Below are 72,089 nucleotides of genomic sequence, written 5' to 3'. Positions count from 1 at the left end.
TAAATGGATTTTGGAGCTGGAATTAATTCAAAATCTATATTTATTTTCTTAGTGTGGTTAACAAAACAGAGCTGCCAGGCATATTTCTATCAATAATTATTCAAGTTTATTGATTTGTTAATCAATTGCTAGTGTCAATGTTTCTTCAAAACCCTGTTTGACTGAAGAAATTTACCAAAATTTGGCATTTCAACACGGCAATCTGCCAGACAAATGGATTTTGGAGCTGGAATTAATTCATAATCTATATTTATTTTCTTACTGTGGTTAAAAAAACAGAGCTGCCAGGCTTATTTCTATTAATAATTCTTCAAGTTTATTGATTTGTTAATCAATTGCTAGTGTCAATGTTTCTTCAAAATCCTGTTTGACTGAAGAAATTTACCAAAATTTGGCATTTCAACACGGCAATCTGCCAGATAAATGGATTTTGGAGCTGGAATTAATTCAAAATCTATATTTATTTTCTTAGTGTGGTTAACAAAACAGAGCTGCCAGGCATATTTCTATCAATAATTATTCAAGTTTATTGATTTGTTAATCAATTGCTAGTGTCAATGTTTCTTCAAAACCCTGTTTGACTGAAGAAATTTACCAAAATTCGGCATTTCAACACGGCAATCTGCCAGATCAATGGATTTTGGAGCTGGAATTAATTCAAAATCTATATTTATTTTCTTAGTGTGGTTAACAAAACAGAGCTGCCAGGCATATTTCTATCAATAATTATTCAAGTTTATTGATTTGTTAATCAATTGCTAGTGTCAATGTTTCTTCAAAACCCTGTTTGACTGAAGAAATTTACCAAAATTCGGCATTTCAACACGGCAATCTGCCAGATAAATGGATTTTGGAGCTGGAATTAATTCAAAATCTATATTTATTTTCTTAGTGTGGTTAACAAAACAGAGCTGCCAGGCGTATTTCTATTAATAATTATTCAAGTTTATTGATTTGTTAATCAATTGCTAGTGTCAATGTTTCTTCAAAACCCTGTTTGACTGAAGAAATTTACCAAAATTTGGCATTTCAACACGGCAATCTGCCAGACAAATGGATTTTGGAGCTGGAATTAATTCATAATCTATATTTATTTTCTTACTGTGGTTAAAAAAACAGAGCTGCCAGGCTTATTTCTATTAATAATTATTCAAGTTTATTGATTTGTTAATCAATTGCTAGTGTCAATGTATCTTCAAAATCCTGTTTGACTGAAGAAATTTACCAAAATTTGGCATTTCAACACGGCAATCTGCCAGATAAATGGATTTTGGAGCTGGAATTAATTCAAAATCTATATTTATTTTCTTAGTGTGGTTAACAAAACAGAGCTGCCAGGCATATTTCTATCAATAATTATTCAAGTTTATTGATTTGTTAATCAATTGCTAGTGTCAATGTTTCTTCAAAACCCTGTTTGACTGAAGAAATTTACCAAAATTCGGCATTTCAACACGGCAATCTGTCAGATAAATGGATTTTGGAGCTGGAATTTATTCAAAATCTATATTTATTTTCTTAGTGTGGTTAACAAAACAGAGCTGCCAGGCATATTTCTATCAATAATTATTCAAGTTTATTGATTTGTTAATCAATTGCTAGTGTCAATGTTTCTTCAAAACCCTGTTTGACTGAAGAAATTTACCAAAATTCGGCATTTCAACACGGCAATCTGTCAGATAAATGGATTTTGGAGCTGGAATTTATTCAAAATCTATATTTATTTTCTTAGTGTGGTTAACAAAACAGAGCTGCCAGGCATATTTCTATCAATAATTATTCAAGTTTATTGATTTGTTAATCAATTGCTAGTGTCAATGTTTCTTCAAAACCCTGTTTGACTGAAGAAATTTACCAAAATTCGGCATTTCAACACGGCAATCTGCCAGATAAATGGATTTTGGAGCTGGAATTAATTCAAAATCTATATTTATTTTCTTAGTGTGGTTAACAAAACAGAGCTGCCAGGCATATTTCTATCAATAATTATTCAAGTTTATTGATTTGTTAATCAATTGCTAGTGTCAATGTTTCTTCAAAACCCTGTTTGACTGAAGAAATTTACCAAAATTCGGCATTTCAACACGGCAATCTGTCAGATAAATGGATTTTGGAGCTGGAATTAATTCAAAATCTATATTTATTTTCTTAGTGTGGTTAACAAAACAGAGCTGCCAGGCATATTTCTATCAATAATTATTCAAGTTTATTGATTTGTTAATCAATTGCTAGTGTCAATGTTTCTTCAAAACCCTGTTTGACTGAAGAAATTTACCAAAATTCGGCATTTCAACACGGCAATCTGCCAGATAAATGGATTTTGGAGCTGGAATTAATTCAAAATCTATATTTATTTTCTTAGTGTGGTTAACAAAACAGAGCTGCCAGGCATATTTCTATCAATAATTATTCAAGTTTATTGATTTGTTAATCAATTGCTAGTGTCAATGTTTCTTCAAAACCCTGTTTGACTGAAGAAATTTACCAAAATTCGGCTTTTCAACACGGCAATCTGCCAGATAAATGGATTTTGGAGCTGGAATTAATTCAAAATCTATATTTATTTTCTTAGTGTGGTTAACAAAACAGAGCTGCCAGGCATATTTCTATCAATAATTATTCAAGTTTATTGATTTGTTAATCAATTGCTAGTGTCAATGTTTCTTCAAAACCCTGTTTGACTGAAGAAATTTACCAAAATTCGGCATTTCAACACGGCAATCTGCCAGATAAATGGATTTTGGAGCTGGAATTAATTCAAAATTTATATTTATTTTCTTAGTGTGGTTAACAAAAAAGAGCTGCCAGGCTAATTTCTATCAATAATTATTCAAGTTTATTGATTTGTTAATCAATTGCTAGTGTCAATGTTTCTTCAAAACCCTGTTTGACTGAAGAAATTTACCAAAATTCGGCATTTCAACACGGCAATCTGTCAGATAAATGGATTTTGGAGCTGGAATTAATTCAAAATCTATATTTATTTTCTTAGTGTGGTTAACAAAACAGAGCTGCCAGGCATATTTCTATCAATAATTATTCAAGTTTATTGATTTGTTAATCAATTGCTAGTGTCAATGTTTCTTCAAAACCCTGTTTGACTGAAGAAATTTACCAAAATTCGGCATTTCAACACGGCAATCTGCCAGATAAATGGATTTTGGAGCTGGAATTAATTCAAAATCTATATTTATTTTCTTAGTGTGGTTAACAAAACAGAGCTGCCAGGCATATTTCTATCAATAATTATTCAAGTTTATTGATTTGTTAATCAATTGCTAGTGTCAATGTTTCTTCAAAACCCTGTTTGACTGAAGAAATTTACCAAAATTTGGCATTTCAACACGGCAATCTGCCAGACAAATGGATTTTGGAGCTGGAATTAATTCATAATCTATATTTATTTTCTTACTGTGGTTAAAAAAACAGAGCTGCCAGGCTTATTTCTATTAATAATTATTCAAGTTTATTGATTTGTTAATCAATTGCTAGTGTCAATGTATCTTCAAAATCCTGTTTGACTGAAGAAATTTACCAAAATTTGGCATTTCAACACGGCAATCTGCCAGATAAATGGATTTTGGAGCTGGAATTAATTCAAAATCTATATTTATTTTCTTAGTGTGGTTAACAAAACAGAGCTGCCAGGCATATTTCTATCAATAATTATTCAAGTTTATTGATTTGTTAATCAATTGCTAGTGTCAATGTTTCTTCAAAACCCTGTTTGACTGAAGAAATTTACCAAAATTCGGCATTTCAACACGGCAATCTGTCAGATAAATGGATTTTGGAGCTGGAATTTATTCAAAATCTATATTTATTTTCTTAGTGTGGTTAACAAAACAGAGCTGCCAGGCATATTTCTATCAATAATTATTCAAGTTTATTGATTTGTTAATCAATTGCTAGTGTCAATGTTTCTTCAAAACCCTGTTTGACTGAAGAAATTTACCAAAATTCGGCATTTCAACACGGCAATCTGTCAGATAAATGGATTTTGGAGCTGGAATTTATTCAAAATCTATATTTATTTTCTTAGTGTGGTTAACAAAACAGAGCTGCCAGGCATATTTCTATCAATAATTATTCAAGTTTATTGATTTGTTAATCAATTGCTAGTGTCAATGTTTCTTCAAAACCCTGTTTGACTGAAGAAATTTACCAAAATTCGGCATTTCAACACGGCAATCTGCCAGATAAATGGATTTTGGAGCTGGAATTAATTCAAAATCTATATTTATTTTCTTAGTGTGGTTAACAAAACAGAGCTGCCAGGCATATTTCTATCAATAATTATTCAAGTTTATTGATTTGTTAATCAATTGCTAGTGTCAATGTTTCTTCAAAACCCTGTTTGACTGAAGAAATTTACCAAAATTCGGCATTTCAACACGGCAATCTGTCAGATAAATGGATTTTGGAGCTGGAATTAATTCAAAATCTATATTTATTTTCTTAGTGTGGTTAACAAAACAGAGCTGCCAGGCATATTTCTATCAATAATTATTCAAGTTTATTGATTTGTTAATCAATTGCTAGTGTCAATGTTTCTTCAAAACCCTGTTTGACTGAAGAAATTTACCAAAATTTGGCATTTCAACACGGCAATCTGCCAGACAAATGGATTTTGGAGCTGGAATTAATTCATAATCTATATTTATTTTCTTACTGTGGTTAAAAAAACAGAGCTGCCAGGCTTATTTCTATTAATAATTCTTCAAGTTTATTGATTTGTTAATCAATTGCTAGTGTCAATGTTTCTTCAAAATCCTGTTTGACTGAAGAAATTTACCAAAATTTGGCATTTCAACACGGCAATCTGCCAGATAAATGGATTTTGGAGCTGGAATTAATTCAAAATCTATATTTATTTTCTTAGTGTGGTTAACAAAACAGAGCTGCCAGGCATATTTCTATCAATAATTATTCAAGTTTATTGATTTGTTAATCAATTGCTAGTGTCAATGTTTCTTCAAAACCCTGTTTGACTGAAGAAATTTACCAAAATTCGGCATTTCAACACGGCAATCTGCCAGATCAATGGATTTTGGAGCTGGAATTAATTCAAAATCTATATTTATTTTCTTAGTGTGGTTAACAAAACAGAGCTGCCAGGCATATTTCTATCAATAATTATTCAAGTTTATTGATTTGTTAATCAATTGCTAGTGTCAATGTTTCTTCAAAACCCTGTTTGACTGAAGAAATTTACCAAAATTCGGCATTTCAACACGGCAATCTGCCAGATAAATGGATTTTGGAGCTGGAATTAATTCAAAATCTATATTTATTTTCTTAGTGTGGTTAACAAAACAGAGCTGCCAGGCGTATTTCTATTAATAATTATTCAAGTTTATTGATTTGTTAATCAATTGCTAGTGTCAATGTTTCTTCAAAACCCTGTTTGACTGAAGAAATTTACCAAAATTTGGCATTTCAACACGGCAATCTGCCAGACAAATGGATTTTGGAGCTGGAATTAATTCATAATCTATATTTATTTTCTTACTGTGGTTAAAAAAACAGAGCTGCCAGGCTTATTTCTATTAATAATTATTCAAGTTTATTGATTTGTTAATCAATTGCTAGTGTCAATGTATCTTCAAAATCCTGTTTGACTGAAGAAATTTACCAAAATTTGGCATTTCAACACGGCAATCTGCCAGATAAATGGATTTTGGAGCTGGAATTAATTCAAAATCTATATTTATTTTCTTAGTGTGGTTAACAAAACAGAGCTGCCAGGCATATTTCTATCAATAATTATTCAAGTTTATTGATTTGTTAATCAATTGCTAGTGTCAATGTTTCTTCAAAACCCTGTTTGACTGAAGAAATTTACCAAAATTCGGCATTTCAACACGGCAATCTGTCAGATAAATGGATTTTGGAGCTGGAATTTATTCAAAATCTATATTTATTTTCTTAGTGTGGTTAACAAAACAGAGCTGCCAGGCATATTTCTATCAATAATTATTCAAGTTTATTGATTTGTTAATCAATTGCTAGTGTCAATGTTTCTTCAAAACCCTGTTTGACTGAAGAAATTTACCAAAATTCGGCATTTCAACACGGCAATCTGTCAGATAAATGGATTTTGGAGCTGGAATTTATTCAAAATCTATATTTATTTTCTTAGTGTGGTTAACAAAACAGAGCTGCCAGGCATATTTCTATCAATAATTATTCAAGTTTATTGATTTGTTAATCAATTGCTAGTGTCAATGTTTCTTCAAAACCCTGTTTGACTGAAGAAATTTACCAAAATTCGGCATTTCAACACGGCAATCTGCCAGATAAATGGATTTTGGAGCTGGAATTAATTCAAAATCTATATTTATTTTCTTAGTGTGGTTAACAAAACAGAGCTGCCAGGCATATTTCTATCAATAATTATTCAAGTTTATTGATTTGTTAATCAATTGCTAGTGTCAATGTTTCTTCAAAACCCTGTTTGACTGAAGAAATTTACCAAAATTCGGCATTTCAACACGGCAATCTGTCAGATAAATGGATTTTGGAGCTGGAATTAATTCAAAATCTATATTTATTTTCTTAGTGTGGTTAACAAAACAGAGCTGCCAGGCATATTTCTATCAATAATTATTCAAGTTTATTGATTTGTTAATCAATTGCTAGTGTCAATGTTTCTTCAAAACCCTGTTTGACTGAAGAAATTTACCAAAATTCGGCATTTCAACACGGCAATCTGCCAGATAAATGGATTTTGGAGCTGGAATTAATTCAAAATCTATATTTATTTTCTTAGTGTGGTTAACAAAACAGAGCTGCCAGGCATATTTCTATCAATAATTATTCAAGTTTATTGATTTGTTAATCAATTGCTAGTGTCAATGTTTCTTCAAAACCCTGTTTGACTGAAGAAATTTACCAAAATTCGGCTTTTCAACACGGCAATCTGCCAGATAAATGGATTTTGGAGCTGGAATTAATTCAAAATCTATATTTATTTTCTTAGTGTGGTTAACAAAACAGAGCTGCCAGGCATATTTCTATCAATAATTATTCAAGTTTATTGATTTGTTAATCAATTGCTAGTGTCAATGTTTCTTCAAAACCCTGTTTGACTGAAGAAATTTACCAAAATTCGGCATTTCAACACGGCAATCTGCCAGATAAATGGATTTTGGAGCTGGAATTAATTCAAAATTTATATTTATTTTCTTAGTGTGGTTAACAAAAAAGAGCTGCCAGGCTAATTTCTATCAATAATTATTCAAGTTTATTGATTTGTTAATCAATTGCTAGTGTCAATGTTTCTTCAAAACCCTGTTTGACTGAAGAAATTTACCAAAATTCGGCATTTCAACACGGCAATCTGTCAGATAAATGGATTTTGGAGCTGGAATTAATTCAAAATCTATATTTATTTTCTTAGTGTGGTTAACAAAACAGAGCTGCCAGGCATATTTCTATCAATAATTATTCAAGTTTATTGATTTGTTAATCAATTGCTAGTGTCAATGTTTCTTCAAAATCCTGTTTGACTGAAGAAATTTACCAAAATTCGGCATTTCAACACGGCAATCTGTCAGATAAATGGATTTTGGAGCTGGAATTAATTCAAAATCTATATTTATTTTCTTAGTGTGGTTAACAAAACAGAGCTGCCAGGCATATTTCTATCAATAATTATTCAAGTTTATTGATTTGTTAATCAATTGCTAGTGTCAATGTTTCTTCAAAATCCTGTTTGACTGAAGAAATTTACCAAAATTCGGCATTTCAACACGGCAATCTGTCAGATAAATGGATTTTGGCGCTGGAATTAATTCAAAATCTATATTTATTTTCTTAGTGTGGTTAACAAAACAGAGCTGCCAGGCATATTTCTATCAATAATTATTCAAGTTTATTGATTTGTTAATCAATTGCTAGTGTCAATGTTTCTTCAAAACCCTGTTTGACTGAAGAAATTTACCAAAATTCGGCATTTCAACACGGCAATCTGCCAGATAAATGGATTTTGGAGCTGGAATTAATTCAAAATCTATATTTATTTTCTTAGTGTGGTTAACAAAACAGAGCTGCCAGGCATATTTCTATCAATAATTATTCAAGTTTATTGATTTGTTAATCAATTGCTAGTGTCAATGTTTCTTCAAAACCCTGTTTGACTGAAGAAATTTACCAAAATTCGGCATTTCAACACGGCAATCTGCCCGATAAATGGATTTTGGAGCTGGAATTAATTCAAAATCTATATTTATTTTCTTAGTGTGGTTAACAAAACAGAGCTGCCAGGCATATTTCTATCAATAATTATTCAAGTTTATTGATTTGTTAATCAATTGCTAGTGTCAATGTTTCTTCAAAATCCTGTTTGACTGAAGAAATTTACCAAAATTCGGCATTTCAACACGGCAATCTGTCAGATAAATGGATTTTGGAGCTGGAATTAATTCAAAATCTATATTTATTTTCTTAGTGTGGTTAACAAAACAGAGCTGCCAGGCATATTTCTATCAATAATTATTCAAGTTTATTGATTTGTTAATCAATTGCTAGTGTCAATGTTTCTTCAAAATCCTGTTTGACTGAAGAAATTTACCAAAATTCGGCATTTCAACACGGCAATCTGTCAGATAAATGGATTTTGGCGCTGGAATTAATTCAAAATCTATATTTATTTTCTTAGTGTGGTTAACAAAACAGAGCTGCCAGGCATATTTCTATCAATAATTATTCAAGTTTATTGATTTGTTAATCAATTGCTAGTGTCAATGTTTCTTCAAAATCCTGTTTGACTGAAGAAATTTACCAAAATTCGGCATTTCAACACGGCAATCTGTCAGATAAATGGATTTTGGCGCTGGAATTAATTCAAAATCTATATTTATTTTCTTAGTGTGGTTAACAAAACAGAGCTGCCAGGCATATTTCTATCAATAATTATTCAAGTTTATTGATTTGTTAATCAATTGCTAGTGTCAATGTTTCTTCAAAACCCTGTTTGACTGAAGAAATTTACCAAAATTCGGCATTTCAACACGGCAATCTGCCAGATAAATGGATTTTGGAGCTGGAATTAATTCAAAATCTATATTTATTTTCTTAGTGTGGTTAACAAAACAGAGCTGCCAGGCATATTTCTATCAATAATTATTCAAGTTTATTGATTTGTTAATCAATTGCTAGTGTCAATGTTTCTTCAAAATCCTGTTTGACTGAAGAAATTTACCAAAATTCGGCATTTCAACACGGCAATCTGTCAGATAAATGGATTTTGGCGCTGGAATTAATTCAAAATCTATATTTATTTTCTTAGTGTGGTTAACAAAACAGAGCTGCCAGGCATATTTCTATCAATAATTATTCAAGTTTATTGATTTGTTAATCAATTGCTAGTGTCAATGTTTCTTCAAAATCCTGTTTGACTGAAGAAATTTACCAAAATTCGGCATTTCAACACGGCAATCTGTCAGATAAATGGATTTTGGCGCTGGAATTAATTCAAAATCTATATTTATTTTCTTAGTGTGGTTAACAAAACAGAGCTGCCAGGCATATTTCTATCAATAATTATTCAAGTTTATTGATTTGTTAATCAATTGCTAGTGTCAATGTTTCTTCAAAACCCTGTTTGACTGAAGAAATTTACCAAAATTCGGCATTTCAACACGGCAATCTGCCAGATAAATGGATTTTGGAGCTGGAATTAATTCAAAATCTATATTTATTTTCTTAGTGTGGTTAACAAAACAGAGCTGCCAGGCATATTTCTATCAATAATTATTCAAGTTTATTGATTTGTTAATCAATTGCTAGTGTCAATGTTTCTTCAAAATCCTGTTTGACTGAAGAAATTTACCAAAATTCGGCATTTCAACACGGCAATCTGTCAGATAAATGGATTTTGGAGCTGGAATTAATTCAAAATCTATATTTATTTTCTTAGTGTGGTTAACAAAACAGAGCTGCCAGGCATATTTCTATCAATAATTATTCAAGTTTATTGATTTGTTAATCAATTGCTAGTGTCAATGTTTCTTCAAAATCCTGTTTGACTGAAGAAATTTACCAAAATTCGGCATTTCAACACGGCAATCTGTCAGATAAATGGATTTTGGAGCTGGAATTAATTCAAAATCTATATTTATTTTCTTAGTGTGGTTAACAAAACAGAGCTGCCAGGCATATTTCTATCAATAATTATTCAAGTTTATTGATTTGTTAATCAATTGCTAGTGTCAATGTTTCTTCAAAATCCTGTTTGACTGAAGAAATTTACCAAAATTCGGCATTTCAACACGGCAATCTGTCAGATAAATGGATTTTGGCGCTGGAATTAATTCAAAATCTATATTTATTTTCTTAGTGTGGTTAACAAAACAGAGCTGCCAGGCATATTTCTATCAATAATTATTCAAGTTTATTGATTTGTTAATCAATTGCTAGTGTCAATGTTTCTTCAAAACCCTGTTTGACTGAAGAAATTTACCAAAATTCGGCATTTCAACACGGCAATCTGCCAGATAAATGGATTTTGGAGCTGGAATTAATTCAAAATCTATATTTATTTTCTTAGTGTGGTTAACAAAACAGAGCTGCCAGGCATATTTCTATCAATAATTATTCAAGTTTATTGATTTGTTAATCAATTGCTAGTGTCAATGTTTCTTCAAAACCCTGTTTGACTGAAGAAATTTACCAAAATTCGGCATTTCAACACGGCAATCTGCCAGATAAATGGATTTTGGAGCTGGAATTAATTCAAAATCTATATGTATTTTCTTAGTGTGGTTAACAAAACAGAGCTGCCAGGCATATTTCTATCAATAATTATTCAAGTTTATTGATTTGTTAATCAATTGCTAGTGTCAATGTTTCTTCAAAATCCTGTTTGACTGAAGAAATTTACCAAAATTCGGCATTTCAACACGGCAATCTGTCAGATAAATGGATTTTGGCGCTGGAATTAATTCAAAATCTATATTTATTTTCTTAGTGTGGTTAACAAAACAGAGCTGCCAGGCATATTTCTATCAATAATTATTCAAGTTTATTGATTTGTTAATCAATTGCTAGTGTCAATGTTTCTTCAAAACCCTGTTTGACTGAAGAAATTTACCAAAATTCGGCATTTCAACACGGCAATCTGCCAGATAAATGGATTTTGGAGCTGGAATTAATTCAAAATCTATATTTATTTTCTTAGTGTGGTTAACAAAACAGAGCTGCCAGGCATATTTCTATCAATAATTATTCAAGTTTATTGATTTGTTAATCAATTGCTAGTGTCAATGTTTCTTCAAAACCCTGTTTGACTGAAGAAATTTACCAAAATTCGGCATTTCAACACGGCAATCTGCCAGATAAATGGATTTTGGAGCTGGAATTAATTCAAAATCTATATGTATTTTCTTAGTGTGGTTAACAAAACAGAGCTGCCAGGCATATTTCTATCAATAATTATTCAAGTTTATTGATTTGTTAATCAATTGCTAGTGTCAATGTTTCTTCAAAACCCTGTTTGACTGAAGAAATTTACCAAAATTTGGCATTTCAACACGGCAATCTGCCAGACAAATGGATTTTGGAGCTGGAATTAATTCAAAATCTATATTTATTTTCTTACTGTGGTTAAAAAAACAGAGCTGCCAGGCTTATTTCTATCAATAATTATTCAAGTTTATTGATTTGTAAATCAATTGCTAGTGTCAATGTATCTTCAAAATCCTTTTTGACTGAAGAAATTTACCAAAATTTGGCTATTCAATACGGCAATCTGCCAGATAAATGGATTTTGGAGCTGGAATTAATTCAAAATTTATATTTATTTTCTTAGTGTGGTTAACAAAACAGAGCTGCCAGGCTTATTTATATTAATAATTATTCAAGTTTATTGATTTGTTAATCAATTGCTAGTGTCAATGTATCTTCAAAACCCTGTTTGACTGAAGAAATTTACCAAAATTTGGCATTTCAACACGGCAATCTGCCAGATAAATGGATTTTGGAGCTGGAATAAATTCAAAATCTATATTTATTTTCTTACTGTGGTTAACAAAACAGAGCTGCCAGGCATATTTCTATCAATAATTATTCAAGTTTATTGATTTGTTAATCAATTGCTAGTGTCAATGTTTCTTCAAAATCCTGTTTGACTGAAGAAATTTACCAAAATTCGGCATTTCAACACGGCAATCTGTCAGATAAATGGATTTTGGCGCTGGAATTAATTCAAAATCTATATTTATTTTCTTAGTGTGGTTAACAAAACAGAGCTGCCAGGCATATTTCTATCAATAATTATTCAAGTTTATTGATTTGTTAATCAATTGCTAGTGTCAATGTTTCTTCAAAACCCTGTTTGACTGAAGAAATTTACCAAAATTCGGCATTTCAACACGGCAATCTGCCAGATAAATGGATTTTGGAGCTGGAATTAATTCAAAATCTATATTTATTTTCTTAGTGTGGTTAACAAAACAGAGCTGCCAGGCATATTTCTATCAATAATTATTCAAGTTTATTGATTTGTTAATCAATTGCTAGTGTCAATGTTTCTTCAAAACCCTGTTTGACTGAAGAAATTTACCAAAATTCGGCATTTCAACACGGCAATCTGCCAGATAAATGGATTTTGGAGCTGGAATTAATTCAAAATCTATATGTATTTTCTTAGTGTGGTTAACAAAACAGAGCTGCCAGGCATATTTCTATCAATAATTATTCAAGTTTATTGATTTGTTAATCAATTGCTAGTGTCAATGTTTCTTCAAAACCCTGTTTGACTGAAGAAATTTACCAAAATTTGGCATTTCAACACGGCAATCTGCCAGACAAATGGATTTTGGAGCTGGAATTAATTCAAAATCTATATTTATTTTCTTACTGTGGTTAAAAAAACAGAGCTGCCAGGCTTATTTCTATCAATAATTATTCAAGTTTATTGATTTGTAAATCAATTGCTAGTGTCAATGTATCTTCAAAATCCTTTTTGACTGAAGAAATTTACCAAAATTTGGCATTTCAATACGGCAATCTGCCAGATAAATGGATTTTGGAGCTGGAATTAATTCAAAATTTATATTTATTTTCTTAGTGTGGTTAACAAAACAGAGCTGCCAGGCTTATTTATATTAATAATTATTCAAGTTTATTGATTTGTTAATCAATTGCTAGTGTCAATGTATCTTCAAAACCCTGTTTGACTGAAGAAATTTACCAAAATTTGGCATTTCAACACGGCAATCTTCCAGATAAATGGATTTTGGAGCTGGAATTAATTCAAAATCTATATTTATTTTCTTAGTGTGGTTAACAAAACAGAGCTGCCAGGCATATTTCTATCAATAATTATTCAAGTTTATTGTTTTGTTAATCAATTGCTAGTGTCAATGTTTCTTCAAAACCCTGTTTGACTGAAGAAATTTACCAAAATTCGGCATTTCAACACGGCAATCTGTCAGATAAATGGATTTTGGAGCTGGAATTAATTCAAAATCTATATTTATTTTCTTAGTGTGGTTAACAAAACAGAGCTGCCAGGCATATTTCTATCAATAATTATTCAAGTTTATTGATTTGTTAATCAATTGCTAGTGTCAATGTTTCTTCAAAACCCTGTTTGACTGAAGAAATTTACCAAAATTCGGCATTTCAACACGGCAATCTGCCAGATAAATGGATTTTGGAGCTGGAATTAATTCAAAATCTATATTTATTTTCTTAGTGTGGTTAACAAAACAGAGCTGCCAGGCATATTTCTATCAATAATTATTCAAGTTTATTGATTTGTTAATCAATTGCTAGTGTCAATGTTTCTTCAAAACCCTGTTTGACTGAAGAAATTTACCAAAATTCGGCATTTCAACACGGCAATCTGCCAGATAAATGGATTTTGGAGCTGGAATTAATTCAAAATCTATATGTATTTTCTTAGTGTGGTTAACAAAACAGAGCTGCCAGGCATATTTCTATCAATAATTATTCAAGTTTATTGATTTGTTAATCAATTGCTAGTGTCAATGTTTCTTCAAAACCCTGTTTGACTGAAGAAATTTACCAAAATTTGGCATTTCAACACGGCAATCTGCCAGACAAATGGATTTTGGAGCTGGAATTAATTCAAAATCTATATTTATTTTCTTACTGTGGTTAAAAAAACAGAGCTGCCAGGCTTATTTCTATCAATAATTATTCAAGTTTATTGATTTGTAAATCAATTGCTAGTGTCAATGTATCTTCAAAATCCTTTTTGACTGAAGAAATTTACCAAAATTTGGCATTTCAATACGGCAATCTGCCAGATAAATGGATTTTGGAGCTGGAATTAATTCAAAATTTATATTTATTTTCTTAGTGTGGTTAACAAAACAGAGCTGCCAGGCTTATTTATATTAATAATTATTCAAGTTTATTGATTTGTTAATCAATTGCTAGTGTCAATGTATCTTCAAAACCCTGTTTGACTGAAGAAATTTACCAAAATTTGGCATTTCAACACGGCAATCTGCCAGATAAATGGATTTTGGAGCTGGAATAAATTCAAAATCTATATTTATTTTCTTACTGTGGTTAACAAAACAGAGCTGCCAGGCATATTTCTATCAATAATTATTCAAGTTTATTGATTTGTTAATCAATTGCTAGTGTCAATGTTTCTTCAAAATCCTGTTTGACTGAAGAAATTTACCAAAATTCGGCATTTCAACACGGCAATCTGTCAGATAAATGGATTTTGGCGCTGGAATTAATTCAAAATCTATATTTATTTTCTTAGTGTGGTTAACAAAACAGAGCTGCCAGGCATATTTCTATCAATAATTATTCAAGTTTATTGATTTGTTAATCAATTGCTAGTGTCAATGTTTCTTCAAAACCCTGTTTGACTGAAGAAATTTACCAAAATTCGGCATTTCAACACGGCAATCTGCCAGATAAATGGATTTTGGAGCTGGAATTAATTCAAAATCTATATTTATTTTCTTAGTGTGGTTAACAAAACAGAGCTGCCAGGCATATTTCTATCAATAATTATTCAAGTTTATTGATTTGTTAATCAATTGCTAGTGTCAATGTTTCTTCAAAACCCTGTTTGACTGAAGAAATTTACCAAAATTCGGCATTTCAACACGGCAATCTGCCAGATAAATGGATTTTGGAGCTGGAATTAATTCAAAATCTATATGTATTTTCTTAGTGTGGTTAACAAAACAGAGCTGCCAGGCATATTTCTATCAATAATTATTCAAGTTTATTGATTTGTTAATCAATTGCTAGTGTCAATGTTTCTTCAAAACCCTGTTTGACTGAAGAAATTTACCAAAATTTGGCATTTCAACACGGCAATCTGCCAGACAAATGGATTTTGGAGCTGGAATTAATTCAAAATCTATATTTATTTTCTTACTGTGGTTAAAAAAACAGAGCTGCCAGGCTTATTTCTATCAATAATTATTCAAGTTTATTGATTTGTAAATCAATTGCTAGTGTCAATGTATCTTCAAAATCCTTTTTGACTGAAGAAATTTACCAAAATTTGGCATTTCAATACGGCAATCTGCCAGATAAATGGATTTTGGAGCTGGAATTAATTCAAAATTTATATTTATTTTCTTAGTGTGGTTAACAAAACAGAGCTGCCAGGCTTATTTATATTAATAATTATTCAAGTTTATTGATTTGTTAATCAATTGCTAGTGTCAATGTATCTTCAAAACCCTGTTTGACTGAAGAAATTTACCAAAATTTGGCATTTCAACACGGCAATCTTCCAGATAAATGGATTTTGGAGCTGGAATTAATTCAAAATCTATATTTATTTTCTTAGTGTGGTTAACAAAACAGAGCTGCCAGGCATATTTCTATCAATAATTATTCAAGTTTATTGTTTTGTTAATCAATTGCTAGTGTCAATGTTTCTTCAAAACCCTGTTTGACTGAAGAAATTTACCAAAATTTGGCATTTCAACACGGCAATCTGCCAGACAAATGGATTTTGGAGCTGGAATTAATTCATAATCTATATTTATTTTCTTACTGTGGTTAAAAAAACAGAGCTGCCAGGCTTATTTCTATTAATAATTATTCAAGTTTATTGATTTGTTAATCAATTGCTAGTGTCAATGTATCTTCAAAACCCTGTTTGACTGAAGAAATTTACCAAAATTCGGCATTTCAACACGGCAATCTGCCAGATAAATGGATTTTGGAGCTGGAATTAATTCAAAATCTATATTTATTTTCTTAGTGTGGTTAACAAAACAGAGCTGCCAGGCATATTTCTATCAATAATTATTCAAGTTTATTGATTTGTTAATCAATTGCTAGTGTCAATGTTTCTTCAAAACCCTGTTTGACTGAAGAAATTTACCAAAATTTGGCATTTCAACACGGCAATCTGCCAGACAAATGGATTTTGGAGCTGGAATTAATTCATAATCTATATTTATTTTCTTACTGTGGTTAAAAAAACAGAGCTGCCAGGCTTATTTCTATTAATAATTATTCAAGTTTATTGATTTGTTAATCAATTGATAGTGTCAATGTATCTTCAAAATCCTGTTTGACTGAAGAAATTTACCAAAATTTGGCATTTCAACACGGCAATCTGCCAGATAAATGGATTTTGGAGCTGGAATTAATTCAAAATCTATATTTATTTTCTTAGTGTGGTTAACAAAACAGAGCTGCCAGGCATATTTCTATCAATAATTATTCAAGTTTATTGATTTGTTAATCAATTGCTAGTGTCAATGTTTCTTCAAAACCCTGTTTGACTGAAGAAATTTACCAAAATTCGGCATTTCAACACGGCAATCTGTCAGATAAATGGATTTTGGAGCTGGAATTTATTCAAAATCTATATTTATTTTCTTAGTGTGGTTAACAAAACAGAGCTGCCAGGCATATTTCTATCAATAATTATTCAAGTTTATTGATTTGTTAATCAATTGCTAGTGTCAATGTTTCTTCAAAACCCTGTTTGACTGAAGAAATTTACCAAAATTCGGCATTTCAACACGGCAATCTGCCAGATAAATGGATTTTGGAGCTGGAATTAATTCAAAATCTATATTTATTTTCTTAGTGTGGTTAACAAAACAGAGCTGCCAGGCATATTTCTATCAATAATTATTCAAGTTTATTGATTTGTTAATCAATTGCTAGTGTCAATGTTTCTTCAAAACCCTGTTTGACTGAAGAAATTTACCAAAATTCGGCATTTCAACACGGCAATCTGCCAGATAAATGGATTTTGGAGCTGGAATTAATTCAAAATCTATATTTATTTTCTTAGTGTGGTTAACAAAACAGAGCTGCCAGGCATATTTCTATCAATAATTATTCAAGTTTATTGATTTGTTAATCAATTGCTAGTGTCAATGTTTCTTCAAAACCCTGTTTGACTGAAGAAATTTACCAAAATTCGGCATTTCAACACGGCAATCTGTCAGATAAATGGATTTTGGAGCTGGAATTAATTCAAAATCTATATTTATTTTCTTACTGTGGTTAAAAAAACAGAGCTGCCAGGCATATTTCTATCAATAATTATTCAAGTTTATTGATTTGTTAATCAATTGCTAGTGTCAATGTTTCTTCAAAACCCTGTTTGACTGAAGAAATTTACCAAAATTCGGCATTTCAACACGGCAATCTGCCAGATAAATGGATTTTGGAGCTGGAATTAATTCAAAATCTATATTTATTTTCTTAGTGTGGTTAACAAAACAGAGCTGCCAGGCATATTTCTATCAATAATTATTCAAGTTTATTGATTTGTTAATCAATTGCTAGTGTCAATGTTTCTTCAAAACCCTGTTTGACTGAAGAAATTTACCAAAATTCGGCATTTCAACACGACAATCTGCCAGATAAATGGATTTTGGAGCTGGAATTAATTCAAAATCTATATGTATTTTCTTAGTGTGGTTAACAAAACAGAGCTGCCAGGCATATTTCTATCAATAATTATTCAAGTTTATTGATTTGTTAATCAATTGCTAGTGTCAATGTTTCTTCAAAACCCTGTTTGACTGAAGAAATTTACCAAAATTTGGCATTTCAACACGGCAATCTGCCAGACAAATGGATTTTGGAGCTGGAATTAATTCAAAATCTATATTTATTTTCTTACTGTGGTTAAAAAAACAGAGCTGCCAGGCTTATTTCTATCAATAATTATTCAAGTTTATTGATTTGTTTATCAATTGCTAGTGTCAATGTATCTTCAAAATCCTTTTTGACTGAAGAAATTTACCAAAATTTGGCATTTCAACACGGCAATCTGCCAGATAAATGGATTTTGGAGCTGGAATTAATTCAAAATTTATATTTATTTTCTTAGTGTGGTTAACAAAACAGAGCTGCCAAGCTTATTTATATTAATAATTATTCAAGTTTATTGATTTGTTAATCAATTGCTAGTGTCAATGTATCTTCAAAACCCTGTTTGACTGAAGAAATTTACCAAAATTTGGCATTTCAACACGGCAATCTTCCAGATAAATGGATTTTGGAGCTGGAATTAATTCAAAATCTATATTTATTTTCTTAGTGTGGTTAACAAAACAGAGCTGCCAGGCTTATTTATATTAATAATTATTCAAGTTTATTGATTTGTTAATCAATTGCTAGTGTCAATGTTTCTTCAAAACCCTGTTTGACTGAAGAAATTTACCAAAATTCGGCATTTCAACACGGCAATCTGCCAGATAAATGGATTTTGGAGCTGGAATTAATTCAAAATTTATATTTATTTTCTTAGTGTGGTTAACAAAACAGAGCTGCCAGGCATATTTCTATCAATAATTATTCAAGTTTATTGATTTGTTAATCAATTGCTAGTGTCAATGTTTCTTCAAAACCCTGTTTGACTGAAGAAATTTACCAAAATTCGGCATTTCAACACGGCAATCTGTCAGATAAATGGATTTTGGAGCTGGAATTAATTCAAAATCTATATTTATTTTCTTACTGTGGTTAAAAAAACAGAGCTGCCAGGCATATTTCTATCAATAATTATTCAAGTTTATTGATTTGTTAATCAATTGCTAGTGTCAATGTTTCTTCAAAACCCTGTTTGACTGAAGAAATTTACCAAAATTCGGCATTTCAACACGGCAATCTGCCAGATAAATGGATTTTGGAGCTGGAATTAATTCAAAATCTATATTTATTTTCTTAGTGTGGTTAACAAAACAGAGCTGCCAGGCATATTTCTATCAATAATTATTCAAGTTTATTGATTTGTTAATCAATTGCTAGTGTCAATGTTTCTTCAAAACCCTGTTTGACTGAAGAAATTTACCAAAATTCGGCATTTCAACACGGCAATCTGCCAGATAAATGGATTTTGGAGCTGGAATTAATTCAAAATCTATATTTATTTTCTTAGTGTGGTTAACAAAACAGAGCTGCCAGGCATATTTCTATCAATAATTATTCAAGTTTATTGATTTGTTAATCAATTGCTAGTGTCAATGTTTCTTCAAAACCCTGTTTGACTGAAGAAATTTACCAAAATTCGGCATTTCAACACGACAATCTGCCAGATAAATGGATTTTGGAGCTGGAATTAATTCAAAATCTATATGTATTTTCTTAGTGTGGTTAACAAAACAGAGCTGCCAGGCATATTTCTATCAATAATTATTCAAGTTTATTGATTTGTTAATCAATTGCTAGTGTCAATGTTTCTTCAAAACCCTGTTTGACTGAAGAAATTTACCAAAATTTGGCATTTCAACACGGCAATCTGCCAGACAAATGGATTTTGGAGCTGGAATTAATTCAAAATCTATATTTATTTTCTTAGTGTGGTTAACAAAACAGAGCTGCCAGGCTTATTTATATTAATAATTATTCAAGTTTATTGATTTGTTAATCAATTGCTAGTGTCAATGTATCTTCAAAACCCTGTTTGACTGAAGAAATTTACCAAAATTTGGCATTTCAACACGGCAATCTTCCAGATAAATGGATTTTGGAGCTGGAATTAATTCAAAATCTATATTTATTTTCTTAGTGTGGTTAACAAAACAGAGCTGCCAGGCTTATTTATATTAATAATTATTCAAGTTTATTGATTTGTTAATCAATTGCTAGTGTCAATGTATCTTCAAAACCCTGTTTGACTGAAGAAATTTACCAAAATTTGGCATTTCAACACGGCAATCTTCCAGATAAATGGATTTTGGAGCTGGAATTAATTCAAAATCTATATTTATTTTCTTAGTGTGGTTAACAAAACAGAGCTGCCAGGCATATTTCTATCAATAATTATTCAAGTTTATTGATTTGTTAATCAATTGCTAGTGTCAATGTTTCTTCAAAACCCTGTTTGACTGAAGAAATTTACCAAAATTTGGCATTTCAACACGGCAATCTGCCAGACAAATGGATTTTGGAGCTGGAATTAATTCATAATCTATATTTATTTTCTTACTGTGGTTAAAAAAACAGAGCTGCCAGGCTTATTTCTATTAATAATTATTCAAGTTTATTGATTTGTTAATCAATTGCTAGTGTCAATGTTTCTTCAAAACCCTGTTTGACTGAAGAAATCCTGTTTGACTGAAGAAATTTACCAAAATTTGGCATTTCAACACGGCAATCTGCCAGATAAATGGATTTTGGAGCTGGAATTAATTCAAAATCTATATTTATTTTCTTACTGTGGTTAAAAAAACAGAGCTGCCAGGCTTATTTCTATTAATAATTATTCAAGTTTATTGATTTGTTAATCAATTGCTAGTGTCAATGTATCTTCAAAATCCTGTTTGACTGAAGAAATTTACCAAAATTTGGCATTTCAACACGGCAATCTGCCAGATAAATGGATTTTGGAGCTGGAATTTATTCAAAATCTATATTTATTTTCTTAGTGTGGTTAACAAAACAGAGCTGCCAGGCATATTTCTATCAATAATTATTCAAGTTTATTGATTTGTTAATCAATTGCTAGTGTCAATGTTTCTTCAAAACCCTGTTTGACTGAAGAAATTTACCAAAATTCGGCATTTCAACACGGCAATCTGCCAGATAAATGGATTTTGGAGCTGGAATTAATTCAAAATCTATATTTATTTTCTTAGTGTGGTTAACAAAACAGAGCTGCCAGGCATATTTCTATCAATAATTATTCAAGTTTATTGATTTGTTAATCAATTGCTAGTGTCAATGTTTCTTCAAAACCCTGTTTGACTGAAGAAATTTACCAAAATTCGGCATTTCAACACGGCAATCTGTCAGATAAATGGATTTTGGAGCTGGAATTAATTCAAAATCTATATTTATTTTCTTACTGTGGTTAAAAAAACAGAGCTGCCAGGCATATTTCTATCAATAATTATTCAAGTTTATTGATTTGTTAATCAATTGCTAGTGTCAATGTTTCTTCAAAACCCTGTTTGACTGAAGAAATTTACCAAAATTCGGCATTTCAACACGGCAATCTGCCAGATAAATGGATTTTGGAGCTGGAATTAATTCAAAATCTATATTTATTTTCTTAGTGTGGTTAACAAAACAGAGCTGCCAGGCATATTTCTATCAATAATTATTCAAGTTTATTGATTTGTTAATCAATTGCTAGTGTCAATGTTTCTTCAAAACCCTGTTTGACTGAAGAAATTTACCAAAATTCGGCATTTCAACACGGCAATCTGCCAGATAAATGGATTTTGGAGCTGGAATTAATTCAAAATCTATATTTATTTTCTTAGTGTGGTTAACAAAACAGAGCTGCCAGGCATATTTCTATCAATAATTATTCAAGTTTATTGATTTGTTAATCAATTGCTAGTGTCAATGTTTCTTCAAAACCCTGTTTGACTGAAGAAATTTACCAAAATTCGGCATTTCAACACGGCAATCTGCCAGATAAATGGATTTTGGAGCTGGAATTAATTCAAAATCTATATGTATTTTCTTAGTGTGGTTAACAAAACAGAGCTGCCAGGCTTATTTATATTAATAATTATTCAAGTTTATTGATTTGTTAATCAATTGCTAGTGTCAATGTATCTTCAAAACCCTGTTTGACTGAAGAAATTTACCAAAATTTGGCATTTCAACACGGCAATCTTCCAGATAAATGGATTTTGGAGCTGGAATTAATTCAAAATCTATATTTATTTTCTTAGTGTGGTTAACAAAACAGAGCTGCCAGGCTTATTTATATTAATAATTATTCAAGTTTATTGATTTGTTAATCAATTGCTAGTGTCAATGTATCTTCAAAACCCTGTTTGACTGAAGAAATTTACCAAAATTTGGCATTTCAACACGGCAATCTTCCAGATAAATGGATTTTGGAGCTGGAATTAATTCAAAATCTATATTTATTTTCTTAGTGTGGTTAACAAAACAGAGCTGCCAGGCATATTTCTATCAATAATTATTCAAGTTTATTGATTTGTTAATCAATTGCTAGTGTCAATGTTTCTTCAAAACCCTGTTTGACTGAAGAAATTTACCAAAATTTGGCATTTCAACACAGCAATCTGCCAGACAAATGGATTTTGGAGCTGGAATTAATTCAAAATCTATATTTATTTTCTTACTGTGGTTAAAAAAACAGAGCTGCCAGGCTTATTTCTATTAATAATTATTCAAGTTTATTGATTTGTTAATCAATTGCTAGTGTCAATGTATCTTCAAAATCCTGTTTGACTGAAGAAATTTACCAAAATTTGGCATTTCAACACGGCAATCTGCCAGATAAATGGATTTTGGAGCTGGAATTAATTCAAAATCTATATTTATTTTCTTAGTGTGGTTAACAAAACAGAGCTGCCAGGCATATTTCTATCAATAATTATTCAAGTTTATTGATTTGTTAATCAATTGCTAGTGTCAATGTTTCTTCAAAACCCTGTTTGACTGAAGATATTTACCAAAATTCGGCATTTCAACACGGCAATCTGTCAGATAAATGTATTTTGGAGCTGGAATTTATTCAAAATCTATATTTATTTTCTTAGTGTGGTTAACAAAACAGAGCTGCCAGGCATATTTCTATCAATAATTATTCAAGTTTATTGATTTGTTAATCAATTGCTAGTGTCAATGTTTCTTCAAAACCCTGTTTGACTGAAGAAATTTACCAAAATTCGGCATTTCAACACGGCAATCTGCCAGATAAATGGATTTTGGAGCTGGAATTAATTCAAAATCTATATTTATTTTCTTAGTGTGGTTAACAAAACAGAGCTGCCAGGCATATTTCTATCAATAATTATTCAAGTTTATTGATTTGTTAATCAATTGCTAGTGTCAATGTTTCTTCAAAACCCTGTTTGACTGAAGAAATTTACCAAAATTCGGCATTTCAACACGGCAATCTGTCAGATAAATGGATTTTGGAGCTGGAATTAATTCAAAATCTATATTTATTTTCTTACTGTGGTTAAAAAAACAGAGCTGCCAGGCATATTTCTATCAATAATTATTCAAGTTTATTGATTTGTTAATCAATTGCTAGTGTCAATGTTTCTTCAAAACCCTGTTTGACTGAAGAAATTTACCAAAATTCGGCATTTCAACACGGCAATCTGCCAGATAAATGGATTTTGGAGCTGGAATTAATTCAAAATCTATATTTATTTTCTTAGTGTGGTTAACAAAACAGAGCTGCCAGGCATATTTCTATCAATAATTATTCAAGTTTATTGATTTGTTAATCAATTGCTAGTGTCAATGTTTCTTCAAAACCCTGTTTGACTGAAGAAATTTACCAAAATTCGGCATTTCAACACGGCAATCTGCCAGATAAATGGATTTTGGAGCTGGAATTAATTCAAAATCTATATTTATTTTCTTAGTGTGGTTAACAAAACAGAGCTGCCAGGCATATTTCTATCAATAATTATTCAAGTTTATTGATTTGTTAATCAATTGCTAGTGTCAATGTTTCTTCAAAACCCTGTTTGACTGAAGAAATTTACCAAAATTCGGCATTTCAACACGGCAATCTGCCAGATAAATGGATTTTGGAGCTGGAATTAATTCAAAATCTATATGTATTTTCTTAGTGTGGTTAACAAAACAGAGCTGCCAGGCTTATTTATATTAATAATTATTCAAGTTTATTGATTTGTTAATCAATTGCTAGTGTCAATGTATCTTCAAAACCCTGTTTGACTGAAGAAATTTACCAAAATTTGGCATTTCAACACGGCAATCTTCCAGATAAATGGATTTTGGAGCTGGAATTAATTCAAAATCTATATTTATTTTCTTAGTGTGGTTAACAAAACAGAGCTGCCAGGATTATTTATATTAATAATTATTCAAGTTTATTGATTTGTTAATCAATTGCTAGTGTCAATGTATCTTCAAAACCCTGTTTGACTGAAGAAATTTACCAAAATTTGGCATTTCAACACGGCAATCTTCCAGATAAATGGATTTTGGAGCTGGAATTAATTCAAAATCTATATTTATTTTCTTACTGTGGTTAAAAAAACAGAGCTGCCAGGCTTATTTCTATTAATAATTATTCAAGTTTATTGATTTGTTAATCAATTGCTAGTGTCAATGTATCTTCAAAATCCTGTTTGACTGAAGAAATTTACCAAAATTTGGCATTTCAACACGGCAATCTTCCAGATAAATGGATTTTGGAGCTGGAATTAATTCAAAATCTATATTTATTTTCTTAGTGTGGTTAACAAAACAGAGCTGCCAGGCTTATTTATATTAATAATTATTCAAGTTTATTGATTTGTTAATCAATTGCTAGTGTCAATGTATCTTCAAAACCCTGTTTGACTGAAGAAATTTACCAAAATTTGGCATTTCAACACGGCAATCTTCCAGATAAATGGATTTTGGAGCTGGAATTAATTCAAAATCTATATTTATTTTCTTAGTGTGGTTAACAAAACAGAGCTGCCAGGCATATTTCTATCAATAATTATTCAAGTTTATTGATTTGTTAATCAATTGCTAGTGTCAATGTATCTTCAAAACCCTGTTTGACTGAAGAAATTTACCAAAATTTGGCATTTCAACACGGCAATCTTCCAGATAAATGGATTTTGGAGCTGGAATTAATTCAAAATCTATATTTATTTTCTTAGTGTGGTTAACAAAACAGAGCTGCCAGGCATATTTCTATCAATAATTATTCAAGTTTATTGATTTGTTAATCAATTGCTAGTGTCAATGTTTCTTCAAAACCCTGTTTGACTGAAGAAATTTACCAAAATTAGGCATTTCAACACGGCAATCTGCCAGATAAATGGATTTTGGAGCTGGAATTAATTCAAAATCTATATTTATTTTCTTAGTGTGGTTAACAAAACAGAGCTGCCAGGCTTATTTATATTAATAATTATTCAAGTTTATTGATTTGTTAATCAATTGCTAGTGTCAATGTATCTTCAAAACCCTGTTTGACTGAAGAAAATTACCAAAATTTGGCATTTCAACACGGCAATCTGCCAGATAAATGGATTTTGGAGCTGGAATTAATTCAAAATTTATATTTATTTTCTTAGTGTGGTTAACAAAACAGAGCTGCCAGGCTTATTTATATTAATAATTATTCAAGTTTATTGATTTGTTAATCAATTGCTAGTGTCAATGTATCTTCAAAACCCTGTTTGACTGAAGAAATTTACCAAAATTTGGCATTTCAACACGGCAATCTTCCAGATAAATGGATTTTGGAGCTGGAATTAATTCAAAATCTATATTTATTTTCTTAGTGTGGTTAACAAAACAGAGCTGCCAGGCTTATTTATATTAATAATTATTCAAGTTTATTGATTTGTTAATCAATTGCTAGTGTCAATGTATCTTCAAAACCCTGTTTGACTGAAGAAATTTACCAAAATTTGGCATTTCAACACGGCAATCTTCCAGATAAATGGATTTTGGAGCTGGAATTAATTCCAAATCTATATTTATTTTCTTAGTGTGGTTAACAAAACAGAGCTGCCAGGCATATTTCTATCAATAATTATTCAAGTTTATTGATTTGTTAATCAATTGCTAGTGTCAATGTATCTTCAAAACCCTGTTTGACTGAAGAAATTTACCAAAATTTGGCATTTCAACACGGCAATCTTCCAGATAAATGGATTTTGGAGCTGGAATTAATTCCAAATCTATATTTATTTTCTTACTGTGGTTAAAAAAACAGAGCTGCCAGGCTTATTTCTATCAATAATTATTCAAGTTTATTGATTTGTAAATCAATTGCTAGTGTCAATGTATCTTCAAAATCCTTTTTGACTGAAGAAATTTACCAAAATTTGGCATTTCAATACGGCAATCTGCCAGATAAATGGATTTTGGAGCTGGAATTAATTCAAAATTTATATTTATTTTCTTAGTGTGGTTAACAAAACAGAGCTGCCAGGCTTATTTATATTAATAATTATTCAAGTTTATTGATTTGTTAATCAATTGCTAGTGTCAATGTATCTTCAAAACCCTGTTTGACTGAAGAAATTTACCAAAATTTGGCATTTCAACACGGCAATCTGCCAGATAAATGGATTTTGGAGCTGGAATTAATTCAAAATTTATATTTATTTTCTTAGTGTGGTTAACAAAACAGAGCTGCCAGGCTTATTTATATTAATAATTATTCAAGTTTATTGATTTGTTAATCAATTGCTAGTGTCAATGTATCTTCAAAACCCTGTTTGACTGAAGAAATTTACCAAAATTTGGCATTTCAACACGGCAATCTGCCAGATAAATGGATTTTGGAGCTGGAATTAATTCAAAATTTATATTTATTTTCTTAGTGTGGTTAAAAAAACAGAGCTGCCAGGCTTATTTCTATCAATAATTATTCAAGTTTATTGATTTGTAAATCAATTGCTAGTATCAATGTATCTTCAAAATCCTTTTTGACTGAAGAAATTTACCAAAATTTGGCATTTCAATACGGCAATCTGCCAGATAAATGGATTTTGGAGCTGGAATTAATTCAAAATTTATATTTATTTTCTTAGTGTGGTTAACAAAACAGAGCTGCCAGGCTTATTTATATTAATAATTATTCAAGTTTATTGATTTGTTAATCAATTGCTAGTGTCAATGTATCTTCAAAACCCTGTTTGACTGAAGAAATTTACCAAAATTTGGCATTTCAACACGGCAATCTTCCAGATAAATGGATTTTGGAGCTGGAATTAATTCAAAATCTATATTTATTTTCTTAGTGTGGTTAACAAAACAGAGCTGCCAGGCATATTTCTATCAATAATTATTCAAGTTTATTGTTTTGTTAATCAATTGCTAGTGTCAATGTTTCTTCAAAACCCTGTTTGACTGAAGAAATTTACCAAAATTTGGCATTTCAACACGGCAATCTGCCAGACAAATGGATTTTGGAGCTGGAATTAATTCATAATCTATATTTATTTTCTTACTGTGGTTAAAAAAACAGAGCTGCCAGGCTTATTTCTATTAATAATTATTCAAGTTTATTGATTTGTTAATCAATTGCTAGTGTCAATGTTTCTTCAAAATCCTGTTTGACTGAAGAAATTTACCAAAATTTGGCATTTCAACACGGCAATCTGCCAGATAAATGGATTTTGGAGCTGGAATTAATTCAAAATCTATATTTATTTTCTTAGTGTGGTTAACAAAACAGAGCTGCCAGGCATATTTCTATCAATAATTATTCAAGTTTATTGATTTGTTAATCAATTGCTAGTGTCAATGTTTCTTCAAAACCCTGTTTGACTGAAGAAATTTACCAAAATTCGGCATTTCAACACGGCAATCTGCCAGATAAATGGATTTTGGAGCTGGAATTAATTCAAAATCTATATTTATTTTCTTAGTGTGGTTAACAAAACAGAGCTGCCAGGCATATTTCTATCAATAATTATTCAAGTTTATTGATTTGTTAATCAATTGCTAGTGTCAATGTTTCTTCAAAACCCTGTTTGACTGAAGATATTTACCAAAATTCGGCATTTCAACACGGCAATCTGTCAGATAAATGGATTTTGGAACTGGAATTTATTCAAAATCTATATTTATTTTCTTAGTGTGGTTAACAAAACAGAGCTGCCAGGCATATTTCTATCAATAATTATTCAAGTTTATTGATTTGTTAATCAATTGCTAGTGTCAATGTTTCTTCAAAACCCTGTTTGACTGAAGAAATTTACCAAAATTCGGCATTTCAACACGGCAATCTGCCAGATAAATGGATTTTGGAGCTGGAATTTATTCAAAATCTATATTTATTTTCTTAGTGTGGTTAACAAAACAGAGCTGCCAGGCATATTTCTATCAATAATTATTCAAGTTTATTGATTTGTTAATCAATTGCTAGTGTCAATGTTTCTTCAAAACCCTGTTTGACTGAAGAAATTTACCAAAATTCGGCATTTCAACACGGCAATCTGTAAGATAAATGGATTTTGGAGCTGGAATTAATTCAAAATCTATATTTATTTTCTTACTGTGGTTAAAAAAACAGAGCTGCCAGGCATATTTCTATCAATAATTATTCAAGTTTATTGATTTGTTAATCAATTGCTAGTGTCAATGTTTCTTCAAAACCCTGTTTGACTGAAGAAATTTACCAAAATTCGGCATTTCAACACGGCAATCTGCCAGATAAATGGATTTTGGAGCTGGAATTAATTCAAAATTTATATTTATTTTCTTAGTGTGGTTAAAAAAACAGAGCTGCCAGGCTTATTTCTATCAATAATTATTCAAGTTTATTGATTTGTAAATCAATTGCTAGTATCAATGTATCTTCAAAATCCTTTTTGACTGAAGAAATTTACCAAAATTTGGCATTTCAATACGGCAATCTGCCAGATAAATGGATTTTGGAGCTGGAATTAATTCAAAATTTATATTTATTTTCTTAGTGTGGTTAACAAAACAGAGCTGCCAGGCTTATTTATATTAATAATTATTCAAGTTTATTGATTTGTTAATCAATTGCTAGTGTCAATGTATCTTCAAAACCCTGTTTGACTGAAGAAATTTACCAAAATTTGGCATTTCAACACGGCAATCTTCCAGATAAATGGATTTTGGAGCTGGAATTAATTCAAAATCTATATTTATTTTCTTAGTGTGGTTAACAAAACAAGGCTGCCAGGCATATTTCTATCAATAATTATTCAAGTTTATTGTTTTGTTAATCAATTGCTAGTGTCAATGTTTCTTCAAAACCCTGTTTGACTGAAGAAATTTACCAAAATTTGGCATTTCAACACGGCAATCTGCCAGACAAATGGATTTTGGAGCTGGAATTAATTCATAATCTATATTTATTTTCTTACTGTGGTTAAAAAAACAGAGCTGCCAGGCTTATTTCTATTAATAATTATTCAAGTTTATTGATTTGTTAATCAATTGCTAGTGTCAATGTTTCTTCAAAATCCTGTTTGACTGAAGAAATTTACCAAAATTTGGCATTTCAACACGGCAATCTGCCAGATAAATGGATTTTGGAGCTGGAATTAATTCAAAATCTATATTTATTTTCTTAGTGTGGTTAACAAAACAGAGCTGCCAGGCATATTTCTATCAATAATTATTCAAGTTTATTGATTTGTTAATCAATTGCTAGTGTCAATGTTTCTTCAAAACCCTGTTTGACTGAAGAAATTTACCAAAATTCGGCATTTCAACACGGCAATCTGCCAGATCAATGGATTTTGGAGCTGGAATTAATTCAAAATCTATATTTATTTTCTTAGTGTGGTTAACAAAACAGAGCTGCCAGGCATATTTCTATCAATAATTATTCAAGTTTATTGATTTGTTAATCAATTGCTAGTGTCAATGTTTCTTCAAAACCCTGTTTGACTGAAGAAATTTACCAAAATTCGGCATTTCAACACGGCAATCTGCCAGATAAATGGATTTTGGAGCTGGAATTAATTCAAAATCTATATTTATTTTCTTAGTGTGGTTAACAAAACAGAGCTGCCAGGCATATTTCTATCAATAATTATTCAAGTTTATTGATTTGTTAATCAATTGCTAGTGTCAATGTTTCTTCAAAACCCTGTTTGACTGAAGATATTTACCAAAATTCGGCATTTCAACACGGCAATCTGTCAGATAAATGGATTTTGGAGCTGGAATTTATTCAAAATCTATATTTATTTTCTTAGTGTGGTTAACAAAACAGAGCTGCCAGGCATATTTCTATCAATAATTATTCAAGTTTATTGATTTGTTAATCAATTGCTAGTGTCAATGTTTCTTCAAAACCCTGTTTGACTGAAGAAATTTACCAAAATTCGGCATTTCAACACGGCAATCTGCCAGATAAATGGATTTTGGAGCTGGAATTTATTCAAAATCTATATTTATTTTCTTAGTGTGGTTAACAAAACAGAGCTGCCAGGCATATTTCTATCAATAATTATTCAAGTTTATTGATTTGTTAATCAATTGCTAGTGTCAATGTTTCTTCAAAACCCTGTTTGACTGAAGAAATTTACCAAAATTCGGCATTTCAACACGGCAATCTGCCAGATAAATGGATTTTGGAGCTGGAATTAATTCAAAATTTATATTTATTTTCTTAGTGTGGTTAAAAAAACAGAGCTGCCAGGCTTATTTCTATCAATAATTATTCAAGTTTATTGATTTGTAAATCAATTGCTAGTATCAATGTATCTTCAAAATCCTTTTTGACTGAAGAAATTTACCAAAATTTGGCATTTCAATACGGCAATCTGCCAGATAAATGGATTTTGGAGCTGGAATTAATTCAAAATTTATATTTATTTTCTTAGTGTGGTTAACAAAACAGAGCTGCCAGGCTTATTTATATTAATAATTATTCAAGTTTATTGATTTGTTAATCAATTGCTAGTGTCAATGTATCTTCAAAACCCTGTTTGACTGAAGAAATTTACCAAAATTTGGCATTTCAACACGGCAATCTTCCAGATAAATGGATTTTGGAGCTGGAATTAATTCAAAATCTATATTTATTTTCTTAGTGTGGTTAACAAAACAAGGCTGCCAGGCATATTTCTATCAATAATTATTCAAGTTTATTGTTTTGTTAATCAATTGCTAGTGTCAATGTTTCTTCAAAACCCTGTTTGACTGAAGAAATTTACCAAAATTTGGCATTTCAACACGGCAATCTGCCAGACAAATGGATTTTGGAGCTGGAATTAATTCATAATCTATATTTATTTTCTTACTGTGGTTAAAAAAACAGAGCTGCCAGGCTTATTTCTATTAATAATTATTCAAGTTTATTGATTTGTTAATCAATTGCTAGTGTCAATGTTTCTTCAAAATCCTGTTTGACTGAAGAAATTTACCAAAATTTGGCATTTCAACACGGCAATCTGCCAGATAAATGGATTTTGGAGCTGGAATTAATTCAAAATCTATATTTATTTTCTTAGTGTGGTTAACAAAACAGAGCTGCCAGGCATATTTCTATCAATAATTATTCAAGTTTATTGATTTGTTAATCAATTGCTAGTGTCAATGTTTCTTCAAAACCCTGTTTGACTGAAGAAATTTACCAAAATTCGGCATTTCAACACGGCAATCTGCCAGATCAATGGATTTTGGAGCTGGAATTAATTCAAAATCTATATTTATTTTCTTAGTGTGGTTAACAAAACAGAGCTGCCAGGCATATTTCTATCAATAATTATTCAAGTTTATTGATTTGTTAATCAATTGCTAGTGTCAATGTTTCTTCAAAACCCTGTTTGACTGAAGAAATTTACCAAAATTCGGCATTTCAACACGGCAATCTGCCAGATAAATGGATTTTGGAGCTGGAATTAATTCAAAATCTATATTTATTTTCTTAGTGTGGTTAACAAAACAGAGCTGCCAGGCATATTTCTATCAATAATTATTCAAGTTTATTGATTTGTTAATCAATTGCTAGTGTCAATGTTTCTTCAAAACCCTGTTTGACTGAAGATATTTACCAAAATTCGGCATTTCAACACGGCAATCTGTCAGATAAATGGATTTTGGAGCTGGAATTTATTCAAAATCTATATTTATTTTCTTAGTGTGGTTAACAAAACAGAGCTGCCAGGCATATTTCTATCAATAATTATTCAAGTTTATTGATTTGTTAATCAATTGCTAGTGTCAATGTTTCTTCAAAACCCTGTTTGACTGAAGAAATTTACCAAAATTCGGCATTTCAACACGGCAATCTGCCAGATAAATGGATTTTGGAGCTGGAATTTATTCAAAATCTATATTTATTTTCTTAGTGTGGTTAACAAAACAGAGCTGCCAGGCATATTTCTATCAATAATTATTCAAGTTTATTGATTTGTTAATCAATTGCTAGTGTCAATGTTTCTTCAAAACCCTGTTTGACTGAAGAAATTTACCAAAATTCGGCATTTCAACACGGCAATCTGTAAGATAAATGGATTTTGGAGCTGGAATTAATTCAAAATCTATATTTATTTTCTTACTGTGGTTAAAAAAACAGAGCTGCCAGGCATATTTCTATCAATAATTATTCAAGTTTATTGATTTGTTAATCAATTGCTAGTGTCAATGTTTCTTCAAAACCCTGTTTGACTGAAGAAATTTACCAAAATTCGGCATTTCAACACGGCAATCTGCCAGATAAATGGATTTTGGAGCTGGAATTAATTCAAAATCTATATGTATTTTCTTAGTGTGGTTAACAAAACAGAGCTGCCAGGCATATTTCTATCAATAATTATTCAAGTTTATTGATTTGTTAATCAATTGCTAGTGTCAATGTTTCTTCAAAACCCTGTTTGACTGAAGAAATTTACCAAAATTTGGCATTTCAACACGGCAATCTGCCAGACAAATGGATTTTGGAGCTGGAATTAATTCAAAATCTATATTTATTTTCTTACTGTGGTTAAAAAAACAGAGCTGCCAGGCTTATTTCTATCAATAATTATTCAAGTTTATTGATTTGTTAATCAATTGCTAGTGTCAATGTTTCTTCAAAACCCTGTTTGACTGAAGAAATTTACCAAAATTCGGCATTTCAACACGGCAATCTGCCAGATAAATGGATTTTGGAGCTGGAATTTATTCAAAATCTATATTTATTTTCTTAGTGTGGTTAACAAAACAGAGCTGCCAGGCATATTTCTATCAATAATTATTCAAGTTTATTGATTTGTTAATCAATTGCTAGTGTCAATGTTTCTTCAAAACCCTGTTTGACTGAAGAAATTTACCAAAATTCGGCATTTCAACACGGCAATCTGTAAGATAAATGGATTTTGGAGCTGGAATTAATTCAAAATCTATATTTATTTTCTTACTGTGGTTAAAAAAACAGAGCTGCCAGGCATATTTCTATCAATAATTATTCAAGTTTATTGATTTGTTAATCAATTGCTAGTGTCAATGTTTCTTCAAAACCCTGTTTGACTGAAGAAATTTACCAAAATTCGGCATTTCAACACGGCAATCTGCCAGATAAATGGATTTTGGAGCTGGAATTAATTCAAAATCTATATTTATTTTCTTAGTGTGGTTAACAAAACAGAGCTGCCAGGCATATTTCTATCAATAATTATTCAAGTTTATTGATTTGTTAATCAATTGCTAGTGTCAATGTTTCTTCAAAACCCTGTTTGACTGAAGAAATTTACCAAAATTCGGCATTTCAACACGGCAATCTGCCAGATAAATGGATTTTGGAGCTGGAATTAATTCAAAATCTATATTTATTTTCTTAGTGTGGTTAACAAAACAGAGCTGCCAGGCATATTTCTATCAATAATTATTCAAGTTTATTGATTTGTTAATCAATTGCTAGTGTCAATGTTTCTTCAAAACCCTGTTTGACTGAAGAAATTTACCAAAATTCGGCATTTCAACACGGCAATCTGCCAGATAAATGGATTTTGGAGCTGGAATTAATTCAAAATCTATATGTATTTTCTTAGTGTGGTTAACAAAACAGAGCTGCCAGGCATATTTCTATCAATAATTATTCAAGTTTATTGATTTGTTAATCAATTGCTAGTGTCAATGTTTCTTCAAAACCCTGTTTGACTGAAGAAATTTACCAAAATTTGGCATTTCAACACGGCAATCTGCCAGACAAATGGATTTTGGAGCTGGAATTAATTCAAAATCTATATTTATTTTCTTACTGTGGTTAAAAAAACAGAGCTGCCAGGCTTATTTCTATCAATAATTATTCAAGTTTATTGATTTGTTAATCAATTGCTAGTGTCAATGTATCTTCAAAATCCTTTTTGACTGAAGAAATTTACCAAAATTTGGCATTTCAACACGGCAATCTGCCAGATAAATGGATTTTGGAGCTGGAATTAATTCAAAATTTATATTTATTTTCTTAGTGTGGTTAACAAAACAGAGCTGCCAGGCTTATTTATATTAATAATTATTCAAGTTTATTGATTTGTTAATCAATTGCTAGTGTCAATGTATCTTCAAAACCCTGTTTGACTGAAGAAATTTACCAAAATTTGGCATTTCAACACGGCAATCTTCCAGATAAATGGATTTTGGAGCTGGAATTAATTCAAAATCTATATTTATTTTCTTAGTGTGGTTAACAAAACAGAGCTGCCAGGCTTATTTATATTAATAATTATTCAAGTTTATTGATTTGTTAATCAATTGCTAGTGTCAATGTATCTTCAAAACCCTGTTTGACTGAAGAAATTTACCAAAATTTGGCATTTCAACACGGCAATCTTCCAGATAAATGGATTTTGGAGCTGGAATTAATTCAAAATCTATATTTATTTTCTTAGTGTGGTTAACAAAACAGAGCTGCCAGGCATATTTCTATTAATAATTATTCAAGTTTATTGATTTGTTAATCAATTGCTAGTGTCAATGTTTCTTCAAAACCCTGTTTGACTGAAGAAATCCTGTTTGACTGAAGAAATTTACCAAAATTTGGCATTTCAACACGGCAATCTGCCAGATAAATGGATTTTGGAGCTGGAATTAATTCAAAATCTATATTTATTTTCTTAGTGTGGTTAACAAAACAGAGCTGCCAGGCATATTTCTATCATTAATTATTCAAGTTTATTGATTTGTTAATCAATTGCTAGTGTCAATGTTTCTTCAAAACCCTGTTTGACTGAAGAAATTTACCAAAATTCGGCATTTCAACACGGCAATCTGCCAGATAAATGGATTTTGGAGCTGGAATTAATTCAAAATCTATATTTATTTTCTTAGTGTGGTTAAAAAAACAGAGCTGCCAGGCTTATTTCTATCAATAATTATTCAAGTTTATTGATTTGTAAATCAATTGCTAGTATCAATGTATCTTCAAAATCCTTTTTGACTGAAGAAATTTACCAAAATTTGGCATTTCAATACGGCAATCTGCCAGATAAATGGATTTTGGAGCTGGAATTAATTCAAAATTTATATTTATTTTCTTAGTGTGGTTAACAAAACAGAGCTGCCAGGCTTATTTATATTAATAATTATTCAAGTTTATTGATTTGTTAATCAATTGCTAGTGTCAATGTATCTTCAAAACCCTGTTTGACTGAAGAAATTTACCAAAATTTGGCATTTCAACACGGCAATCTTCCAGATAAATGGATTTTGGAGCTGGAATTAATTCAAAATCTATATTTATTTTCTTAGTGTGGTTAACAAAACAGAGCTGCCAGGCATATTTCTATCAATAATTATTCAAGTTTATTGTTTTGTTAATCAATTGCTAGTGTCAATGTTTCTTCAAAACCCTGTTTGACTGAAGAAATTTACCAAAATTTGGCATTTCAACACGGCAATCTGCCAGACAAATGGATTTTGGAGCTGGAATTAATTCATAATCTATATTTATTTTCTTACTGTGGTTAAAAAAACAGAGCTGCCAGGCTTATTTCTATTAATAATTATTCAAGTTTATTGATTTGTTAATCAATTGCTAGTGTCAATGTTTCTTCAAAATCCTGTTTGACTGAAGAAATTTACCAAAATTTGGCATTTCAACACGGCAATCTGCCAGATAAATGGATTTTGGAGCTGGAATTAATTCAAAATCTATATTTATTTTCTTAGTGTGGTTAACAAAACAGAGCTGCCAGGCATATTTCTATCAATAATTATTCAAGTTTATTGATTTGTTAATCAATTGCTAGTGTCAATGTTTCTTCAAAACCCTGTTTGACTGAAGAAATTTACCAAAATTCGGCATTTCAACACGGCAATCTGCCAGATCAATGGATTTTGGAGCTGGAATTAATTCAAAATCTATATTTATTTTCTTAGTGTGGTTAACAAAACAGAGCTGCCAGGCATATTTCTATCAATAATTATTCAAGTTTATTGATTTGTTAATCAATTGCTAGTGTCAATGTTTCTTCAAAACCCTGTTTGACTGAAGAAATTTACCAAAATTCGGCATTTCAACACGGCAATCTGCCAGATAAATGGATTTTGGAGCTGGAATTAATTCAAAATCTATATTTATTTTCTTAGTGTGGTTAACAAAACAGAGCTGCCAGGCATATTTCTATCAATAATTATTCAAGTTTATTGATTTGTTAATCAATTGCTAGTGTCAATGTTTCTTCAAAACCCTGTTTGACTGAAGATATTTACCAAAATTCGGCATTTCAACACGGCAATCTGTCAGATAAATGGATTTTGGAGCTGGAATTTATTCAAAATCTATATTTATTTTCTTAGTGTGGTTAACAAAACAGAGCTGCCAGGCATATTTCTATCAATAATTATTCAAGTTTATTGATTTGTTAATCAATTGCTAGTGTCAATGTTTCTTCAAAACCCTGTTTGACTGAAGAAATTTACCAAAATTCGGCATTTCAACACGGCAATCTGCCAGATAAATGGATTTTGGAGCTGGAATTTATTCAAAATCTATATTTATTTTCTTAGTGTGGTTAACAAAACAGAGCTGCCAGGCATATTTCTATCAATAATTATTCAAGTTTATTGATTTGTTAATCAATTGCTAGTGTCAATGTTTCTTCAAAACCCTGTTTGACTGAAGAAATTTACCAAAATTCGGCATTTCAACACGGCAATCTGTCAGATAAATGGATTTTGGAGCTGGAATTAATTCAAAATCTATATTTATTTTCTTACTGTGGTTAAAAAAACAGAGCTGCCAGGCATATTTCTATCAATAATTATTCAAGTTTATTGATTTGTTAATCAATTGCTAGTGTCAATGTTTCTTCAAAACCCTGTTTGACTGAAGAAATTTACCAAAATTCGGCATTTCAACACGGCAATCTGCCAGATAAATGGATTTTGGAGCTGGAATTAATTCAAAATCTATATTTATTTTCTTAGTGTGGTTAACAAAACAGAGCTGCCAGGCATATTTCTATCAATAATTATTCAAGTTTATTGATTTGTTAATCAATTGCTAGTGTCAATGTTTCTTCAAAACCCTGTTTGACTGAAGAAATTTACCAAAATTCGGCATTTCAACACGGCAATCTGCCAGATAAATGGATTTTGGAGCTGGAATTAATTCAAAATCTATATTTATTTTCTTAGTGTGGTTAACAAAACAGAGCTGCCAGGCATATTTCTATCAATAATTATTCAAGTTTATTGATTTGTTAATCAATTGCTAGTGTCAATGTTTCTTCAAAACCCTGTTTGACTGAAGAAATTTACCAAAATTCGGCATTTCAACACGGCAATCTGCCAGATAAATGGATTTTGGAGCTGGAATTAATTCAAAATCTATATGTATTTTCTTAGTGTGGTTAACAAAACAGAGCTGCCAGGCATATTTCTATCAATAATTATTCAAGTTTATTGATTTGTTAATCAATTGCTAGTGTCAATGTTTCTTCAAAACCCTGTTTGACTGAAGAAATTTACCAAAATTTGGCATTTCAACACGGCAATCTGCCAGACAAATGGATTTTGGAGCTGGAATTAATTCAAAATCTATATTTATTTTCTTACTGTGGTTAAAAAAACAGAGCTGCCAGGCTTATTTCTATCAATAATTATTCAAGTTTATTGATTTGTTAATCAATTGCTAGTGTCAATGTATCTTCAAAATCCTTTTTGACTGAAGAAATTTACCAAAATTTGGCATTTCAACACGGCAATCTGCCAGATAAATGGATTTTGGAGCTGGAATTAATTCAAAATTTATATTTATTTTCTTAGTGTGGTTAACAAAACAGAGCTGCCAGGCTTATTTATATTAATAATTATTCAAGTTTATTGATTTGTTAATCAATTGCTAGTGTCAATGTATCTTCAAAACCCTGTTTGACTGAAGAAATTTACCAAAATTTGGCATTTCAACACGGCAATCTTCCAGATAAATGGATTTTGGAGCTGGAATTAATTCAAAATCTATATTTATTTTCTTAGTGTGGTTAACAAAACAGAGCTGCCAGGCTTATTTATATTAATAATTATTCAAGTTTATTGATTTGTTAATCAATTGCTAGTGTCAATGTATCTTCAAAACCCTGTTTGACTGAAGAAATTTACCAAAATTTGGCATTTCAACACGGCAATCTTCCAGATAAATGGATTTTGGAGCTGGAATTAATTCAAAATCTATATTTATTTTCTTAGTGTGGTTAACAAAACAGAGCTGCCAGGCATATTTCTATCAATAATTATTCAAGTTTATTGATTTGTTAATCAATTGCTAGTGTCAATGTTTCTTCAAAACCCTGTTTGACTGAAGAAATTTACCAAAATTTGGCATTTCAACACGGCAATCTGCCAGACAAATGGATTTTGGAGCTGGAATTAATTCATAATCTATATTTATTTTCTAACTGTGGTTAAAAAAACAGAGCTGCCAGGCTTATTTCTATTAATAATTATTCAAGTTTATTGATTTGTTAATCAATTGCTAGTGTCAATGTTTCTTCAAAACCCTGTTTGACTGAAGAAATCCTGTTTGACTGAAGAAATTTACCAAAATTTGGCATTTCAACACGGCAATCTGCCAGATAAATGGATTTTGGAGCTGGAATTAATTCAAAATCTATATTTATTTTCTTAGTGTGGTTAACAAAACAGAGCTGCCAGGCATATTTCTATCAATAATTATTCAAGTTTATTGATTTGTTAATCAATTGCTAGTGTCAATGTTTCTTCAAAACCCTGTTTGACTGAAGAAATTTACCAAAATTCGGCATTTCAACACGGCAATCTGCCAGATAAATGGATTTTGGAGCTGGAATTAATTTAAAATCTATATTTATTTTCTTAGTGTGGTTAACAAAACAGAGCTGCCAGGCATATTTCTATCAATAATTATTCAAGTTTATTGATTTGTTAATCAATTGCTAGTGTCAATGTTTCTTCAAAACCCTGTTTGACTGAAGAAATTTACCAAAATTAGGCATTTCAACACGGCAATCTGCCAGATAAATGGATTTTGGAGCTGGAATTAATTCAAAATCTATATTTATTTTCTTAGTGTGGTTAACAAAACAGAGCTGCCAGGCTTATTTATATTAATAATTATTCAAGTTTATTGATTTGTTAATCAATTGCTAGTGTCAATGTATCTTCAAAACCCTGTTTGACTGAAGAAATTTACCAAAATTTGGCATTTCAACACGGCAATCTTCCAGATAAATGGATTTTGGAGCTGGAATTAATTCAAAATCTATATTTATTTTCTTAGTGTGGTTAACAAAACAGAGCTGCCAGGCTTATTTATATTAATAATTATTCAAGTTTATTGATTTGTTAATCAATTGCTAGTGTCAATGTATCTTCAAAACCCTGTTTGACTGAAGAAATTTACCAAAATTTGGCATTTCAACACGGCAATCTTCCAGATAAATGGATTTTGGAGCTGGAATTAATTCAAAATCTATATTTATTTTCTTAGTGTGGTTAACAAAACAGAGCTGCCAGGCATATTTCTATCAATAATTATTCAAGTTTATTGATTTGTTAATCAATTGCTAGTGTCAATGTTTCTTCAAAACCCTGTTTGACTGAAGAAATTTACCAAAATTTGGCATTTCAACACGGCAATCTGCCAGACAAATGGATTTTGGAGCTGGAATTAATTCATAATCTATATTTATTTTCTAACTGTGGTTAAAAAAACAGAGCTGCCAGGCTTATTTCTATTAATAATTATTCAAGTTTATTGATTTGTTAATCAATTGCTAGTGTCAATGTTTCTTCAAAACCCTGTTTGACTGAAGAAATCCTGTTTGACTGAAGAAATTTACCAAAATTTGGCATTTCAACACGGCAATCTGCCAGATAAATGGATTTTGGAGCTGGAATTAATTCAAAATCTATATTTATTTTCTTAGTGTGGTTAACAAAACAGAGCTGCCAGGCATATTTCTATCAATAATTATTCAAGTTTATTGATTTGTTAATCAATTGCTAGTGTCAATGTTTCTTCAAAACCCTGTTTGACTGAAGAAATTTACCAAAATTCGGCATTTCAACACGGCAATCTGCCAGATAAATGGATTTTGGAGCTGGAATTAATTTAAAATCTATATTTATTTTCTTAGTGTGGTTAACAAAACAGAGCTGCCAGGCATATTTCTATCAATAATTATTCAAGTTTATTGATTTGTTAATCAATTGCTAGTGTCAATGTTTCTTCAAAACCCTGTTTGACTGAAGAAATTTACCAAAATTAGGCATTTCAACACGGCAATCTGCCAGATAAATGGATTTTGGAGCTGGAATTAATTCAAAATCTATATTTATTTTCTTAGTGTGGTTAACAAAACAGAGCTGCCAGGCTTATTTATATTAATAATTATTCAAGTTTATTGATTTGTTAATCAATTGCTAGTGTCAATGTATCTTCAAAACCCTGTTTGACTGAAGAAAATTACCAAAATTTGGCATTTCAACACGGCAATCTGCCAGATAAATGGATTTTGGAGCTGGAATTAATTCAAAATTTATATTTATTTTCTTAGTGTGGTTAACAAAACAGAGCTGCCAGGCTTATTTATATTAATAATTATTCAAGTTTATTGATTTGTTAATCAATTGCTAGTGTCAATGTATCTTCAAAACCCTGTTTGACTGAAGAAATTTACCAAAATTTGGCATTTCAACACGGCAATCTTCCAGATAAATGGATTTTGGAGCTGGAATTAATTCAAAATCTATATTTATTTTCTTAGTGTGGTTAACAAAACAGAGCTGCCAGGCATATTTCTATCAATAATTATTCAAGTTTATTGATTTGTTAATCAATTGCTAGTGTCAATGTTTCTTCAAAACCCTGTTTGACTGAAGAAATTTACCAAAATTTGGCATTTCAACACGGCAATCTGCCAGACAAATGGATTTTGGAGCTGGAATTAATTCATAATCTATATTTATTTTCTAACTGTGGTTAAAAAAACAGAGCTGCCAGGCTTATTTCTATTAATAATTATTCAAGTTTATTGATTTGTTAATCAATTGCTAGTGTCAATGTTTCTTCAAAACCCTGTTTGACTGAAGAAATCCTGTTTGACTGAAGAAATTTACCAAAATTTGGCATTTCAACACGGCAATCTGCCAGATAAATGGATTTTGGAGCTGGAATTAATTCAAAATCTATATTTATTTTCTTAGTGTGGTTAACAAAACAGAGCTGCCAGGCATATTTCTATCAATAATTATTCAAGTTTATTGATTTGTTAATCAATTGCTAGTGTCAATGTTTCTTCAAAACCCTGTTTGACTGAAGAAATTTACCAAAATTCGGCATTTCAACACGGCAATCTGCCAGATAAATGGATTTTGGAGCTGGAATTAATTCAAAATCTATATTTATTTTCTTAGTGTGGTTAACAAAACAGAGCTGCCAGGCATATTTCTATCAATAATTATTCAAGTTTATTGATTTGTTAATCAATTGCTAGTGTCAATGTTTCTTCAAAACCCTGTTTGACTGAAGAAATTTACCAAAATTAGGCATTTCAACACGGCAATCTGCCAGATAAATGGATTTTGGAGCTGGAATTAATTCAAAATCTATATTTATTTTCTTAGTGTGGTTAACAAAACAGAGCTGCCAGGCTTATTTATATTAATAATTATTCAAGTTTATTGATTTGTTAATCAATTGCTAGTGTCAATGTATCTTCAAAACCCTGTTTGACTGAAGAAAATTACCAAAATTTGGCATTTCAACACGGCAATCTGCCAGATAAATGGATTTTGGAGCTGGAATTAATTCAAAATTTATATTTATTTTCTTAGTGTGGTTAACAAAACAGAGCTGCCAGGCTTATTTATATTAATAATTATTCAAGTTTATTGATTTGTTAATCAATTGCTAGTGTCAATGTATCTTCAAAACCCTGTTTGACTGAAGAAATTTACCAAAATTTGGCATTTCAACACGGCAATCTTCCAGATAAATGGATTTTGGAGCTGGAATTAATTCAAAATCTATATTTATTTTCTTAGTGTGGTTAACAAAACAGAGCTGCCAGGCTTATTTATATTAATAATTATTCAAGTTTATTGATTTGTTAATCAATTGCTAGTGTCAATGTATCTTCAAAACCCTGTTTGACTGAAGAAATTTACCAAAATTTGGCATTTCAACACGGCAATCTTCCAGATAAATGGATTTTGGAGCTGGAATTAATTCCAAATCTATATTTATTTTCTTAGTGTGGTTAACAAAACAGAGCTGCCAGGCATATTTCTATCAATAATTATTCAAGTTTATTGATTTGTTAATCAATTGCTAGTGTCAATGTTTCTTCAAAACCCTGTTTGACTGAAGAAATTTACCAAAATTAGGCATTTCAACACGGCAATCTGCCAGATAAATGGATTTTGGAGCTGGAATTAATTCAAAATCTATATTTATTTTCTTAGTGTGGTTAACAAAACAGAGCTGCCAGGCATATTTCTATCAATAATTATTCAAGTTTATTGATTTGTTAATCAATTGCTAGTGTCAATGTTTCTTCAAAACCCTGTTTGACTGAAGAAATTTACCAAAATTCGGCATTTCAACACGGCAATCTTACAGATATATGGATTTTTAAGCTGGAATTAATTCAAAATCTATATTTATTTTCTTAGTGTGGTTAACAAAACAGAGCTGCCAGGCATATTTCTATCAATAATTATTCAAGTTTATTGATTTGTTAATCAATTGCTAGTGTCAATGTTTCTTCAAAACCCTGTTTGACTGAAGAAATTTACCAAAATTCGGCATTTCAACACGGCAATCTGCCAGATAAATGGATTTTGGAGCTGGAATTAATTCAAAATCTATATTTATTTTCTTAGTGTGGTTAACAAAACAGAGCTGCCAGGCATATTTCTATCAATAATTATTCAAGTTTATTGATTTGTTAATCAATTGCTAGTGTCAATGTTTCTTCAAAACCCTGTTTGACTGAAGAAATTTACCAAAATTCGGCATTTCAACACGGCAATCTGCCAGATAAATGGATTTTGGAGCTGGAATTAATTCAAAATCTATATGTATTTTCTTAGTGTGGTTAACAAAACAGAGCTGCCAGGCATATTTCTATCAATAATTATTCAAGTTTATTAATTTGTTAATCAATTGCTAGTGTCAATGTATCTTCAAAACCCTGTTTGACTGAAGAAATTTACCAAAATTTGGCATTTCAACACGGCAATCTTCCAGATAAATGGATTTTGGAGCTGGAATTAATTCAAAATCTATATTTATTTTCTTAGTGTGGTTAACAAAACAGAGCTGCCAGGCATATTTCTATCAATAATTATTCAAGTTTATTGATTTGTTAATCAATTGCTAGTGTCAATGTATCTTCAAAACCCTGTTTGACTGAAGAAAATTACCAAAATTTGGCATTTCAACACGGCAATCTGCCAGATAAATGGATTTTGGAGCTGGAATTAATTCCAAATCTATATTTATTTTCTTAGTGTGGTTAACAAAACAGAGCTGCCAGGCATATTTCTATCAATACTAATTCAAGTTTATTGATTTGTTAATCAATTGCTAGTGTCAATGTTTCTTCAAAACCCTGTTTGACTGAAGAAATTTACCAAAATTAGGCATTTCAACACGGCAATCTGCCAGATAAATGGATTTTGGAGCTGGAATTAATTCAAAATTTATATTTATTTTCTTAGTGTGGTTAACAAAACAGAGCTGCCAGGCTAATTTCTATCAATAATTATTCAAGTTTATTGATTTGTTAATCAATTGCTAGTGTCAATGTTTCTTCAAAACCCTGTTTGACTGAAGAAATTTACCAAAATTCGGCATTTCAACACGGCAATCTGCCAGATAAATGGATTTTGGAGCCGGAATTAATTCAAAATCTATATTTATTTTCTTAGTGTGGTTAACAAAACAGAGCTGCCAGGCATATTTCTATCAATAATTATTCAAGTTTATTGATTTGTTAATCAATTGCTAGTGTCAATGTTTCTTCAAAACCCTGTTTGACTGAAGAAATTTACAAAATTCGGCATTTCAACACGGCAATCTGTCAGATAAATGGATTTTGGAGCTGGAATTAATTCAAAATCTATATTTATTTTCTTAGTGTGGTTAACAAAACAGAGCTGCCAGGCATATTTCTATCAATAATTATTCAAGTTTATTGATTTGTTAATCAATTGCTAGTGTCAATGTTTCTTCAAAACCCTGTTTGACTGAAGAAATTTACCAAAATTCGGCATTTCAACACGGCAATCTGTCAGATAAATGGATTTTGGAGCTGGAATTAATTCAAAATCTATATGTATTTTCTTAGTGTGGTTAACAAAACAGAGCTGCCAGGCATATTTCTATCAATAATTATTCAAGTTTATTGATTTGTTAATCAATTGCTAGTGTCAATGTTTCTTCAAAACCCTGTTTGACTGAAGAAATTTACCAAAATTTGGCATTTCAACACGGCAATCTGCCAGACAAATGGATTTTGGAGCTGGAATTAATTCAAAATCTATATTTATTTTCTTACTGTGGTTAAAAAAACAGAGCTGCCAGGCTTATTTCTATCAATAATTATTCAAGTTTATTGATTTGTAAATCAATTGCTAGTGTCAATGTATCTTCAAAATCCTTTTTGACTGAAGAAATTTACCAAAATTTGGCATTTCAATACGGCAATCTGCCAGATAAATGGATTTTGGAGCTGGAATTAATTCAAAATTTATATTTATTTTCTTAGTGTGGTTAACAAAACAGAGCTGCCAGGCTTATTTATATTAATAATTATTCAAGTTTATTGATTTGTTAATCAATTGCTAGTGTCAATGTATCTTCAAAACCCTGTTTGACTGAAGAAATTTACCAAAATTTGGCATTTCAACACGGCAATCTTCCAGATAAATGGATTTTGGAGCTGGAATTAATTCAAAATCTATATTTATTTTCTTAGTGTGGTTAACAAAACAGAGCTGCCAGGCATATTTCTATCAATGATTATTCAAGTTTATTGATTTGTTAATCAATTGCTAGTGTCAATGTATCTTCAAAACCCTGTTTGACTGAAGAAATTTACCAAAATTTGGCATTTCAACACGGCAATCTTCCAGATAAATGGATTTTGGAGCTGGAAATATTCATAATTCTTAAGAATTAATTAAAAATTTATATTTATTTTCTTAGTGTGGTAAACAAAAGAGAGCTGCCAGGCATATTTCTATCAATAATTATTCAAGTTTATTGATTTATTAATCAATTGCTAGTGTCAATGTTACTTCAAACCCTGTTTGACTGAAGAAATTTACCAAAATTTGGCATTTCAACACGGCAATCTTCCAGATAAATGGATTTTGGAGCTGGAATTAATTAAAAATTTATATTTATTTTCTTAGTGTGGTTAACAAAACAGAGCTGCCAGGCTAATTTCTATCAATAATTATTCAAGTTTATTAATTTGTTAATCAATTGCTAGTGTCAATGTTTCTTCAAAACCCTGTTTGACTGAAGCAATTTACCAAAATTAGGCATTTCAACACGGCAATCTGCCAGATAAATGAATTTTGGAGCTGGAATTAATTAAAAATTTATATTTATTTTCTTAGTGTGGTTAAGAAAACAGAGCTGCCAGGCATATTTCTATCAATAATTATTCAAGTTTATTGATTTGTTAATCAATTGCTAGTGTCAACGTATCTTCAAAACCCTGTTTGACTGAAGAAATTTACCAAAATTTGGCATTTCAACACGGCAATCTTCCAGATAAATGGATTTTGGAGCTGGAATTAATTTAAAATTTATATTTATTTTCTTAATGTGGTTAACAAAACAGAGCTGCCAGGCTTATTTATATCAATGATTATTCAAGTTTATTGATTTGTTAATCAATTGCTAGTGTCAATGTATCTTCAAAACCCTGTTTAACTGAAGAAATTTACCAAAATTTGGCATTTCAACACGGCAATCTGCCAGATAAATGGATTTTGGAGCTGGAAATATTCATAATTCTTAAGAATTAATTAAAAATTTATATTTATTTTCTTAGTGTGGTTAACAAAACAGAGCTGCCAGGCTAATTTCTATCAATAATTATTCAAGTTTATTAATTTGTTAATCAATTGCTAGTGTCAATGTTTCTTCAAAACCCTGTTTGACTGAAGCAATTTACCAAAATTAGGCATTTCAACACGGCAATCTGCCAGATAAATGAATTTTGGAGCTGGAATTAATTAAAAATTTATATTTATTTTCTTAGTTTGGTTAACAAAACAGAGCTGTCAGGCTTATTTCTATCAATAATTATTCAAGTTTATTGATTTGTTAATCAATTGCTAGTGTCAATGTTTCTTCAAAACCCTGTTTGACTGAAGCAATTTACCAAAATTAGGCATTTCAACACGGCAATCTGCCAGATAAATGGATTTTGGAGCTGGAATTAATTAAAAATTTATATTTATTTTCTTAGTGTGGTTAACAAAACAGAGCTGTCAGGCTTATTTCTATCAATAATTATTCAAGTTTATAGATTTGTTAATCAATTGCTAGTGTCAATGTATCTTCAAAATCCTGTTTGACTGAAGAAATTTACCAAAATTTGGCATTTCAACACGGCAATCTGCCAGATAAATGGATTTTGGAGCTGGAAATATTCATAATTCTTAAGAATTAATTAAAAATCTATATTTATTTTCTTAGTGTGGTTAACAAAAGAGAGCTGCCAGGCATATTTCTATCAATAATTATTCAAGTTTATTGATTTGTTAATCAATTGCTAGTGTCAATGTTACTTCAAACCCTGTTTGACTGAAGAAATTTACCAAAATTTGGCATTTCAACACGGCAATCTTCCAGATAAATGGATTTTGGAGCTGGAATTAATTCAAAATTTATATTTATTTTCTTAGTGTGGTTAACAAAACAGAGCTGCCAGGCTTATTTATATTAATAATTATTCAAGTTTATTGATTTGTTAATCAATTGCTAGTGTCAATGTTACTTCAAACCCTGTTTGACTGAAGAAATTTACCAAAATTTGGCATTTCAACACGGCAATCTTCCAGATAAATGGATTTTGGAGCTGGAATTAATTCAAAATTTATATTTATTTTCTTAGTGTGGTTAACAAAACAGAGCTGCCAGGCTTATTTATATTAATAATTATTCAAGTTTATTGATTTGTTAATCAATTGCTAGTGTCAATGTATCTTCAAAACCCTGTTTGACTGAAGAAATTTACCAAAATTTGGCATTTCAACACGGCAATCTTCCAGATAAATGGATTTTGGAGCTGGAATTAATTCAAAATTTATATTTATTTTCTTAGTGTGGTTAAGAAAACAGAGCTGCCAGGCATATTTCTATCAATAATTATTCAAGTTTATTGATTTGTTAATCAATTGCTAGTGTCAACGTATCTTCAAAACCCTGTTTGACTGAAGAAATTTACCAAAATTTGGCATTTCAACACGGCAATCTTCCAGATAAATGGATTTTGGAGCTGGAATTAATTTAAAATTTATATTTATTTTCTTAATGTGGTTAACAAAACAGAGCTGCCAGGCTTATTTATATCAATGATTATTCAAGTTTATTGATTTGTTAATCAATTGCTAGTGTCAATGTATCTTCAAAACCCTGTTTAACTGAAGAAATTTACCAAAATTTGGCATTTCAACACGGCAATCTGCCAGATAAATGGATTTTGGAGCTGGAAATATTCATAATTCTTAAGAATTAATTAAAAATTTATATTTATTTTCTTAGTGTGGTTAACAAAACAGAGCTGCCAGGCTAATTTCTATCAATAATTATTCAAGTTTATTAATTTGTTAATCAATTGCTAGTGTCAATGTTTCTTCAAAACCCTGTTTGACTGAAGTAATTTACCAAAATTAGGCATTTCAACACGGCAATCTGCCAGATAAATGAATTTTGGAGCTGGAATTAATTAAAAATTTATATTTATTTTCTTAGTTTGGTTAACAAAACAGAGCTGTCAGGCTTATTTCTATCAATAATTATTCAAGTTTATTGATTTGTTAATCAATTGCTAGTGTCAATGTTTCTTCAAAACCCTGTTTGACTGAAGCAATTTACCAAAATTAGGCATTTCAACACGGCAATCTGCCAGATAAATGGATTTTGGAGCTGGAATTAATTAAAAATTTATATTTATTTTCTTAGTGTGGTTAACAAAACAGAGCTGCCAGGCTTATTTCTATCAATAATTATTCAAGTTTATAGATTTGTTAATCAATTGCTAGTGTCAATGTATCTTCAAAATCCTGTTTGACTGAAGAAATTTACCAAAATTTGGCATTTCAACACGGCAATCTGCCAGATAAATGGATTTTGGAGCTGGAAATATTCATAATTCTTAAGAATTAATTAAAAATCTATATTTATTTTCTTAGTGTGGTTAACAAAAGAGAGCTGCCAGGCATATTTCTATCAATAATTATTCAAGTTTATTGATTTGTTAATCAATTGCTAGTGTCAATGTTACTTCAAACCCTGTTTGACTGAAGAAATTTACCAAAATTTGGCATTTCAACACGGCAATCTTCCAGATAAATGGATTTTGGAGCTGGAATTAATTCAAAATTTATATTTATTTTCTTAGTGTGGTTAACAAAACAGAGCTGCCAGGCTTATTTATATTAATAATTATTCAAGTTTATTGATTTGTTAATCAATTGCTAGTGTCAATGTTACTTCAAACCCTGTTTGACTGAAGAAATTTACCAAAATTTGGCATTTCAACACGGCAATCTTCCAGATAAATGGATTTTGGAGCTGGAATTAATTCAAAATTTATATTTATTTTCTTAGTGTGGTTAACAAAACAGAGCTGCCAGGCTTATTTATATTAATAATTATTCAAGTTTATTGATTTGTTAATCAATTGCTAGTGTCAATGTATCTTCAAAACCCTGTTTGACTGAAGAAATTTACCAAAATTTGGCATTTCAACACGGCAATCTTCCAGATAAATGGATTTTGGAGCTGGAATTAATTCAAAATTTATATTTATTTTCTTAATGTGGTTAACAAAACAGAGCTGCCAGGCTTATTTATATCAATGATTATTCAAGTTTATTGATTTGTTAATCAATTGCTAGTGTCAATGTATCTTCAAAACCCTGTTTGACTGAAGAAATTTACCAAAATTTGGCATTTCAACACGGCAATCTGCCAGATAAATGGATTTTGGAGCTGGAAATATTCATAATTCTTAAGAATTAATTAAAAATCTATATTTATTTTCTTAGTGTGGTTAACAAAAGAGAGCTGCCAGGCATATTTCTATCAATAATTATTCAAGTTTATTGATTTGTTAATCAATTGCTAGTGTCAATGTTACTTCAAACCCTGTTTGACTGAAGAAATTTACCAAAATTTGGCATTTCAACACGGCAATCTTCCAGATAAATGGATTTTGGAGCTGGAATTAATTCAAAATTTATATTTATTTTCTTAATGTGGTTAACAAAACAGAGCTGCCAGGCTTATTTATATCAATGATTATTCAAGTTTATTGATTTGTTAATCAATTGCTAGTGTCAATGTATCTTCAAAACCCTGTTTGACTGAAGAAATTTACCAAAATTTGGCATTTCAACACGGCAATCTGCCAGATAAATGGATTTTGGAGCTGGAAATATTCATAATTCTTAAGAATTAATTAAAAATCTATATTTATTTTCTTAGTGTGGTTAACAAAAGAGAGCTGCCAGGCATATTTCTATCAATAATTATTCAAGTTTATTGATTTGTTAATCAATTGCTAGTGTCAATGTTACTTCAAACCCTGTTTGACTGAAGAAATTTACCAAAATTTGGCATTTCAACACGGCAATCTTCCAGATAAATGAATTTTGGAGCTGGAATTAATTAAAAATTTATATTTATTTTCTTAGTTTGGTTAACAAAACAGAGCTGCCAGGCTTATTTCTATCAATAATTATTCAAGTTTATTGATTTGTTAATCAATTGCTAGTGTCAATGTTTCTTTAAAACCCTGTTTGACTGAAGCAATTTACCAAAATTAGGCATTTCAACACGGCAATCTGCCAGATAAATGAATTTTGGAGCTGGAATTAATTAAAAATTTATATTTATTTTCTTAGTTTGGTTAACAAAACAGAGCTACCAGGCTTATTTCTATCAATAATTATTCAAGTTTATTGATTTGTTAATCAATTGCTAGTGTCAATGTTTCTTCAAAACCCTGTTTGACTGAAGCAATTTACCAAAATTAGGCATTTCAACACGGCAATCTGCCAGATAAATGGATTTTGGAGCTGGAATTAATTCAAAATTTATATTTATTTTCTTAGTGTGCTTAACAAAACAGAGCTGCCAGGCTTATTTATATTAATAATTATTCAAGTTTATTGATTTGTTAATCAATTGCTAGTGTCAATGTATCTTCAAAACCCTGTTTGACTGAAGAAATTTACCAAAATTTGGCATTTCAACACGGCAATCTTCCAGATAAATGGATTTTTGAGCTGGAATTAATTAAAAATCTATATTTATTTTCTTAGTGTGGTTAACAAAAGAGAGCTGCCAGGCATATTTCTATCAATAATTATTCAAGTTTATTGATTTGTTAATCAATTGCTAGTGTCAATGTTACTTCAAACATTGTTTGACTGAAGAAATTTACCAAAATTTGGCATTTCAACACGGCAATCTTCCAGATAAATGGATTTTGGAGCTGGAATTAATTCAAAATTTATATTTATTTTCTTAATGTGGTTAACAAAACAGAGCTGCCAGGCTTATTTATATCAATGATTATTCAAGTTTATTGATTTGTTAATCAATTGCTAGTGTCAATGTATCTTCAAAACCCTGTTTAACTGAAGAAATTTACCAAAATTTGGCATTTCAACACGGCAATCTGCCAGATAAATGGATTTTGGAGCTGGAAATATTCATAATTCTTAAGAATTAATTAAAAATTTATATTTATTTTCTTAGTGTGGTTAACAAAAGAGAGCTGCCAGGCATATTTCTATCAATAATTATTCAAGTTTATTGATTTGTTAATCAATTGCTAGTGTCAATGTTACTTCAAACATTGTTTGACTGAAGAAATTTACCAAAATTTGGCATTTCAACACGGCAATCTTCCAGATAAATGGATTTTGGAGCTGGAATTAATTCAAAATTTATATATATTTTCTTAATGTGGTTAACAAAACAGAGCTGCCAGGCTTATTTATATCAATGATTATTCAAGTTTATTGATTTGTTAATCAATTGCTAGTGTCAATGTATCTTCAAAACCCTGTTTGACTGAAGAAATTTACCAAAATTTGGCATTTCAACACGGCAATCTGCCAGATAAATGGATTTTGGAGCTGGAAATATTCATAATTCTTAAGAATTAATTAAAAATCTATATTTATTTTCTTAGTGTGGTTAACAAAAGAGAGCTGCCAGGCATATTTCTATCAATAATTATTCAAGTTTATTGATTTGTTAATCAATTGCTAGTGTCAATGTTACTTCAAACCCTGTTTGACTGAAGAAATTTACCAAAATTTGGCATTTCAACACGGCAATATTCCAGATAAATGGATTTTGGAGCTGGAATTAATTCAAAATTTATATTTATTTTCTTAGTGTGGTTAACAAAACAGAGCTGCCAGGCTTATTTATATTAATAATTATTCAAGTTTATTGATTTGTTAATCAATTGCTAGTGTCAATGTATCTTCAAAACCCTGTTTGACTGAAGAAATTTACCAAAATTTGGCATTTCAACACGGCAATCTTCCAGATAAATGGATTTTGGAGCTGGAATTAATTCAAAATTTATATTTATTTTCTTAATGTGGTTAACAAAACAGAGCTGCCAGGCTTATTTATATCAATGATTATTCAAGTTTATTGATTTGTTAATCAATTGCTAGTGTCAATGTATCTTCAAAACCCTGTTTAACTGAAGAAATTTACCAAAATTTGGCATTTCAACACGGCAATCTGCCAGATAAATGGATTTTGGAGCTGGAAATATTCATAATTCTTAAGAATTAATTAAAAATTTATATTTATTTTCTTAGTGTGGTTAACAAAACAGAGCTGCCAGGCTAATTTCTATCAATAATTATTCAAGTTTATTAATTTGTTAATCAATTGCTAGTGTCAATGTTTCTTCAAAACCCTGTTTGACTGAAGCAATTAGCCAAAATTAGGCATTTCAACACGGCAATCTGCCAGATAAATGAATTTTGGAGCTGGAATTAATTAAAAATTTATATTTATTTTCTTAGTTTGGTTAACAAAACAGAGCTGCCAGGCTTATTTCTATCAATAATTATTCAAGTTTATTGATTTGTTAATCAATTGCTAGTGTCAATGTTTCTTTAAAACCCTGTTTGACTGAAGCAATTTACCAAAATTAGGCATTTCAACACGGCAATCTGCCAGATAAATGAATTTTGGAGCTGGAATTAATTAAAAATTTATATTTATTTTCTTAGTTTGGTTAACAAAACAGAGCTACCAGGCTTATTTCTATCAATAATTATTCAAGTTTATTGATTTGTTAATCAATTGCTAGTGTCAATGTTTCTTCAAAACCCTGTTTGACTGAAGCAATTTACCAAAATTAGGCATTTCAACACGGCAATCTGCCAGATAAATGGATTTTGGAGCTGGAATTAATTCAAAATTTATATTTATTTTCTTAGTGTGCTTAACAAAACAGAGCTGCCAGGCTTATTTATATTAATAATTATTCAAGTTTATTGATTTGTTAATCAATTGCTAGTGTCAATGTATCTTCAAAACCCTGTTTGACTGAAGAAATTTACCAAAATTTGGCATTTCAACACGGCAATCTTCCAGATAAATGGATTTTGGAGCTGGAATTAATTAAAAATCTATATTTATTTTCTTAGTGTGGTTAACAAAAGAGAGCTGCCAGGCATATTTCTATCAATAATTATTCAAGTTTATTGATTTGTTAATCAATTGCTAGTGTCAATGTTACTTCAAACATTGTTTGACTGAAGAAATTTACCAAAATGTGGCATTTCAACACGGCAATCTTCCAGATAAATGGATTTTGGAGCTGGAATTAATTCAAAATTTATATTTATTTTCTTAATGTGGTTAACAAAACAGAGCTGCCAGGCTTATTTATATCAATGATTATTCAAGTTTATTGATTTGTTAATCAATTGCTAGTGTCAATGTATCTTCAAAACCCTGTTTGACTGAAGAAATTTACCAAAATTTGGCATTTCAACACGGCAATCTGCCAGATAAATGGATTTTGGAGCTGGAAATATTCATAATTCTTAAGAATTAATTAAAAATCTATATTTATTTTTTTAGTGTGGTTAACAAAAGAGAGCTGCCAGGCATATTTCTATCAATAATTATTCAAGTTTATTGATTTGTTAATCAATTGCTAGTGTCAATGTTACTTCAAACCCTGTTTGACTGAAGAAATTTACCAAAATTTGGCATTTCAACACGGCAATCTTCCAGATAAATGGATTTTGTAGCTGGAATTAATTCAAAATTTATATTTATTTTCTTAGTGTGGTTAACAAAACAGAGCTGCCAGGCTTATTTATATTAATAATTATTCAAGTTTATTGATTTGTTAATCAATTGCTAGTGTCAATGTATCTTCAAAACCCTGTTTGACTGAAGAAATTTACCAAAATTTGGCATTTCAACACGGCAATCTTCCAGATAAATGGATTTTGGAGCTGGAATTAATTCAAAATTTATATTTATTTTCTTAATGTGGTTAACAAAACAGAGCTGCCAGGCTTATTTATATCAATGATTATTCAAGTTTATTGATTTGTTAATCAATTGCTAGTGTCAATGTATCTTCAAAACCCTGTTTAACTGAAGAAATTTACCAAAATTTGGCATTTCAACACGGCAATCTGCCAGATAAATGGATTTTGGAGCTGGAAATATTCATAATTCTTAAGAATTAATTAAAAATTTATATTTATTTTCTTAGTGTGGTTAACAAAACAGAGCTGCCAGGCTAATTTCTATCAATAATTATTCAAGTTTATTAATTTGTTAATCAATTGCTAGTGTCAATGTTTCTTCAAAACCCTGTTTGACTGAAGCAATTTACCAAAATTAGGCATTTCAACACGGCAATCTTCCAGATAAATGGATTTTGGAGCTGGAATTAATTAAAAATCTATATTTATTTTCTTAGTGTGGTTAACAAAAGAGAGCTGCCAGGCATATTTCTATCAATAATTATTCAAGTTTATTAATTTGTTAATCAATTGCTAGTGTCAATGTTACTTCAAACCCTGTTTGACTGAAGAAATTTACCAAAATTTGGCATTTCAACACGGCAATCTTCCAGATAAATGGATTTTGGAGCTGGAAATATTCATAATTCTTAAGAATTAATTAAAAATTTATATTTATTTTCTTAGTGTGGTAAACAAAAGAGAGCTGCCAGGCATATTTCTATCAATAATTATTCAAGTTTATTGATTTGTTAATCAATTGCTAGTGTCAATGTTACTTCAAACCCTGTTTGACTGAAGAAATTTACCAAAATTTGGCATTTCAACACGGCAATCTTCCAGATAAATGGATTTTGGAGCTGGAATTAATTCAAAATTTATATTTATTTTCTTAATGTGGTTAACAAAACAGAGCTGCCAGGCTTATTTATATCAATGATTATTCAAGTTTATTGATTTGTTAATCAATTGCTAGTGTCAATGTATCTTCAAAACCCTGTTTGACTGAAGAAATTTACCAAAATTTGGCATTTCAACACGGCAATCTTCCAGATAAATGGATTTTGGAGCTGGAATTAATTCAAAATTTATATTTATTTTCTTAATGTGGTTAACAAAACAGAGCTGCCAGGCTTATTTATATCAATGATTATTCAAGTTTATTGATTTGTTAATCAATTGCTAGTGTCAATGTATCTTCAAAACCCTGTTTAACTGAAGAAATTTACCAAAATTTGGCATTTCAACACGGCAATCTGCCAGATAAATGGATTTTGGAGCTGGAAATATTCATAATTCTTAAGAATTAATTAAAAATTTATATTTATTTTCTTAGTGTGGTTAACAAAACAGAGCTGCCAGGCTAATTTCTATCAATAATTATTCAAGTTTATTAATTTGTTAATCAATTGCTAGTGTCAATGTTTCTTCAAAACCCTGTTTGACTGAAGCAATTTACCAAAATTAGGCATTTCAACACGGCAATCTGCCAGATAAATGAATTTTGGAGCTGGAATTAATTAAAAATTTATATTTATTTTCTTAGTGTGGTTAACAAAACAGAGCTGCCAGGCTTATTTATATTAATAATTATTCAAGTTTATTGATTTGTTAATCAATTGCTAGTGTCAATGTATCTTCAAAACCCTGTTTGACTGAAGCAATTTACCAAAATTAGGCATTTCAACACGGCAATCTGCCAGATAAATGAATTTTGGAGCTGGAATTAATTCAAAATTTATATTTATTTTCTTAGTGTGGTTAACAAAACAGAGCTGCCAGGCTTATTTATATTAATAATTATTCAAGTTTATTGATTTGTTAATCAATTGCTAGTGTCAATGTATCTTCAAAACCCTGTTTGACTGAAGAAATTTACCAAAATTTGGCATTTCAACACGGCAATCTTCCAGATAAATGGATTTTGGAGCTGGAATTAATTCAAAATTTATATTTATTTTCTTAATGTGGTTAACAAAACAGAGCTGCCAGGCTTATTTATATCAATGATTATTCAAGTTTATTGATTTGTTAATCAATTGCTAGTGTCAATGTATCTTCAAAACCCTGTTTAACTGAAGAAATTTACCAAAATTTGGCATTTCAACACGGCAATCTGCCAGATAAATGGATTTTGGAGCTGGAAATATTCATAATTCTTAAGAATTAATTAAAAATTTATATTTATTTTCTTAGTGTGGTTAACAAAACAGAGCTGCCAGGCTAATTTCTATCAATAATTATTCAAGTTTATTAATTTGTTAATCAATTGCTAGTGTCAATGTTTCTTCAAAACCCTGTTTGACTGAAGCAATTTACCAAAATTAGGCATTTCAACACGGCAATCTTCCAGATAAATGGATTTTGGAGCTGGAATTAATTAAAAATCTATATTTATTTTCTTAGTGTGGTTAACAAAAGAGAGCTGCCAGGCATATTTCTATCAATAATTATTCAAGTTTATTAATTTGTTAATCAATTGCTAGTGTCAATGTTACTTCAAACCCTGTTTGACTGAAGAAATTTACCAAAATTTGGCATTTCAACACGGCAATCTTCCAGATAAATGGATTTTGGAGCTGGAAATATTCATAATTCTTAAGAATTAATTAAAAATTTATATTTATTTTCTTAGTGTGGTAAACAAAAGAGAGCTGCCAGGCATATTTCTATCAATAATTATTCAAGTTTATTGATTTGTTAATCAATTGCTAGTGTCAATGTTACTTCAAACCCTGTTTGACTGAAGAAATTTACCAAAATTTGGCATTTCAACACGGCAATCTTCCAGATAAATGGATTTTGGAGCTGGAATTAATTCAAAATTTATATTTATTTTCTTAATGTGGTTAACAAAACAGAGCTGCCAGGCTTATTTATATCAATGATTATTCAAGTTTATTGATTTGTTAATCAATTGCTAGTGTCAATGTATCTTCAAAACCCTGTTTGACTGAAGAAATTTACCAAAATTTGGCATTTCAACACGGCAATCTTCCAGATAAATGGATTTTGGAGCTGGAATTAATTCAAAATTTATATTTATTTTCTTAATGTGGTTAACAAAACAGAGCTGCCAGGCTTATTTATATCAATGATTATTCAAGTTTATTGATTTGTTAATCAATTGCTAGTGTCAATGTATCTTCAAAACCCTGTTTAACTGAAGAAATTTACCAAAATTTGGCATTTCAACACGGCAATCTGCCAGATAAATGGATTTTGGAGCTGGAAATATTCATAATTCTTAAGAATTAATTAAAAATTTATATTTATTTTCTTAGTGTGGTTAACAAAACAGAGCTGCCAGGCTAATTTCTATCAATAATTATTCAAGTTTATTAATTTGTTAATCAATTGCTAGTGTCAATGTTTCTTCAAAACCCTGTTTGACTGAAGCAATTTACCAAAATTAGGCATTTCAACACGGCAATCTTCCAGATAAATGGATTTTGGAGCTGGAATTAATTAAAAATCTATATTTATTTTCTTAGTGTGGTTAACAAAAGAGAGCTGCCAGGCATATTTCTATCAATAATTATTCAAGTTTATTAATTTGTTAATCAATTGCTAGTGTCAATGTTACTTCAAACCCTGTTTGACTGAAGAAATTTACCAAAATTTGGCATTTCAACACGGCAATCTTCCAGATAAATGGATTTTGGAGCTGGAAATATTCATAATTCTTAAGAATTAATTAAAAATTTATATTTATTTTCTTAGTGTGGTAAACAAAAGAGAGCTGCCAGGCATATTTCTATCAATAATTATTCAAGTTTATTGATTTGTTAATCAATTGCTAGTGTCAATGTTACTTCAAACCCTGTTTGACTGAAGAAATTTACCAAAATTTGGCATTTCAACACGGCAATCTTCCAGATAAATGGATTTTGGAGCTGGAATTAATTAAAAATTTATATTTATTTTCTTAGTGTGGTTAACAAAACAGAGCTGCCAGGCTAATTTCTATCAATAATTATTCAAGTTTATTAATTTGTTAATCAATTGCTAGTGTCAATGTTTCTTCAAAACCCTGTTTGACTGAAGCAATTTACCAAAATTAGGCATTTCAACACGGCAATCTGCCAGATAAATGAATTTTGGAGCTGGAATTAATTAAAAATTTATATTTATTTTCTTAGTGTGGTTAACAAAACAGAGCTGTCAGGCTTATTTATATTAATAATTATTCAAGTTTATAGATTTGTTAATCAATTGCTAGTGTCAATGTATCTTCAAAATCCTGTTTGACTGAAGAAATTTACCAAAATTTGGCATTTCAACACGGCAATCTGCCAGATAAATGGATTTTGGAGCTGGAATTAATTCAAAATTTATATTTATTTTCTTAGTGTGGTTAAGAAAACAGAGCTGCCAGGCATATTTCTATCAATAATTATTCAAGTTTATTGATTTGTTAATCAATTGCTAGTGTCAACGTATCTTCAAAACCCTGTTTGACTGAAGAAATTTACCAAAATTTGGCATTTCAACACGGCAATCTTCCAGATAAATGGATTTTGGAGCTGGAATTAATTTAAAATTTATATTTATTTTCTTAATGTGGTTAACAAAACAGAGCTGCCAGGCTTATTTATATCAATGATTATTCAAGTTTATTGATTTGTTAATCAATTGCTAGTGTCAATGTATCTTCAAAACCCTGTTTGACTGAAGAAATTTACCAAAATTTGGCATTTCAACACGGCAATCTTCCAGATAAATGGATTTTGGAGCTGGAAATATTCATAATTCTTAAGAATTAATTAAAAATTTATATTTATTTTCTTAGTGTGGTAAACAAAAGAGAGCTGCCAGGCATATTTCTATCAATAATTATTCAAGTTTATTGATTTGTTAATCAATTGCTAGTGTCAATGTTACTTCAAACCCTGTTTGACTGAAGAAATTTACCAAAATTTGGCATTTCAACACGGCAATCTTCCAGATAAATGGATTTTGGAGCTGGAATTAATTAAAAATTTATATTTATTTTCTTAGTGTGGTTAACAAAACAGAGCTGCCAGGCTAATTTCTATCAATAATTATTCAAGTTTATTAATTTGTTAATCAATTGCTAGTGTCAATGTTTCTTCAAAACCCTGTTTGACTGAAGCAATTTACCAAAATTAGGCATTTCAACACGGCAATCTGCCAGATAAATGAATTTTGGAGCTGGAATTAATTAAAAATTTATATTTATTTTCTTAGTGTGGTTAACAAAACAGAGCTGCCAGGCTAATTTCTATCAATAATTATTCAAGTTTATTAATTTGTTAATCAATTGCTAGTGTCAATGTTTCTTCAAAACCCTGTTTGACTGAAGCAATTTACCAAAATTAGGCATTTCAACACGGCAATCTGCCATATAAATGAATTTTGGAGCTGGAATTAATTAAAAATTTATATTTATTTTCTTAGTGTGGTTAAGAAAACAGAGCTGCCAGGCATATTTCTATCAATAATTATTCAAGTTTATTGATTTGTTAATCAATTGCTAGTGTCAACGTATCTTCAAAACCCTGTTTGACTGAAGAAATTTACCAAAATTTGGCATTTCAACACGGCAATCTGCCAGATAAATGGATTTTGGAGCTGGAAATATTCATAATTCTTAAGAATTAATTAAAAATCTATATTTATTTTCTTAGTGTGGTTAACAAAAGAGAGCTGCCAGGCATATTTCTATCAATAATTATTCAAGTTTATTGATTTGTTAATCAATTGCTAGTGTCAATGTTACTTCAAACCCTGTTTGACTGAAGAAATTTACCAAAATTTGGCATTTCAACACGGCAATATTCCAGATAAATGGATTTTGGAGCTGGAATTAATTCAAAATTTATATTTATTTTCTTAGTGTGGTTAACAAAACAGAGCTGCCAGGCTTATTTATATTAATAATTATTCAAGTTTATTGATTTGTTAATCAATTGCTAGTGTCAATGTATCTTCAAAACCCTGTTTGACTGAAGAAATTTACCAAAATTTGGCATTTCAACACGGCAATCTTCCAGATAAATGGATTTTGGAGCTGGAATTAATTCAAAATTTATATTTATTTTCTTAATGTGGTTAACAAAACAGAGCTGCCAGGCTTATTTATATCAATGATTATTCAAGTTTATTGATTTGTTAATCAATTGCTAGTGTCAATGTATCTTCAAAACCCTGTTTAACTGAAGAAATTTACCAAAATTTGGCATTTCAACACGGCAATCTGCCAGATAAATGGATTTTGGAGCTGGAAATATTCATAATTCTTAAGAATTAATTAAAAATTTATATTTATTTTCTTAGTGTGGTTAACAAAACAGAGCTGCCAGGCTAATTTCTATCAATAATTATTCAAGTTTATTAATTTGTTAATCAATTGCTAGTGTCAATGTTTCTTCAAAACCCTGTTTGACTGAAGCAATTAGCCAAAATTAGGCATTTCAACACGGCAATCTGCCAGATAAATGAATTTTGGAGCTGGAATTAATTAAAAATTTATATTTATTTTCTTAGTTTGGTTAACAAAACAGAGCTGCCAGGCTTATTTCTATCAATAATTATTCAAGTTTATTGATTTGTTAATCAATTGCTAGTGTCAATGTTTCTTTAAAACCCTGTTTGACTGAAGCAATTTACCAAAATTAGGCATTTCAACACGGCAATCTGCCAGATAAATGAATTTTGGAGCTGGAATTAATTAAAAATTTATATTTATTTTCTTAGTTTGGTTAACAAAACAGAGCTACCAGGCTTATTTCTATCAATAATTATTCAAGTTTATTGATTTGTTAATCAATTGCTAGTGTCAATGTTTCTTCAAAACCCTGTTTGACTGAAGCAATTTACCAAAATTAGGCATTTCAACACGGCAATCTGCCAGATAAATGGATTTTGGAGCTGGAATTAATTCAAAATTTATATTTATTTTCTTAGTGTGCTTAACAAAACAGAGCTGCCAGGCTTATTTATATTAATAATTATTCAAGTTTATTGATTTGTTAATCAATTGCTAGTGTCAATGTATCTTCAAAACCCTGTTTGACTGAAGAAATTTACCAAAATTTGGCATTTCAACACGGCAATCTTCCAGATAAATGGATTTTGGAGCTGGAATTAATTAAAAATCTATATTTATTTTCTTAGTGTGGTTAACAAAAGAGAGCTGCCAGGCATATTTCTATCAATAATTATTCAAGTTTATTGATTTGTTAATCAATTGCTAGTGTCAATGTTACTTCAAACATTGTTTGACTGAAGAAATTTACCAAAATGTGGCATTTCAACACGGCAATCTTCCAGATAAATGGATTTTGGAGCTGGAATTAATTCAAAATTTATATTTATTTTCTTAATGTGGTTAACAAAACAGAGCTGCCAGGCTTATTTATATCAATGATTATTCAAGTTTATTGATTTGTTAATCAATTGCTAGTGTCAATGTATCTTCAAAACCCTGTTTGACTGAAGAAATTTACCAAAATTTGGCATTTCAACACGGCAATCTGCCAGATAAATGGATTTTGGAGCTGGAAATATTCATAATTCTTAAGAATTAATTAAAAATCTATATTTATTTTTTTAGTGTGGTTAACAAAAGAGAGCTGCCAGGCATATTTCTATCAATAATTATTCAAGTTTATTGATTTGTTAATCAATTGCTAGTGTCAATGTTACTTCAAACCCTGTTTGACTGAAGAAATTTACCAAAATTTGGCATTTCAACACGGCAGTCTTCCAGATAAATGGATTTTGTAGCTGGAATTAATTCAAAATTTATATTTATTTTCTTAGTGTGGTTAACAAAACAGAGCTGCCAGGCTTATTTATATTAATAATTATTCAAGTTTATTGATTTGTTAATCAATTGCTAGTGTCAATGTATCTTCAAAACCCTGTTTGACTGAAGAAATTTACCAAAATTTGGCATTTCAACACGGCAATCTTCCAGATAAATGGATTTTGGAGCTGGAATTAATTCAAAATTTATATTTATTTTCTTAATGTGGTTAACAAAACAGAGCTGCCAGGCTTATTTATATCAATGATTATTCAAGTTTATTGATTTGTTAATCAATTGCTAGTGTCAATGTATCTTCAAAACCCTGTTTAACTGAAGAAATTTACCAAAATTTGGCATTTCAACACGGCAATCTGCCAGATAAATGGATTTTGGAGCTGGAAATATTCATAATTCTTAAGAATTAATTAAAAATTTATATTTATTTTCTTAGTGTGGTTAACAAAACAGAGCTGCCAGGCTAATTTCTATCAATAATTATTCAAGTTTATTAATTTGTTAATCAATTGCTAGTGTCAATGTTTCTTCAAAACCCTGTTTGACTGAAGCAATTTACCAAAATTAGGCATTTCAACACGGCAATCTTCCAGATAAATGGATTTTGGAGCTGGAATTAATTAAAAATCTATATTTATTTTCTTAGTGTGGTTAACAAAAGAGAGCTGCCAGGCATATTTCTATCAATAATTATTCAAGTTTATTAATTTGTTAATCAATTGCTAGTGTCAATGTTACTTCAAACCCTGTTTGACTGAAGAAATTTACCAAAATTTGGCATTTCAACACGGCAATCTTCCAGATAAATGGATTTTGGAGCTGGAAATATTCATAATTCTTAAGAATTAATTAAAAATTTATATTTATTTTCTTAGTGTGGTAAACAAAAGAGAGCTGCCAGGCATATTTCTATCAATAATTATTCAAGTTTATTGATTTGTTAATCAATTGCTAGTGTCAATGTTACTTCAAACCCTGTTTGACTGAAGAAATTTACCAAAATTTGGCATTTCAACACGGCAATCTTCCAGATAAATGGATTTTGGAGCTGGAATTAATTCAAAATTTATATTTATTTTCTTAATGTGGTTAACAAAACAGAGCTGCCAGGCTTATTTATATCAATGATTATTCAAGTTTATTGATTTGTTAATCAATTGCTAGTGTCAATGTATCTTCAAAACCCTGTTTGACTGAAGAAATTTACCAAAATTTGGCATTTCAACACGGCAATCTTCCAGATAAATGGATTTTGGAGCTGGAATTAATTCAAAATTTATATTTATTTTCTTAATGTGGTTAACAAAACAGAGCTGCCAGGCTTATTTATATCAATGATTATTCAAGTTTATTGATTTGTTAATCAATTGCTAGTGTCAATGTATCTTCAAAACCCTGTTTAACTGAAGAAATTTACCAAAATTTGGCATTTCAACACGGCAATCTGCCAGATAAATGGATTTTGGAGCTGGAAATATTCATAATTCTTAAGAATTAATTAAAAATTTATATTTATTTTCTTAGTGTGGTTAACAAAACAGAGCTGCCAGGCTAATTTCTATCAATAATTATTCAAGTTTATTAATTTGTTAATCAATTGCTAGTGTCAATGTTTCTTCAAAACCCTGTTTGACTGAAGCAATTTACCAAAATTAGGCATTTCAACACGGCAATCTTCCAGATAAATGGATTTTGGAGCTGGAATTAATTAAAAATCTATATTTATTTTCTTAGTGTGGTTAACAAAAGAGAGCTGCCAGGCATATTTCTATCAATAATTATTCAAGTTTATTAATTTGTTAATCAATTGCTAGTGTCAATGTTACTTCAAACCCTGTTTGACTGAAGAAATTTACCAAAATTTGGCATTTCAACACGGCAATCTTCCAGATAAATGGATTTTGGAGCTGGAAATATTCATAATTCTTAAGAATTAATTAAAAATTTATATTTATTTTCTTAGTGTGGTAAACAAAAGAGAGCTGCCAGGCATATTTCTATCAATAATTATTCAAGTTTATTGATTTGTTAATCAATTGCTAGTGTCAATGTTACTTCAAACCCTGTTTGACTGAAGAAATTTACCAAAATTTGGCATTTCAACACGGCAATCTTCCAGATAAATGGATTTTGGAGCTGGAATTAATTAAAAATTTATATTTATTTTCTTAGTGTGGTTAACAAAACAGAGCTGCCAGGCTAATTTCTATCAATAATTATTCAAGTTTATTAATTTGTTAATCAATTGCTAGTGTCAATGTTTCTTCAAAACCCTGTTTGACTGAAGCAATTTACCAAAATTAGGCATTTCAACACGGCAATCTGCCAGATAAATGAATTTTGGAGCTGGAATTAATTAAAAATTTATATTTATTTTCTTAGTGTGGTTAACAAAACAGAGCTGCCAGGCTAATTTCTATCAATAATTATTCAAGTTTATTAATTTGTTAATCAATTGCTAGTGTCAATGTTTCTTCAAAACCCTGTTTGACTGAAGCAATTTACCAAAATTAGGCATTTCAACACGGCAATCTGCCATATAAATGAATTTTGGAGCTGGAATTAATTAAAAATTTATATTTATTTTCTTAGTGTGGTTAACAAAACAGAGCTGTCAGGCTTATTTATATTAATAATTATTCAAGTTTATAGATTTGTTAATCAATTGCTAGTGTCAATGTATCTTCAAAATCCTGTTTGACTGAAGAAATTTACCAAAATTTGGCATTTCAACACGGCAATCTGCCAGATAAATGGATTTTGGAGCTGGAATTAATTCAAAATTTATATTTATTTTCTTAGTGTGGTTAAGAAAACAGAGCTGCCAGGCATATTTCTATCAATAATTATTCAAGTTTATTGATTTGTTAATCAATTGCTAGTGTCAACGTATCTTCAAAACCCTGTTTGACTGAAGAAATTTACCAAAATTTGGCATTTCAACACGGCAATCTTCCAGATAAATGGATTTTGGAGCTGGAATTAATTTAAAATTTATATTTATTTTCTTAATGTGGTTAACAAAACAGAGCTGCCAGGCTTATTTATATCAATGATTATTCAAGTTTATTGATTTGTTAATCAATTGCTAGTGTCAATGTATCTTCAAAACCCTGTTTGACTGAAGAAATTTACCAAAATTTGGCATTTCAACACGGCAATCTTCCAGATAAATGGATTTTGGAGCTGGAAATATTCATAATTCTCAAGAATTAATTAAAAATTTATATTTATTTTCTTAGTGTGGTAAACAAAAGAGAGCTGCCAGGCATATTTCTATCAATAATTATTCAAGTTTATTGATTTGTTAATCAATTGCTAGTGTCAATGTTACTTCAAACCCTGTTTGACTGAAGAAATTTACCAAAATTTGGCATTTCAACACGGCAATCTTCCAGATAAATGGATTTTGGAGCTGGAATTAATTAAAAATTTATATTTATTTTCTTAGTGTGGTTAACAAAACAGAGCTGCCAGGCTAATTTCTATCAATAATTATTCAAGTTTATTAATTTGTTAATCAATTGCTAGTGTCAATGTTTCTTCAAAACCCTGTTTGACTGAAGCAATTTACCAAAATTAGGCATTTCAACACGGCAATCTGCCAGATAAATGAATTTTGGAGCTGGAATTAATTAAAAATTTATATTTATTTTCTTAGTGTGGTTAACAAAACAGAGCTGCCAGGCTAATTTCTATCAATAATTATTCAAGTTTATTAATTTGTTAATCAATTGCTAGTGTCAATGTTTCTTCAAAACCCTGTTTGACTGAAGCAATTTACCAAAATTAGGCATTTCAACACGGCAATCTGCCATATAAATGAATTTTGGAGCTGGAATTAATTAAAAATTTATATTTATTTTCTTAGTGTGGTTAAGAAAACAGAGCTGCCAGGCATATTTCTATCAATAATTATTCAAGTTTATTGATTTGTTAATCAATTGCTAGTGTCAACGTATCTTCAAAACCCTGTTTGACTGAAGAAATTTACCAAAATTTGGCATTTCAACACGGCAATCTGCCAGATAAATGGATTTTGGAGCTGGAATTAATTCAAAATTTATATTTATTTTCTTAGTGTGGTTAAGAAAACAGAGCTGCCAGGCATATTTCTATCAATAATTATTCAAGTTTATTGATTTGTTAATCAATTGCTAGTGTCAACGTATCTTCAAAACCCTGTTTGACTGAAGAAATTTACCAAAATTTGGCATTTCAACACGGCAATCTTCCAGATAAATGGATTTTGGAGCTGGAATTAATTTAAAATTTATATTTATTTTCTTAATGTGGTTAACAAAACAGAGCTGCCAGGCTTATTTATATCAATGATTATTCAAGTTTATTGATTTGTTAATCAATTGCTAGTGTCAATGTATCTTCAAAACCCTGTTTAACTGAAGAAATTTACCAAAATTTGGCATTTCAACACGGCAATCTGCCAGATAAATGGATTTTGGAGCTGGAAATATTCATAATTCTTAAGAATTAATTAAAAATTTATATTTATTTTCTTAGTGTGGTTAACAAAACAGAGCTGCCAGGCTAATTTCTATCAATAATTATTCAAGTTTATTAATTTGTTAATCAATTGCTAGTGTCAATGTTTCTTCAAAACCCTGTTTGACTGAAGCAATTTACCAAAATTAGGCATTTCAACACGGCAATCTGCCAGATAAATGAATTTTGGAGCTGGAATTAATTAAAAATTTATATTTATTTTCTTAGTTTGGTTAACAAAACAGAGCTGTCAGGCTTATTTCTATCAATAATTATTCAAGTTTATTGATTTGTTAATCAATTGCTAGTGTCAATGTTTCTTCAAAACCCTGTTTGACTGAAGCAATTTACCAAAATTAGGCATTTCAACACGGCAATCTGCCAGATAAATGGATTTTGGAGCTGGAATTAATTAAAAATTTATATTTATTTTCTTAGTGTGGTTAACAAAACAGAGCTGCCAGGCTTATTTCTATCAATAATTATTCAAGTTTATAGATTTGTTAATCAATTGCTAGTGTCAATGTATCTTCAAAATCCTGTTTGACTGAAGAAATTTACCAAAATTTGGCATTTCAACACCAGATAAATGGATTTTGGAGCTGGAATTAATTCAAAATTTATATTTATTTTCTTAGTGTGGTTAACAAAACAGAGCTGCCAGGCTTATTTGTATTAATAATTATTCAAGTTTATTGATTTGTTAATCAATTGCTAGTGTCAATGTATCTTCAAAACCCTGTTTGACTGAAGAAATTTACCAAAATTTGGCATTTCAACACGGCAATCTTCCAGATAAATGGATTTTGGAGCTGGAAATATTCATAATTCTTAAGAATTAATTAAAAATTTATATTTATTTTCTTAGTGTGGTTAACAAAAGAGAGCTGCCAGGCATATTTCTATCAATAATTATTCAAGTTTATTGATTTGTTAATCAATTACTAGTGTCAATGTTACTTCAAACCCTGTTTGACTGAAGAAATTTACCAAAATTTGGCATTTCAACACGGCAATCTTCCAGATAAATGGATTTTGGAGCTGGAATTAATTCAAAATTTATATTTATTTTCTTAATGTGGTTAACAAAACAGAGCTGCCAGGCTTATTTATATCAATGATTATTCAAGTTTATTGATTTGTTAATCAATTGCTAGTGTCAATGTATCTTCAAAACCCTGTTTAGCTGAAGAAATTTACCAAAATTTGGCATTTCAACACGGCAATCTGCCAGATAAATGGATTTTGGAGCTGGAAATATTCATAATTCTTAAGAATTAATTAAAAATTTATATTTATTTTCTTAGTGTGGTTAACAAAAGAGAGCTGCCAGGCATATTTCTATCAATAATTATTCAAGTTTATTGATTTGTTAATCAATTGCTAGTGTCAATGTTACTTCAAACCCTGTTTGACTGAAGAAATTTACCAAAATTTGGCATTTCAACACGGCAATCTTCCAGATAAATGGATTTTGGAGCTGGAATTAATTCAAAATTTATATTTATTTTCTTAGTGTGGTTAACAAAACAGAGCTGCCAGGCTTATTTATATCAATGATTATTCAAGTTTATTGATTTGTTAATCAATTGCTAGTGTCAATGTTACTTCAAACCCTGTTTGACTGAAGAAATTTACCAAAATTTGGCATTTCAACACGGCAATCTTCCAGATAAATGGATTTTGGAGCTGGAATTAATTCAAAATTTATATTTATTTTCTTAATGTGGTTAACAAAACAGAGCTGCCAGGCTTATTTATATCAATGATTATTCAAGTTTATTGATTTGTTAATCAATTGCTAGTGTCAATGTATCTTCAAAACCCTGTTTAGCTGAAGAAATTTACCAAAATTTGGCATTTCAACACGGCAATCTGCCAGATAAATGGATTTTGGAGCTGGAAATATTCATAATTCTTAAGAATTAATTAAAAATTTATATTTATTTTCTTAGTGTGGTTAACAAAAGAGAGCTGCCAGGCATATTTCTATCAATAATTATTCAAGTTTATTGATTTGTTAATCAATTGCTAGTGTCAATGTTACTTCAAACCCTGTTTGACTGAAGAAATTTACCAAAATTTGGCATTTCAACACGGCAATCTTCCAGATAAATGGATTTTGGAGCTGGAATTAATTCAAAATTTATATTTATTTTCTTAGTGTGGTTAACAAAACAGAGCTGCCAGGCTTATTTATATTAATAATTATTCAAGTTTATTGATTTGTTAATCAATTGCTAGTGTCAATGTATCTTCAAAACCCTGTTTGACTGAAGAAATTTACCAAAATTTGGCATTTCAACACGGCAATCTTCCAGATAAATGGATTTTGGAGCTGGAATTAATTCAAAATTTATATTTATTTTCTTAATGTGGTTAACAAAACAGAGCTGCCAGGCTTATTTATATCAATGATTATTCAAGTTTATTGATTTGTTAATCAATTGCTAGTGTCAATGTTACTTCAAACCCTGTTTGACTGAAGAAATTTACCAAAATTTGGCATTTCAACACGGCAATCTTCCAGATAAATGGATTTTGGAGCTGGAATTAATTCAAAATTTATATTTATTTTCTTAATGTGGTTAACAAAACAGAGCTGCCAGGCTTATTTATATCAATGATTATTCAAGTTTATTGATTTGTTAATCAATTGCTAGTGTCAATGTATCTTCAAAACCCTGTTTAGCTGAAGAAATTTACCAAAATTTGGCATTTCAACACGGCAATCTGCCAGATAAATGGATTTTGGAGCTGGAAATATTCATAATTCTTAAGAATTAATTAAAAATTTATATTTATTTTCTTAGTGTGGTTAACAAAACAGAGCTGCCAGGCTAATTTCTATCAATAATTATTCAAGTTTATTAATTAATTAATCAATTGCTAGTGTCAATGTTTCTTCAAAACCCTGTTTGACTGAAGCAATTTACCAAAATTAGGCATTTCAACACGGCAATCTGCCAGATAAATGAATTTTGGAGCTGGAATTAATTAAAAATTTATATTTATTTTCTTAGTGTGGTTAACAAAACAGAGCTGCCAGGCTTATTTATATTAATAATTATTCAAGTTTATAGATTTGTTAATCATTTGCTAGTGTCAATGTATCTTCAAAATCCTGTTTGACTGAAGAAATTTACCAAAATTTGGCATTTCAACACGGCAATCTGCCAGATAAATGGATTTTGGAGCTGGAATTAATTGAAAATTTATATTTATTTTCTTAGTGTGGTTAACAAAACAGAGCTGCCAGGCTTATTTATATTAATAATTATTCAAGTTTATTGATTTGTTAATCAATTGCTAGTGTCAATGTATCTTCAAAACCCTGTTTGACTGAAGAAATTTACCAAAATTTGGCATTTCAACACGGCAATCTGCCAGATAAATGGATTTTGGAGCTGGAAATATTCATAATTCTTAAGAATTAATTAAAAATCTATATTTATTTTCTTAGTGTGGTTAACAAAAGAGAGCTGCCAGGCATATTTCTATCAATAATTATTCAAGTTTATTGATTTGTTAATCAATTGCTAGTGTCAATGTTACTTCAAACCCTGTTTGACTGAAGAAATTTACCAAAATTTGGCATTTCAACACGGCAATCTTCCAGATAAATGGATTTTGGAGCTGGAATTAATTCAAAATTTATATTTATTTTCTTAGTGTGGTTAACAAAAGAGAGCTGCCAGGCATATTTCTATCAATAATTATTCAAGTTTATTGATTTGTTAATCAATTGCTAGTGTCAATGTTACTTCAAACCCTGTTTGACTGAAGAAATTTACCAAAATTTGGCATTTCAACACGGCAATCTTCCAGATAAATGGATTTTGGAGCTGGAATTAATTCAAAATTTATATTTATTTTCTTAGTGTGGTTAACAAAACAGAGCTGCCAGGCTTATTTATATTAATAATTATTCAAGTTTATTGATTTGTTAATCAATTGCTAGTGTCAATGTATCTTCAAAACCCTGTTTGACTGAAGAAATTTACCAAAATTTGGCATTTCAACACGGCAATCTTCCAGATAAATGGATTTTGGAGCTGGAATTAATTCAAAATTTATATTTATTTTCTTAATGTGGTTAACAAAACAGAGCTGCCAGGCTTATTTATATCAATGATTATTCAAGTTTATTGATTTGTTAATCAATTGCTAGTGTCAATGTTACTTCAAACCCTGTTTGACTGAAGAAATTTACCAAAATTTGGCATTTCAACACGGCAATCTTCCAGATAAATGGATTTTGGAGCTGGAATTAATTCAAAATTTATATTTATTTTCTTAATGTGGTTAACAAAACAGAGCTGCCAGGCTTATTTATATCAATGATTATTCAAGTTTATTGATTTGTTAATCAATTGCTAGTGTCAATGTATCTTCAAAACCCTGTTTAGCTGAAGAAATTTACCAAAATTTGGCATTTCAACACGGCAATCTGCCAGATAAATGGATTTTGGAGCTGGAAATATTCATAATTCTTAAGAATTAATTAAAAATTTATATTTATTTTCTTAGTGTGGTTAACAAAACAGAGCTGCCAGGCTAATTTCTATCAATAATTATTCAAGTTTATTAATTAATTAATCAATTGCTAGTGTCAATGTTTCTTCAAAACCCTGTTTGACTGAAGCAATTTACCAAAATTAGGCATTTCAACACGGCAATCTGCCAGATAAATGAATTTTGGAGCTGGAATTAATTAAAAATTTATATTTATTTTCTTAGTGTGGTTAACAAAACAGAGCTGCCAGGCTTATTTATATTAATAATTATTCAAGTTTATAGATTTGTTAATCATTTGCTAGTGTCAATGTATCTTCAAAATCCTGTTTGACTGAAGAAATTTACCAAAATTTGGCATTTCAACACGGCAATCTGCCAGATAAATGGATTTTGGAGCTGGAATTAATTGAAAATTTATATTTATTTTCTTAGTGTGGTTAACAAAACAGAGCTGCCAGGCTTATTTATATTAATAATTATTCAAGTTTATTGATTTGTTAATCAATTGCTAGTGTCAATGTATCTTCAAAACCCTGTTTGACTGAAGAAATTTACCAAAATTTGGCATTTCAACACGGCAATCTGCCAGATAAATGGATTTTGGAGCTGGAAATATTCATAATTCTTAAGAATTAATTAAAAATCTATATTTATTTTCTTAGTGTGGTTAACAAAAGAGAGCTGCCAGGCATATTTCTATCAATAATTATTCAAGTTTATTGATTTGTTAATCAATTGCTAGTGTCAATGTTACTTCAAACCCTGTTTGACTGAAGAAATTTACCAAAATTTGGCATTTCAACACGGCAATCTTCCAGATAAATGGATTTTGGAGCTGGAATTAATTCAAAATTTATATTTATTTTCTTAGTGTGGTTAACAAAACAGAGCTGCCAGGCTTATTTATATTAATAATTATTCAAGTTTATTGATTTGTTAATCAATTGCTAGTGTCAATGTATCTTCAAAACCCTGTTTGACTGAAGAAATTTACCAAAATTTGGCATTTCAACACGGCAATCTTCCAGATAAATGTATTTTGGAGCTGGAATTTATTAAAAATCTATATTTATTTTCTTAGTGTGGTTAAGAAAACAGAGCTGCCAGGCATATTTCTATCAATGATTATTCAAGTTTATTGATTTGTTAATCAATTGCTAGTGTCAATGTATCTTCAAAA

The sequence above is a fragment of the Leiobunum rupestre genome, chromosome 2 (assembly GCF_980474605.1).
Source record: "Leiobunum rupestre chromosome 2, qqLeiRupe1.1.hap1, whole genome shotgun sequence".
NCBI classification, from domain to species: domain Eukaryota; kingdom Metazoa; phylum Arthropoda; class Arachnida; order Opiliones; family Sclerosomatidae; genus Leiobunum; species Leiobunum rupestre.
The sequence above is the reverse complement of the archived record's forward strand: the minus strand, read 5'-3'. Positions refer to the sequence as shown.